We start from the raw sequence: 72,089 nt of genomic DNA, 5'->3' as shown, positions 1-72,089 counted from the left end.
GGTGGCTAGAGCCCCAGGCCCTTTAAAGCTCAGCTGGAGTGCCACATCATGCATTTTGTGTGTCTCTCCTGCCTATCATATATATTCGTCTGTCAAGGGGTCACCCACACCTTGACGGTCCAGACGTCCCCAACGTCTGTGCTAGGGCTCTCTTTTTGCAGGCTCAATCTCAGTTTATCACTAATGTCTCTCTTTTAGAGTATATATGGCCCTTCGGCTCATCCCAAAGAGCAGTCCCTTCTATTGGGTCATATCCGGCTCTATCATCCCAACCCCAAAGTGCAGTCCCCCCTACAGGGGTATATACAGCCCTATAGGCCCAATCCCAAAAGTACAGTTCCCTCTACAGGGTTATATATGGCCCTCCAGGCCTAATCCCAATGTGCAGTTTCCCCATTTTGGGGTATATGCAACCTTCCAGCCTAGTCACCAACACACTCCCCTCACTCAGGGAGGAAGCAGACTTCCAGCCTAGTTCACAGGTGAGTTTTGCCCAAAATCTAGGGAGCTGAATTGTGGTGGGGTTAGGAGGTAGGGGGACCTGGGCCCTCCCAATCCACCAGATCCCAGCCCAGGGCCCTGTTGGCAGCAGCTAACTCCACTGCCTGCTCAGCGGGGAAGCCTACCAGAACACGCTGAGCTCCTGGAGAACAATCCTGTGCCCTGGGCTATTTCTGATGCAGTGCACTGCGTCGTCCTCTGTGTGCTGCTCTGATGGTCAGTCCCAGTCAGAAGACCTCCCCGAAAAGCGCTGTGGCTGTGGCGCTGGCGCTGGTGCTAGGGTGGCTGCAGGGGCCTTCCAGTGGTCAGCCCTGACTGACTGCTTACCTGGGCTTTTATCCCCAGCCTCCCTCTTGAGCATGCCCAGCAGAGTTGTGGGGGTGGGGCCTGCTCTGCCAGATGGGCCTGGGGAACTCCCAGGGCTTCAGAGTGGGGCCCCATCACAACGTCCCACATCTAAAAAAGATCCTGTATGTAGAAGAACCCTTCATCTCAGCTTTTTTTAGCCTGGTCCTTTTCTTACTGATGTCAAAATGAGTTTTTCTGTTAACTTCATTTGGAGTAGAAGTCAGGGCTAGATGTAGGGACAGGCAAGTCAGATGACTGCCTGAGTTACCAGACTTGGGAATGGGAGCATGGATTTACGGTGCTGTCTTTCTTATTAGCAACAAAAGGGAAAAGAGGGTGATTGAAGTCAAAAGTTGCAGGTACGCCATATGTCAATTTATTTTTCCCGAATCTCCCAGAATATTCTGGACCTTTCTAGAATCTTGTGGAACCTTGCACAATTTAGGAACTATATTTTCCTTGGCACTCATAGAATGTTGTAAAAATAAACTTGTGAAAATGCACTTTTATTTTAAGATTTGATGGCCAATATGGGCACCTCTACACAGCAGAAATAGTACTTATTTTGGAATAATGTAAGTAGGGAAGCCAGAGGAAGAGTGGTCTTTGTCAGACTTCCCGATGTGTAGTCAGCACCATAAGCCGAAATAACTTATTTCAACTTAAGCTAGGCAATTGATGTAGCTCAAGTTGTGTAGCTGATTTTGGCTTTAGCCCTGCTGTGTAGATGTACCCTAAGAGACTGACATACTTAATGCTATTTTATCACTTGAAAATATCATTGCCCAGCCTTTGGATCTCTCTGATGCTGTGTTTCAGTTTGCAAGGGCAAAAGCAAGGAAAGCAAGGTTTTGAACAACAAAAATAAACTAGGGTTAACGTTCTAAGGTTGTCACCTACTATAACAATATTCAGTACTGGTCGACCCAATATTGGTGCATATGTTCATGTCTCGATATTAGTATATTTCAAAGCGATTCTTAAAATTAAAATAAAGTATTCAAAAGTTGGTTTGGGTGCCATTTGGTCTAGACTTACACTGTTAGGAGCAGTACTTTGTTGTGTACACTGGTCATTTACCAGCTGCATACAGGTTATGGAAGTGGACTGTTGTTCATAGATTACATTGGGAGTATGAAAAACAAAATCTAAATTCCCACATAGGAAACAAGATGAAAAAGTTCCATTTCATATTTACACATATTATCATTTATACCTCTTGAGTTACCCATTCTTCTTAACCCAACTAAACAATCCTATATCCTTATGCATGTACTTCCGAAGAACTAGTTGAAACATCACCCTTAATATAGAACTGAAATGTACATACCCCCCACAAAGAATATTAATTAGGAATGTCTACAGAGGGAGTATTTATTATGAGAAAAATTGTCTTAAGCCTGTTGAGGCAGTGCTAATTGCACCAAACAGAAGGTAAGATAAATGATAGGTGATGAATGCTTGTTCTAAGGGCATATTTGCTGTTGTGAGCTGCCCTAGGGCAATATTGCTATTATGAACTAAAATTCATTTTTCTTAGAAGTTACATTTACTGCAAGATTATTTTATTTCTCAAAAGCTTGGAAACTGGAGTAACCTTTCCTTAATTGTCTGTTTTCTCATCAACCATTCATGCCTGCATTTCTTTTTATTTCATTTGAATGAGAAGTACAATAGGTATTTATTCCCAAAGTGGAAATAGAAAGGGGACAGTGGCAAAGCACATAAGATTTAGCAGAAACAGAATTCATATGTTGCTATCCAGTTAGTTCTGACCTTCCTCTCTTGCACCCATGTAGTTTTAGTCCTGATTATATTAGTTGGCATCATACTGATTTTGCATAGCTGAGGTATCTGACATAGAGGTCTTCATTCTCATTCTCTGGTTTTGCATCCTGGTCATCTCAATTTATTGAAATCACTGTTCTGTTAATCTAGCAAATAAGTTCTTTTAATCTAGTGAAAAATGTTCTTTTTGTGGGGGGAGGGGAGGAAAAAATATGACCTGATAACCCTCAATTGCATTAAGGGCTGTCATAAAGAGGCTGTTGATCTATTATTCTCAATGTCCAAAGGAGGTAGGGCAAGAAGTAATGGGCATAGTTTAGAGCAAGCGAGATTGAGAAAAAACTTTTAACAATAAGGGTAGTTAAAATCGGGAACAGTCTTCAAGGAAGGTTATGAAATCCTTCTCATTGGAGTTTTTGAAGAACAAGTTGAGCAATCACCTTAAGAATTGTGTGATGTGGTGTGCACTCCTCACTGGGGCCGAGAAGCCCTCTGTGTTCTCTGTGCTAATGGGAGGTTCTGAAGCCCAGCCAGGGAGGAGCAGCCTGGTTACATAAGAACATAAGAACGGCCATACTGGGTCAGACCAAAGGTCCTTCTAGCCCAGTATCCTGTCTGCCGACAGTGGCCAGTGCCAGGTGCCCCAGAGGGAGTGGACCAAAGACAATGATCAAGTGATTTGTCTCCTGCCATCCTTCTCCAGCCTCTGACAAACAGAGGCCAGGGACACCATTTCTACCCCCTGGCTAATAGCTTTTTATGGACCTAACCTCCATGAAATTATCTAGCTTCTCTTTAAACTCTGTTATAGTCCTAGTCTTCACAGCCTCCTCTGGCAAGGAGTTCCACAGGTTGACTACACGCTGTGTGAAGAAGAACTTTCTTTTTTTAGTTTTAAACCTGCTACCCATTAATTTCATTTGGTATCCTCTAGTTCTTCTATTTAGGGAACTAATAAATAACTTTTCTTTATCAGCCCTCTCCACACCACTCATGATTTTATAGACCTCTATCAAAGCCCCCCCTCAGTCTCCTTTTTTCTAAACTGAAAAGTCGCAGTCGCTTTAACCTCTCCTCATATGGAACCCGTTCCAATCCCCTAATCATTTTAGTTGCCCTTTTCTGAACCCTTTCCAAGGCCAAAATATATTTTTTGAGGTGAGGAGACCACATCTGTACACAGTATTCAAGATGTGGGCGTACCATAGTTTTATACAGGGGCAGTAAGATATTCTGGGTCTTATTTTCTATCCCTTTCCTAATAATTCCTAGCATCCTATTTGCCTTTTTGACCGCCGCTGCACACTGCGTGGAAGTTTTCAGAGAACTGTCCATGATAACTCCAAGATCTCTTTCCTGATTTGTCATAGCCAAATTAGCCCCCATCATACTGTACGTATAGTTGGGGTTATTTTTCCCGATGTGCATTACTTTACACTTATCCACATTAAATTTCATTTGCCATTTTGTTGCCCAATCACTCAGTTTGGTGAGAACTTCTTAGAGTCCCTCACAGTCTGCTTCTGTCTTGACTATCCTAAACAGTTTTGTATCATCTGCAAGCTTTACTACCTCACTGCTTACCCCTTTCTCCAGATCATTTATGAATAAGTTGAAAAGGATTGGTCCAAGGACTGACCCTTGGGGGACACCACTAGTTACCCCTCTCCAATCTGAAAATTTACCATTGTTTCCTGTTTTTTAACCAGTTCTCAATCCAAGAAAGGACCTTCCCTCTTATCCCATGGCCATGTAATTTACACAAGAGCCTTTGGTGAGGGACCTAAAGTATAAAACCAGAAAGTACACAACAGATTTGTGAGGAATGCTGGGAGCTTGGGAGCCAGATTTTATGTCTTACAACAGACATTCTTTCATTGTTAGGGTCAAAATGGGCAAAGGGAATAGGTAAACAAGAAAATTTGAGAGAATTATAAACTTTAGTTATGGGAAATCATATTAAAAATGACAGTTATTCCCATATTTGTGGATTTGGAATTGTATGAAAGTGAAGAAAAAAGACTACACATTATAAGGAATGAAAAATTCTGAATTTACTTATGAAAAATGAAGACAGATTTGTGAAGCCAATACAGACAGATCAAAAGATGAGAGCATTGGTAGATTTTTCCTAGTTATGGAAATGAGAAATCTGAAAGGTTTTTGAATTATATGATTGTCCTGACAACTGAACAAAGGGGTATAATGTTGGCCCTGACTGAGGTAAGAGATTTTTACTTGGTTCCTTGTCAGGTATTCTGACAATCAGAACAGGAACTTCAGAAAGCAGAAATGGCAATGTGTGAAATAATGTTTCTAGCTACAGAAATAATGTAAGCAGGTAACATCTGTGTGGATTCAGACACATTCTGAAATACAGGGAAGTGAGAGGGCTATTGAAGCAGCAAAACAAACTTGAGAGACATCAAGACAGGAGGAGCTTGACAAGAATTTGAAAGTGAGACCCAGCGCACCCCTCACAATTAGACTGTTTCCTTTCCTGCATCAATGCAGGAGGTGGGACTTCATCATTTCTTCGGGTCCTTTCTAGCCCTACATTTCTATGATGCTGTGGTTCTATCCATGTGCAATTCAAACACATGTACTTATTTATTTTATAATTAATACAATGCCTTCATCAGAAAGTTTCTGGGCATATATAAAATATAACAAAGAAACAGCATTCCTAACCTATAAAGCCAGGAACTTTATAGCTGTCCTCTTTTTGGTAGTGATCAAACCAAAGGGACAGCATCCTGTTCTCAATCCTGATAACTTCATCTATGTGGCCAACCAACAACTCTGACATCACCTACTAAAAAAATGTAAAGACCACCTCATATCGTAATTCATATAGGAATTTAAGGATATCATCAAATCCTTCCCTAAACAACTCCAAGAAAAACTTTCAACTACCTCATTCCCCATAATCTCATCCTTGGAACAATATAGGTGTCATCTTGTTGGTGGAGAGATGTTTCTTGTTGGTAGATGTGATATTTCATGAAGCCACGGTTGATTTGTTTTTCCTTAATTCAATCAAGTGTGTAGTTTTGTCTGCTGGGAGGTGTCCAGTCAAATGATTTTTGAGGTGGAGCTGGTGAAATAAATACTTCACATATTTGTATGGTATCAAATACTGTAACCTACTAACCCTCCTTTGTCCCCATGGTTGCAAATGTTAATTACCCACTTCTTTATTTTAAGTGATTTATCATAATATGTGTTCTGTTACACTTAACAATCAGTCCCAATTTTTATTTTCCAGGCATGAAAAAAGCTCTGTTAAGCTCAAAAGCTTCTTCTCCACCAACAGAAGATGGTTCAATAGACATTCCTTGTTTCTTCCCTATTCTGGGACAGTAAGAACACTGGAAACCTTGATTTAAAATTTACTCTACATGATTGTTTTAGAAATATTATAGTCCTTTTTTAGGAAAGAAAAAAATAATTTAAAAATCCCTTAGGAATATTCTGTATTCCAAAATTTAAATATAGCCAAGCAGATCCCCAAGATTGTCATGAGCAGGTAACTTTTTTTTAAATCTCTGAAGACAGAATTTTTCTGTGTGTCTTCAATAATATTTTGACTCTTCATAGTATCATATTGGATTCTGCCCTCTCTTTTTTTTCACTTTTTCCTATGGACTATTAAGTGGATGAGCAAACCAGTGGTTATTTAGATTCAAAGTTAACTGCTTTTGAATCATAAACGTGATCTGAAATGCCTTAATAGTATAAAGTGCATTGAACTTCAGAGGAATTTGTATAAACTAGTGAGATTATTTCTGAATTTTAAAATCCCATTTTAGTCAAAAGATTCAAAACACTGTGTTTTCAGATGAGAAGGCTTCAGTGCTTGAAACAAACAGGTGATCCTGAATTACTCAGAGAACATGGTTGCTAATAAAGATGCTCATGTGATAATCTGGCCTTGCGTCCGGCCAGAGGGAGTCACCTGGGAACTGTGCGGTGAGTGGCAAACCTCCACTCCACTGCTTTGTAAGGAGGCAGACAAAGCCCCGCGCAGCTGCCGGTGACTGGCGAGCTGGGAAAACCCAGCCACCTGTTGCAAGCGAGGGGCAGAGGAGAAGGAGCGAGGCATCCGGCCAGAGTGGGTCACCGGGGAATGGCGCGGAGAGCAGAAAACCTCCAGAGACAGGGTAAGCCCCACGCAGCTGCCGGTGACCGGCCCGCTGGGGAAACCCAGGCACCAGCTACAAGTGGGGTGGGGGGGGAGAGGAGAGGGAGCAAAGCATCCGGCCGGAGGGGATTGCCGGGGAACAGCACGGCAAGTGGAGAACCTCTGCCGCTTTGTAGGAAAAGCCTTGCACAGCTGCCGGCCACCGGCCGGCCCTAGGGGAAATCGTGTTATTGCAGGGACAGGTCGTGTTGTTCGAAAAACATTCCCCCCCAAAAAATCGTGCTATTGCGAAAACGTGTTAAGCGGGCACGTGTTAAGCGAGGAATTACTGTATTCCTGAAGAGTCATGCTTTTCTGAACGGGAAGTTAAGCTTTTCAGGGTATGACAGTATTTTTTTTAATGAGGCTTGTAGTCAAATTTGGATTATAGACCTATATTTCTTTCTTACTATATGATACTGATTATTTGTATCATGTAAGAACTGGAGAAATTGACAGGTTTTCATTTAGGCAGATGTGATGTTTATAACTTCTGTGCTTTGTAAGTTTTTTCTTCTTCTATGTATCAGTAGCCATAAATATTGTATTTTTATTGTAAGTTATTCCAATTTCCCGCAGTACATAACTCTGGAGACTTACCTTTCTTGCCTGGGGTTAAGGTTCATTAGTTGTGATCTGGATAATGGGAACATAAATAGCCTTGAACTTTATGCAGGCTGTTGCTGCCAGTTTGTGCTTCAGATCAGCTAAATATTAAAACCAAGCAAGCCCAGCATGTTTGCTTTTTCTCTCTTGCACTACATTGCACTAGTTCTCATGTAAAATCTGCAGTGCTTTTGTGGCAACGTACTCACAACCAATGAAGATATTTTTCTGCAAATTGCTGTCATGCTAGCTGTTTTTGGTCTTTTAAAATATATGCTATACTTGGAGTTGAGGTACCTTGTGTAGTCTTGTACAATATGTCTGCCTGGATAAGAAAGTCTCCTCTATTCTCTATATAGAACACATGAGAATCTCTAATCCAGACAGATATATTCCTAATAATAACTCTTCAATGAATTTGTTCAGGTATCTAAAGTAAAGTAGACTCTGAAATTCTCTTTCTCCTTCCCTCTCTTTCTCTTTGGCTGTGTCTACATTGGCCCCTATTCCGTAATAGGGATGCAAATGTAGCACTTTGGAATAGTCAAATCCGCGGGGGATTTAAATATCCCCCGCAGCATTTGCATTAACATGGCTGCCGCTTTTTTCCGGCTTGTAGATAAGCCGGAGAAAAGCGCCAGTTTGGACGCGATCCTCCGGAAAATAAGCTCTTTTCCGGAGGATCTCTTATTCCTACTTTCCAGTTGTGGGAATAAGAGATCCTCCGGAAAAGAGCTTATTTTCCGGAGGATCGCGTCCAGACTGGCGCTTTTCTCCGGCTTATCTACAAGCCGGAAAAAAGCGGCAGCCATGTTAATGCAAATGCTGCGGGGGATATTTAAATCCCCCATGGATTTGCCTATTCCAAAGTGCTACATTTCCATCCCTATTACGGAATAGGGGCCAATTTAGACACAGCCTTTGAGTATAATGTTGAATCAGCATATGTAACCATGTTGCCTTCTTTTGAAAAGCCTACAAAAGAAACAAGACCTCATACTACTACTGCAAGCATGATGATTATTTAGCTCGAAGGGCCTATATTTTGGTAGTTTGAGCTTTATGATTGGCCAAATTCATACAACAGGTATAATTCATGATGATGAGTACATGCTGCTAATGAAGCTGTTACTAGAATACAGCATATTCAGATAGTAGTTTCATTGTGAACTCTAGACTAATGCATTCAATCCACACATTGCAACATTAAATATGAGAAAACATGTCAACATTTCCGGAATAGGAAATTAAAATTAGATGATTTACAGTATTGCCCATCATTATGAGCTACAAAATATTGCTAAAAGTCTACAACTGACCTTCACAAAAAACTTTACTTGATATCAACCAATTAGCTAAATGGTGGCTGGAACTGAAAGAGCAATTGACATATAGTAATGTGATGTTAATTTACAATTCTGAGGCACATGCCATTTTAGAAACTGTATTAAATTTTAATGATCTCAATTTTCTCTCCCACAACCTACAGTAAGTTCTGCAATGATGGGAAAGATCTAGTCTCCTATAGCATCTCGAAGGCAGCAAGTGATCTGTGGGTGGTTAAATTAGAGCAACTTTTCCCCTGCACTATATTAATGGGCATTTCAGTTACCAACACAATCTATCATAGACAAGTTGATCTGTAAACGCAAGAGCTTGGTGTTTCCTTACAGATGTCATTTCAGTCTGACTGAGTACACTCTCTTAAGAAATCAAAGATATCTTCATTGAGTGGAATAATGGAAAGGAATTTTTTACTACTGACAATCTCAATGGACTGTAACTTTATTTTAGAATTAGTGCCATTCCTACAGGAATTACATTAACACTACTTGCTCTGATAATATGCAGGTAATCTTGGAAGTCCAAGACCCCACTAGACCAGCCTACTGAAATATGCCTACTGAAGGCAACAGTTACAGTGGCAATTGGAGGCTGCTTTGAGGTCTATGAGTCCAGTGTCACTGCTCATGAAAAATGCTGGAAATCTGCTAATTCAGAATAAAATGTGATGATGATAGGAAAAAGCACAAAATCCGAAAGAATAAATTTTGCTGCTTGTTTGCTACATGTTACCAAAATATTAGAAATCCAGTGACATTCATGTCTACAATTTTCCTTTCTTCCCTGCCCCACATCTATTTTCCGTTTCCTTCCTACAATACTGTACTAGGTCTTTTTATTCACTCCCATTTTTCTCTGGCACATTTCTACATTGGTTTGGTTTTAAAACATTAATCTAGCTTCCCCAGGGCCTAAAAAAACAGTTTTCCCCCACAAAAACAATGCTTCTGCTTTATTTCTTGCTATCATTAATCTCGTGGGATCCTTATAAGGTTTCAAATATTCCTAATTCGTGTCGTATATTAGAAATAAAAGCATTGTTGGCAAAGCTCTGTGAGACTGTGTTGCTCCTTATAAATTAGCTGACCTAAACATGCACCACATTTAAGGTAAAAGAAATCAACCAGAGTAAATGTTATGAATTCATGGAAGTGAAATGCGCTGCTGTCTGAGCGACTTTCCTCTGGAAGCATCCAAAGGACTCTGGACAATATTTTCAGTTGGTGTAAATCCATAGTAGTGCTACAGCTATTTCTGAATTTATTTGAAACATTTAAAATTCTGGAACATGATAATTCCATAAGGAAAATGGAGCAGTTCCATCAAAACTATAATAAACCAGCTTGTGCTTGAATTCAGAACTCTCTCAAATAGAGGTATATCAACATTTGATGATGGTGGTCATTGTAGGAGATTTTACTAATTGTATATAAATTAGGGATGTAATAGTGTAGTTGATTAACCAATAAGCAAAAGCTTATAGATTAATTCCATAGGCTACATGCATCTCTCCCCGCCCCTTGCCAGTAATTTTTTTAACAGGCTGGCCAGCAGCGTGGCTCATCCCTGGCTTTCACTGGGTGCCGGACCTACCACTGCTGCGGCTCTGCTTTTAAAGTGTATTAGGAGCTCGGCAGGCAGGCATCCCATCTCAGTTCCAACTCACTCCGGGTCCGGGAGCTCAGACCCACCCTGGACAGAGACTACTGCCACCCTGCACTGCTGCCTCTGTATCAGAGGCAGCAATGCAGGGTAACAGGCAGCTAGTCCACAGGGGGAGCTGGTTTTAAAACTGGATTCCCTTGTGGACCACCTTCCAACTGGCACACTGTGCTGCTGCCTCTGATACAGCGGCAGCAGTGCAGAATGGCAGGGGGATCCTTGGGAGTGGAGCCAGAATCCAGTGGCAGCCAGGGACTCACCCCTGGGGACTATAGAACAGTTGAGTAACTGATAAGAATTCATAAAGTTAATTGACTATTTAATTAACCGATATTTAACATCCCTAATATAATTCTGTACATTCCTGCATTATATTAATAAGAATTCTGATAAAATTCATAGCACATACTTGATTTTTGTTACAATCATAACACTGTACATCAGGTTTAGACATTGTTGTCTTCTGCTAGGAAGCGTTGCTAAGGCTAATAATACAATCCTGTTATGTAGTTTAATCTACCTATGAAATGCAGAGGTGTTATAAAATAGTTTGTACTCCACCAAGGAGAATATTATTTAATTTTTTTACCAGGATACAAACCTCCTGACAACATTTAAAATGGGTAGGGGGACAAGATCCTTTCATCTAGACCAATTATGAAGACAAATAGAAAGAGCACAACCACCACTGGAGACAGAGATGAAAGTAAACTGGTGTGCTCCAGTATGGAGCTCTAGCAAGAGCTGGCTGAGCTGCAGCAAAAACCAACAGGGAGCTATTTAAAGAGCTAGCAGGGACCCAGGTTGCAATAGGACAGTACCTGTAAGAAATTTTAAGTTACTTTCACTGCTCATTGGAGATACCAAGCAGAAAGAGTGCCAGCTGTTTGGCACTGGAGCGATAGTTGCACAAAACATAATAGTTTCTCTTTCTGAATTTCAGCACATTAACTAACTATGAGTTACAAGAGTTCTTTTCCTGTAAGTTGAGATCAAAAGTGGACAGCTTCTCTAAATCCTTTCCAATTTGTTTAAATATTGGATTGCAGTTATCCTTAGCAAATATTCTTATTTTATTACCAAGATATACTACATTTTCAGGAATTTATTTAGTTTTCCACACATTTAAAAATGGCAACAGAACTGATATTTATGAAATTTGATTTGTAGCCAATTGTTAGAACATAAGAACAGGTTTACTGGGTTGGACCAAAAGTCCATCTAGCCCCGTATCCTGTCTTCTGGCACTAGGCAATGCCATGTGCTTCCGGGGGAATGAACAGAAAAGGTAATCATCAAGTGATCCAACACTTACAAGCTTTTTCCCCACATGCCTAGAGATATTTTTATTTATAGACTGCTTAAGCTAGGGTATTTACTAGCTGTAAATTATGTTTGCACAATTTGGTAGGGACTGAATTATTTTATGACAACATTTCTTTTAAGCCCTTGGTGTATGTGTTATTTATTTATTTAGTTAATGCCTATTATGCCTGTTGGCGTGTAGAGCAGCAACGAAGGTTCTCCATTTTTGTTTGTCTTTGGCCATAGGAATGCCATCGCACAAAGTTGTAGGAGAATTCTTCGTTGCTGTTTCTGTAACAATTTTTTTTCTAGGTCACGGTTGTTAGCCCTGAACTAAACTCCCAACCTGAAGGAGCAGTGAATCACAGTTAGTCTGGTCTCTACCCTTCGACCTGACTGGCATGGATGATCCTACCCCAAGTACTAGGCACCCACCGACATAGCTCTAGGGGGTCACTGAGACACACAAGCCCCCCAACCTCGACAAGGTAGTGATCCATTGTGGGGGAGGGGGTGTATGTGTGTATACCCAAAATAAATATAAGTTCTAGACATGAGTCTGGAATGATACATAATTACTCAAGATAATTAAATCCAAAGCTAACTACAAAGAGTTACAAAGGGATCTCACTAAATGGGGTGACAAAAAGGTAGACGAAATTTGGTGGTGTTAAATGAAAAGTAATGCACATTGGAAAACATAATCCTTACTATGCATACAAAGTGGTGGTTTCTATATTAGCTGTTACCACTCAAGAAACAGATCTTGGAGTTATAATAACTAGTTCACGATGAACATCTAATAAATGTACAGTCCTTACTCCCTGCAAAAAAGGAAAGAAAACCTAATAGAATGTTATATCTCAAGCTCATCTTATCTGAGGAAGTGGGTTGTGCCCATGAAAGCTCATGATACTAATATCTTGAAATAAACTACACAAATTGAGCTATGTTAATTGTGTAACTTATTTTGAAATAGCTTATTTCAAAACTGGGAGTGTCCACACAGCACTTATTTTGAAATAGAGCACTCTTCCTCTGATTTCCCATACTCCTTGTAAAATGATGGTTACACGAATCAGAGTTAGAAGTCCTTTAGCCTGACAGTATTTCAACATTATTTTGAAATAAATGCCTACTGTGTAGATACGGACTAAGTTATTTCAAAATAACACTAGTTATTTCAAATTCATGTTGCTGTATAGACATATCCTAAGGTGCCACAGGACTACTTGATGTTTTTTTAAAGTTACAGACTAACATAGCTACCCCTTTGAGACGTGAATCACTAGGAAAGTGATAGATCATAAAACAGAAAATATCATAAGACCTCAATATAAATCCCTGGCATGCTCACACCTTGAAGATGGCATGTAGTTCTGGCTGCCTCATCTCAAAAAGATATATTAGATTCAGAGAAGGGCAACAAAAATGATTAAGGTTCTGGAACTGCTTCTAATGAGGAGAGATTAAAAAGATAGGGAATGTTCCTCTTAGAAAAGAGATGGCTAAGGGGGGGGGGGGGGAATGATGTAAAGAAAGTGATCAGGGAAGTGTCATATAGCCCTTTATATAATGAGAGCTAGGGGGACACCTGATAAAAATCAATAAACATCAGGGTATAACTGGGTTCAAAAAAGAATTATCTCAGGTCATAGAGGGTAAGACCATCAATGGCTATTAGCTCTGGATATCCCTAAACTTCCAGCTGACAGGAACTGGGACTGGATGACAGAGTGGATCACTTGAAATTGCTCTGGTCTGTTCAATTATTCTGAAGCATCTGGCACTAGCCACTGTCAGAGACAGGATAATGGACTAGATGGGCCATTGGCCTGACCTAGAATAGCCTTTCTTATGCCCTTATGAGTCTGTCATCATCAAATTGTCATGACAACCGGTTAAGTGCATGCCATTTCCCATTGCGCACTCTGGAGGTTGATTGATTAATATTATATTATTTTCTGTGCTTGTTACTATCTTTGCCACAAAATGAAGTATCAGAATGTTAATGATCCATAATATTCAGTGAATTATGAAAGAATGATTCCCAGCATATAGAACCATTTTCACGTTATTTAATTGGTTGGTCATTTCATTTCTGCCTATTCTACCCCTTGAATAGAAGGGATTATAACTTTCTAAACAAATAATAGGTGGTGTGTTACAAAGGCACATCATCAAATTTTACAGACTATATTGCATATTAACATTCTAATAACCCATTACTCTGACAAACTGTATAATGAGAACATAATATGGCACAAAATGTATCCATTCATATTATAAATTATATCACAAATGGAATATGATGCATTGATAGAGTCTTTTAATAGTTTCACAATTAAAATCTCATCGTCTTCAATCACTATATCAGTGACACTTTTCCCTACTTATGTCTAGCCTTTCCTTTCTATCCATAATTATTAGAATTAGGCAGATGAAATAATGCATATGCCTGCACACTTTTCAAAATTGTAATTAATACTGCAGTAAGTACATGCACAAATATGCAGACATGATTTCAGTACACACAATGTACATGTACTATTTTCCCCTCTCTGTTCTATATCTGGGGCTTTTATTTCTCTGATGTAGGCTTGTCTACATGAACAGCTTTCAGGAAGCTGCAATGTGAACCTGTGCCTCACGTTTTGATCGAGTCCTGTTACAAAGCAGGCTACAGCAATGCACATTAGAGAAGTGTTAGTTCATGTCAGCAGGGTCAACATGGACAGTAGTGTGCAGCAAGCAAGTACCAAACTAATTTACATTAGGGCTCAGAAGCTATTAAAAAAGTTAATTGTGCAATTAATCGTGCTGTTAAACAATAATAAGTATATTATCAATTTAAATATTTTGGATGTTTTGATTTCAATTACAACACAGAATACAAAGTATATAGTGTTCACTTTATTTTTTATTATAAAACATTTACACATTTACACATTTACAGCTGACCCTAGGCTCCACGTTGTTCCAACGGAGTTTCAAAGGGGCAGCACCACACAGCTGATCCTGGGCTCCCCGCGGTGCTGCCCCTTTGAAACACTGCGGCAGCAATTCAGAGCCCATGGTCAGCTGATAGAATTCATGTAGACAAGTCATTAGAAACACTAGATCCTTAATTTGGTTAGTGCTAAGGTTTGTCTTATTCCTTGTCCAAGAGGCGGCCTGATGATAGAACTTTATGTAATAAAGAAGGAAGAGTAGAGCTTAACTTGACCACTTTAGCATATAATACAGACAGTGTTTCTTGTCTGCACTAGACCTTTAAAAATGTGTTTAGCATGTGTTGCTAACACCACACCCTTAAATCCCAGTCTAGATAAGGCCTTAAACCAGTTATGCTATAAAACTAGTACCATTCCAGTGAGGGGACTGCCCAAGAAGACGATCAGTTCAGCGCCTGATCCATGTTTTTCAGTACACAGGGATTATGGGGGAGTGGTATAAACATATCTCCAATGAAAAGTGGAGTATGTGCATGATAGCCTGGGTGAGTCCTTAATGATTACACTTAGGATTACTTAATACATACTCAAACAATACATTTGTGCCACAAATGTAATTTAAAAATACCTCATGAGAAATGCCTGCTTTTTTGGGTATAACAGCTGAAGAATACTATATTACACTAATTTGCAATAAGATTGACATCATGTGCTTTGTTCCTGTGCAATTAGCTTCATGTGTGGGAAAAAATGACTATTTTTTGAGTAACTTGTGCAGATGTGTGAGATTTATGCTGAATGTGCTTTTGTGAATGAACTCCAGTATAAAGTATTACATGGCAAAAAAATATTTTTGTGATCTTTTTATGAAATAGTATTACCTGCACCAGAACTTCTGATTCAGTAGATGGAAACTAAGGTCTAGACCGAAATGCAGAACTTCATAAAATCAAACTTTACATTTTTAGCTTCCCTTTCCTGCATTTCTCCCTCCCTAATTCCCACATTTTGGAGTGCTATGAGGATAACTGAAAGGTTAATTATGCACTTTACTGTCTAGACTGACAAAGAGTAGAATTTTATGAGGATTCATATCATCAAGGAATTGAATGGCTTGTCTCACTAAGAAGGTCATCATTTGTAAAGTTCATATGTCAGTAGTACTAATAATAAGGGCAGTCAGGGTCTAAAAGTCTTTCTTAGCTATTTATTGCTGAAGAAGTGAAATGGATTGCTTCAGAAAAATTAGAGAAAGAATATATTCTAGAGGCATTAGAGGTCAGAATATACTTTAAGTGTATCCTCTAATTTATAATTAATTTCTTTAGTCTATAGAGCCTTCTATAACTAAAGCTGAAATACAGTAGTGCAACAGTGAACCCAATTTCTGTATTAAATGTAGAATCATTATTTCCAGCATAAAAATAGATAGTGTGGGAATTAAGTAAGAAATAATGTGAAATCAGACTTCATGTTCAGACTTGTTATTCAGCAACTGGTCTGATTCATAATGCTGGTCATTTCTGATATCATAGTGTGGAGAATAGTCTCTGTGGATTAAATACTGTTTTCTAACCAGACAGTAGGAACAACAAAAATGAAAAGCCCCCATGTGTCTTGTATTGATTATTAAGGGTTGAGATTGGAATTGGGAAAACTTTCACACAAAAAAACAAACAAGGTGAAATGAGCTTGATTTAGATTTTTATAAAAAAACAATTACCCCCAGTGCTGTGTGACAGGGGGTTATCCTGTCCCTGGAAGAGAGGTGTCCCCTCGTGTACTTGCCCCATCCTGTTCCTTCCCCATTGGAGTCTCTAATTTCCCCCAGAAGTCTGTTTACTCCCTCAGCCTTCAAACCACTCGGCTCAACCTACGTCTCACCCCTTTTGACAGGACGGCCAGTAGTCCCCCAAAGTGACCCAAGAGTTGAAGTCCAAAGCTCGCCTCCTTTTATCCAGGAAGCTCAGCTCACTAGTCCCCCATCCACGACCCAAGGGTCACAGTCTGTAGTTTATCCTCTGAGATCAGGGCATTACAGTTCAATAGTCCCACCGTAACCCGAAGGTAGTAGTCTGTTCAAGAGTTAGTAAGTAAGAAGAAGGTTTGTATCCCCTGGCAGGGGTATCCAGGCCCTCCCACTCAGCTGGACCCCAACCCAGGGCCCTGTTGGTGGCTTGCTCATGCCCCAGAGTCAGTGAGGAATCCTGGAGGAGAGGTGTCCCAGTATAGCCCTCATGTACTTGACCCATTCTGATCCTTCCCCATTGGAGTCTCTAATTTCCCCCAGGAGTCTGTTTACTCCTCCAGCCTTCAACACGTGGACTCTAATGGCCCACTCACCCCAGTTGCCATGGCCACTCCTGGGTTGTTTCCTGCTTCTTGGCTCACTGGTGGGTTTCAGTTTCACCACAACCCTCAGCCTCTGGCTCCAGAGGCAGATACCTTATCCACTGTGCCCCTGGATGAGCCCCCCAACTTTCCTACCTTCAGGAGCCCCCTTCTCCTTCCTATCTTCCAATGAGGCCAGCTCCATCCCTCAGGAAACGGGTGGTGGCTGCCCCCAGTGTGGGTGAGACTCCAAACCTCAGCCACCCCCAGCTCCCTCTATGTTTCAGGTGCTACTCCTTTCCCAGGGACCCAATGAGGTATCAAGAAGAGTCCCATCTCCAGTCTGTGTGGTTGCCTCCTGGCCTCTAGGTAGGTGCTGGGGCTTGCAGGGAGCTGGCCTGGAACATCCTCTCCCTCCAACTGCCAGTCCCAACTGAGCTAAGATGCTCTCTTTTATATTAGTGCAGACTGAGCATGCCCAGTAAGCTAAAGGAGTTGTGGTCTTCTCTGACATCAGGGCTGAGTTAACCCCCATCCTGACCTGTGTGGTGTGGATACGACCCATCATCCTCCCCTTCCCCCCAGTCTTTTCCAAATTTCCAAACCTTTATTTAGGCTTTAATAGGGGAAAATAATATCTGTGTATATGGTAGCTGGGGTACCACTTAATGGGCTATTCCTGTTGTATCGTTAGAGTATAACTGATCACTAGCTCGGCTAAGGAAGCTGTTTGCACAACAGAGTGCATCATAGGAGTTTTTTATATTCCTCTGACACTGGCCACTGTCAAAGATGACACTGGATTTGACAAATAATTAGCCTGTTCTGATATGGTCCATGTATGTGCTCCTTTAACACTTTATACAAGTAAATGAGGCATGCTGAGCCAGCACCAGTAAAAAATACATATGTATTGTAGGCCTTGCTGAAGTCCTAGCCTGGTCAATACTATGAACTGGAGTAGACCTTGGCAGAATAGTAACATGCTAGATGTCAGCTAAGCAAGCAAGCATATTCCTGACTGGAGAGAATGGTCCAGGGACATGCTGATCTCTCTAGTAGCTATGTAAACAAGTTCCTCTGAGATGGTGGAGAGGCACACAGACATCTCCTATGATAAAGAAGCAATGACAGGATAAGAGATGGGGAGGCTGTTTTGTTCAAAGAAGGAGATCCAAGGTATAGGATAATAATGAAAGGCCATGACATGTGATACATAACTTTTCTGCATTGACATTGAAGATAACGGAAGGAAGGGCAACTTTATGTTGGCCCAAGGGACAGCCTCGTGATACGTTGATTGAACTGGTACCTTGTTGTGTACCCTACATGTTAGCGTACCAGTAGCACCTATGAAGCTTTAGTGCCATGATTTGTCCATGACATACCTGACAAAGTGCCTTCGGCACTAAACCAAAACTCTGGTCTTCCTTGACGAATAACTTCAAGGTCTGTTGAGTCAACGTGTGGCAACCTCTGCTAGTGCAGCTAACACTGGAGTTCCAAAGAGAGCAGCACTAGCAGCATGAACAACACTGCAGCGCCAGCAGCACTTAGCAACTCAAAGCCTATGCAGGCCTCCTCCTCCCCCCATTATATCAAAGTTTTTATTTATTTTCAGGCCAGCCAAGAGCCTGTTGATATTTGCAATCATTCTAACTGCTATCCACATGGTTCTTTATTCTGTTATGAAGAGTGATAATAAGGTTGACTTTCTCTTAAAATTGGACTGGTCTGTAAAATACTTAAAAATGTGCAGATATCAGTAAAAACCACTGAGATTTTCAGTTAATATATTAAGTCCCTTCCCTTTGGCCCTGGGGTGAGCTCCACACCATGGGGCCACTCCAGGGAGTCTGCAATTCTCAGGGCAGGGGCAGAGAGCAGAATTCTCCTGATGGGGGAGGGGGCTGCTGGCTGCTCTTTCTCACCTCCAGCTTTGATTTCTAGCATCAGCACAGCAGCCACTTTTGGGGGGCATGCATGCAGCAAACACCCCTGCTGGGCTTCCCCTGACTAGGAAAGGATAGGGGAAGGAATATAAGGGGCCAGGCAGAACAGCCTCCCATAGGCTCCCCATCTGTAAGTCAAAGTGGGGTGATCACTTAAATATAAAAAATAAATTGTCCACTCCGATGCTTGAAGAATGGACCTGGAAAAATTAGTAAAGCCGTGGTTGATTGTGTCTGCTGAAATGTATGATCACACACTAGAAAACTGGAAGGAGCTGATGTGGCTAGTACATAGGTTAAACCAGCACAATAACATTGCTGTTGTAATGTATGAATTAACACATTGAATATTATTCACTTTTATCCTTTTGAGACGCCTTTATTTTACAAAAGAATGTCCATAAAAAGTTTGGTCTTTAATTTTTTTCTATAGTGTCCATAAAAAATCATATTCATCTGTTGGCAACCCACTTATTTTAATTTGAAAATGAGACCTAGCCAGAAAGAATGAGGGTATTAGACTTTGCTGACACTTTAATTGTATGTTGTCATGAGATGTTGAACCAAAACATGTCACAGGGACCTAAAGTGGTATGACATGCCTGGTGTATTTCCATCCATTTTGGTGTTTCAGAAAGAGAGAGAGAGAGACTGAGAATCAAAGATACCTTGGATTAAAATGCTGACAGGAGATTAATTTTTCATTGATTTTAATAATTATAACTATGTTCTGTATGTTGGACCAGATCAATGTATTTTAATATTTAGAGCAGTGAACTGGTAACAACTTCTGTGAGTTGTTCAGCTAGAAATTGGATCAGCTCAGAATTTTTATTAACCTGCAAAGTCTTCAATGTTGGCTCCTTGCTGTGGTTGGGTCAGAATTTACCATGATTAGAGATAATGCATTTGTAAAACTGTATTGTGAATAACATTTCTGAACTCTGGAATCAATGCACTGATAGGATTACTGTATGTCTTTGATATTTTGCAGTGCATGAAGCACATGTAATATACATTAATAAAGCAAGAACAAATTGATTTATGAACCTTTGTTCATTATTTTCTGAGAATCCTTCTATTTAGGTTTTTTATTCCTACCTGTTGCCTTATTGTAGAATAGGATGCTTCAAAGGATGCTCAAAGCTAATATTCCAAGGCAATTTGGGGCACAAGGTGAGGGACAGTCTTTCCAGACATAAGGATGGCATGAAAAAAGACATAATAGTGAGTAGGGTCGAAGGACACAGCAGGAACTCTTAGAAAGGGGTTTGCCACTGCCTCCATAACACTTTGTAAAATATTATCATAATGAGTTCTGTATCATCTATAAACTTTGCTACTTCACTGATCAACCTCTTTTCCGGGTTATTTACGAATATGGTGAATAGCACAGGCTCTAATACAAATCTTTAGGGGACTCCATTGTTTACCTCTCTCTATTGTGAAAACTGAACATTTAATCCTACACTCATAGGGTGCATCTACACTGTACCTGGAGCTCAAAATAACCTACACAATTTGAGCTGTGCAAATTGCATAGCTTAACAGCATAAGAACACAAGAACGGCCATACTGGGTCAGACCAAAGGTCCATCTAGTCCAGTATCCTGTCTTCTGACAGTGGCCTATATTATATACCCCAGAGGGAGGGGATCACAACAGGTAATCCTCACGTGATCCCTGTCACCCACTTCCAGAGAAAAACTCGAGTTTATTTCTAGTTAATTTCAAAATAGCTTATTTTGAAATTTGGCGCTGTCTACACAACACTTATTTTGAAATAAATAACTGTTCTGAAACATCCCTTACTCGTCGTGGAATGAGGTTTACAGGGAATCGGAATAGTGAGCCCATTATATTTTGAAATAATGGGTGCACTCAAAAGACATGGAATAGCTATTTTGGGATACCTCCAGTATCCTAAAATAGCACTACAGTGTTGATGTAGACCTAGTTTCCAATCTTTGCTAGCTACTGATCCATGAGAGGACCTCTTATCCCACTTACTTTCTTAAGAGTGTTTGGTGAACAACCCTGGAAAAATCTTTCTGAAAATCCAAGTACATTATATTGACCAGATCACCCTTATCCATATGCTTGTTGACTCCCTCAAAAATTCTTTAAAGATTGATGGGATACAACTTCCTTTTTTAAAAGCTGTTTTGACCTTCCCTAGCAAAATGCCATTTATTTGTCTGATAATTCTGTTATTTACTATAGCTTCCACCAGTTTGCCCTATATTGAGGTTAGGTTCCTCAGCTTGCAATTGCCAGGATAGTCTCTGGAGTCCTTTTTCAATGCTACTGTTACCACTAGCTAGCATCCGATCATCCACTAGGTAAGTGTTAAAATCCACCTCTGTATCTGCTCCACATAGGATATTAGTCTGTTGCAGCTCCAAACTGTGGCCTTTTCACTCAAGCTTATGCTTTTAGATCTGGAGTGCTCTGGTTCCAGATCTAGTATTTTGGCCAGGATGTCAGTTGTCAGATGTAAATTGTGTTCTTATTCAATCAATTAGAGTTGATCTTCCAAACTGCTCCATTCAAGTAGATTCCTGCACTTGTGCACAGTCATATTGAGGACAAGGAATAAAAAGGTCCTCTTCCCTGGCGTTCCTTGAAGAATCTAGACCTTAAACATTTAATTTTTCTTTATCTTTATCGTCTCCATTATTGCCACATCCCTCTCTATCTTAATTGTTCTTTTTCTAACTCTTCTTTTATCTGTATTGTGAATAGTCCTGGATCATGCATTTGTGTGGGGGGAGGGGGAAGGGAGGAAGGGAGGGAGAGAGAAGCAGCAATTAAGTAATTATTCATCTTTACAGTAAACAGACTACTAACTTGCAAACCCAACATCAAGGAATATACAGCAGGTAAGGGAGATTGCATGGTAATTGGTATATTTCAATTTTTAGATGAAAAGGGTTTCTTACAGATCCTGAATAATTGCAAATGAAAAAATTGTGGAAATAAGAGAGATTTTTTGTCATTCCTGAACTACTAGGCTGTGTCCAGACTCAGGGGTTTTTTCGAAAAAAAGTAGCCTTTTTCGGAAAAACTTCACCTGCGTCTAGACTACAGCCGTGTTCTTTTGAAATTAAATCAAAAGAACGCGGCTTTTCTTTCGACGGCGGTAAACCTCATTTCACGAGGAAGAACGCCTTTTTTCGAAAGCGCTCTTTCGAAAAAAGGCATTCTTGAATGCCAACAGGGCTTTTTAGAAAGAGAGCATCCAGACTCACTCACTGCTTTCTTTCGAAAAAGCAGCTTGCTTTTTCGAAAGTTCCGCTTGCAGTCTAGATGCTCTTTTTTGAAAGAGGCTTTTTTGAAAATATCTTTCGAAAAAGCCTCTTTCAAAAGAGGCTTGCAGTCTAGACATAGTCCTAGGGTTCAGTGTGTTGTTTCCAACATGGTGAAAGCACAGAACTGATTCTCTTCTCTTTACTACAGTGCATACAAGTTGGGTGTCTCAGGGTGGATATAATAATTCTGTATGGAAGTGGGTTTTTTTACAAGAGCAGAATGATCATTTTACATCCTCTGTGCATCTGTGTTTTAAAAAGGAAAACAAAGGAACACACATTAGGAACTGGGGAATTAAGTGTGACCCAGATTTAAAAAATATATATGTATTTTTGGTTCCAAATTCCAACGATACATTGCAACAAAAAGCTTGCATTAATTACTTGAATGATATCTTAGTCTTCTACTAGTATTTGATAGAAAGTTTACAGCTGTCTCATAAACTAAGTGGTGGATTTTAACGTATGTGTTGGGCGGGGGGACTAAAAATCCAGCTTCAGAGACCGAATGTAGCATTGGGCTCCAGAGAACATAAAAGACTTGGATTGATTTATTAATTAAAACTATTCCAACATTAGTGATATATTGACACTAGTTTGTGTAACTGAATGAGTGGCAAAAAATTCATACACTGGAACTAATGTACTGATTTTCTACAACTGCGCCACAGAATTTCATAAATGCATATTTGTAGTAATAGAAAACAGCTTTACTGAAACATCTCTGAATTAGTTTGTGATGGCATTAGCCAAACTGATTAATTGTCTGCGTGACACAAGGGGGGACAGTATGTGCACATTTCTGAAATGTTGCTCCAATGACAGAACAGAGCTGGAAAACAAACACAAGGAAAAAAATCACATAAAGATGAACTTTTAATAGACATTCAAAAATGGGAAAAACAATTCATCTTTGACCACTCTGAGCACTGAAACATTATTGTACCAACCATGAACACCTTCATTAAGCTGTGTCTAGACTACATGGCTCCATCGACGGAGCCATGTAGATGAGGGTTATAGGCAAAGGGAAATGAAGCGGTGATTTAAATAATTGCCGCTTCATTTAAATTTACATGACTGCCACGCTGAGCTGACAAACAGCTGATCAGCTGTTTGTCGGCTCAGCGCGCTAGTCTGGACGCTCCCCTGCCGACATCAAAGCCCTTTGTCGGCAGCCCTGTTATTCCTCGTGGGATGATCCCTCGTGGGCTGATCAGCTGAACAGCTGTTTGTCGGCTCAGTGCAGCAGCCATGTAAATTTAAATGAAGCGGCAATTATTTAAATCGCCGCTTCATTTCCCTTTGCCCAATAAACAAATCTACATGGCTCCGTCGACAGAGCCATGTAGTGTAGACGTACCCCAAGGCTGAATGACAATTCTACAAATTCATCAGCAGGTAAAGAACAGTCATGAACATTGTAATTGATGCAACCAAATGTGACAAAGCAAAATTGGAAATGAAAATTACCTTTGGGATGGAGATTTTATTCTGTAGGGTTTTTGTGGAGGGAGGAGATAAAATACTGGGAGGAGAAAGGAAATAAAAGCTTTCTCAGCTTTGGCACATTACAAGAAGCAAGAAAATCAAAGTAACAAGTTTACATCAGAAATGTAAAGAGGCACACAACTTCAAACAATTTCCGCTATCCATTTAAACATGTAGCAACAGAAATGAGTGAGATTGAAATGGATCTAGCCAATGTCTACAATATTAAATAACAGTCCATAACAAATTACAAGATTCACAAAATGCTCTGAAAATGAATGAGGTATCTTTTGACACTTGTTTGAAATCATGGAAAAAGTGTAGAAAAGTGCATTCCCCATCGCCCTAGCCTGGAGTCTTGCCTGCCCCTGGGCATGGAGTGCAGCACCCTCCCTCTCCCCACCCCCCGGGACTTACCTGCATGACGACAACATCGATGGTCGATCTGCCCACCCCGAACTGGTGTGCCACCGATTGATAGCTGTCCAGGGTGGCCAGCTTCCATATGGCAATGGTGACCCTCTTGTCCACGGGGATGGGTGCCCGCAGCTGGGTGGTGCTTCTCTGGAGTGCAGGGGCGAGCCAGGCACATAGCTCCAGGAACATCTGCTTTTGCATCTGAAAGTTCCGGACCCATTGCTGGTCGTCCCATTGCCCCAGGACCAGCCAGTCCCACCAGTCGGTACTGGTGTCCAGTCTCCACAAGGGCCTCTCCATGGTGGGGTGGGGATGCCACAGGGACGCCATGGCCTCCTTGGTGAGGGAGTGCAGAGCGACCTGCACCTTGAGGTCCTGGACAACGAGTGCAGCAGCCTGGAGCAGCAGCTGCAGGCACTCCAAAATCACCAGAAGGGGCCAGAGCAGGCACAAGGCCACCCTTGGCTCCACGGCACAGGAAGAGAGCAGAGGTCAAAAAATCAGCTAATGGCACTAAGGCACAAGGCTGTGGTGTCCAACAAGGCAGAGGGCAACCACAACTAGAACTGCTACGGCTGTCAGTCTCTACAAGAGGTCCTAAAGCTCACAGCAGCAGAGAAACGGCTGTCCGGGGAGATCCCTTTAAGCACGTGTCTCAAAGGAGCTCCAGCCCCCGCCCTCGGAAAGGGCTGGTGCCCTTTTGCCCTCTCCAAAATGGTTCCGGGCTCCTGCTTTTGCACAAGTGTCCCGCCAATGTAGACACTCTCTTGCACAAAAGCCCATCGTTCTTACGATGAGTCCCGACCAATATAGACGCTCTCTTGCGCAACTACTTTAATGCAAGAACTCTTGCGTTAAAGAGCAGTTGCACAAAATCATGCCAGTGTAGACGTAGCCCCTGTGTATGCTGACTTCATTAGGAGTGCCATGCACAGAATGCTGAAATTGGACCAATGACCCAGAGTACTAATTGCAGTAGCTTTCTTGTCTAGGCACAGAAAACATTTTACTGTTCTGGAAAAACACACATTTTTCAAACTTATGCTTTTATGACCTCTCCCTCCAAAATGTACATCTTTACATTTGTGAAAATAAGATCATTAAGGGAACATTTTTTATTTTAGCATAAAAATAGCGAAACAATGAAAAAGTAGTTTAGACTTACAGGTTAGTTTATATAATATCATTTTGCTATTTAAATGGGAGTTCTTTCAGTCAAGGCATCTTCAGGCTTATATTATGCTTTTGAAACACATTAGCCTCCTCCATTTATTTCTGTGGAATCCCAAAGCATGTTAAGTGCTTTATGCATCTGATTACTAGACTGGAGACTAATATTTTAGACAAGTGAACCATTCATATTTGAAAACAACAGGACTGGGGACAAAGGACCATCCATGAATATATATATATATATATATATATATATATATATATATATATATATATATATAAATAGCTGTTGCAAACTCTGTTGCATATCACTTGACCTTTTTCATATCATCAATGTTTCTGAGTAAGAATGGGATGGAGGCAGAAAGAGGTCAATGCCAAATGTGCTTTTTTTTTTTTTAAATCACACCTTGCATTAGTGTGGTAGCTGGAGGGAAGGAAGGAAAATTCTTTTCTTTTGTGAAAGACTAGCTTCCTGAATGTGTATCTACAATATCTAAAGATTTTACTGGCTTGTGGGAGATGCAGATTATTGTAAATCAATAACTAGATATTTATCCTGTGCTATTTACTATCAATGCTGCAACCACTCATTTACATAATTTATAATTAAATAATTTCCTGGTATTGTTTAAAGAAGACAAGTTTTTTAAAATCTTTCCAGGAGGAAGTTCAAAGTTGTTTGCAGTGTAAGTAGGGAGGCAGAGGTCATTTTGAGAGTATTTGTCATTTTGACACCACAATAAGATGTTTCTTTGAGTTTTCTCATATTCTGTTCTTGTCCTCGCCTCTGTTTCTTTAACCTTGACTTCCTCTGGGTATCAACTCTGCTGAAGTCAATGTTAGTGGCAGAAGAGCAGTGTCAGTCACATTTAAAAGTCAGAATACAGCGTCAAAAGGTGCTCATTATCCTGACTCTCTCAGCAAAACAATACCGCACTACATTAAGAATAGTAATAGAAACGTAGTCTTGTTAGTCTGATCTTGCTAAAACAAAAGGAAAAACTATGTAGCACTTTAAAGACTAACAAGATGGTTTAATAGGTGATGAGCTTTCGTGGGCCAGACCCACTTCCTCAGATCATATTCTGGAAGAGAATTGGCATGACCATATATACCAAATATATATATGGTCATGACAATTCTCTTCCAGAATAAGATCTGAGGTAGTGGGTCTGGCCCACGAAAGCTCATCACCTATTAAACCATCTTATTAGTCTTTAAAGTGCTACATAGTTTTTTCTTTTGTTTTAACACTACATTAAGGGAAATGTTCCATAAGGTTAAATGGTGAGCTGTTCTCTGTTTCATACAGCTTAGATCCTTTCATATGAACTAAACCCAGCATCCAACTTTCACACTACCTTGGCTTTCTACAGATGAGTACTCTATATGGGTATGTCTACACTACAGCACTAATTTGAACTAACTTAATTCGAATTAGTTAATTCGAACTAAGCTAATTCGAATTAGTGCATCTAGACCTAAAAACTAGTTCGAATTAGCAAAATGCTAATTCGAACTAGCATGTCCACATTGAGTGGACCCTGAACCGAGGTTAAGGATTGCCGGAAGCAGTGCCACCAGGGCATCAGATTAGGACTTAGAGCGTGGAGCTGCTGTCTCAGGCTAGCCGAGGGCTGTGCTTAAAGGGACCCAACCCCCACCCCGGACAGACAGTTCTCAGGGGTTCCCCGCTCGCTTGTCTACCTCGATGAGGGACAGCAAAGCAGTCCTGGCTTGGAGTGCCCTGAATGCCCACACTCGGCACATCACAGCACTTGGCCATCAGCCCGGCTGCACTTGCCACAGGCTGCCATCTGGGGGGGGGCAATCGGGGGGCTGCAGGAGAGCTTCCACCCCAAGGATCCCGCAAAGCCACCCCAGTCCTCCCCATTGGGGGCTCGTACCCCATTCCTCCCTCACCTCCTTCCACGTACCCCTCCCTAGCCCCCCTACCTGATGTACAAAATAAAGGACACGTGTGTTCAAAAATAGAAACTCTCTTTATTGAACAAAACTCGTGGAGACTGGGAAAAGGAGGTGGGAGAGGGGAAAAGAGAGGGTGAGAGAGGGGAGGAGGAAACGTGGGAGGAGGGAGCTGGAAGGGGGAAGCCAGGGGAAGAAGGAAGAGGGGAAGTATCAAACTATGGTACACCATATCTTCAGTACTGTGTACAGATGTGATCTCCTCATCCCGGAAAAGTTATTTTGGCCTTGGAAAAGGTTCAGAAAACGGCAACTAAAATGATCAGGGGTTTGGAACAGGTTCCATATGAAGAGAGGCTAAAGAGACTGGGACTTTTCAGATTAGAAAAGAGGAGATGGAGGGGGGATATGATAGAGGTCTATAAAAGCATGAGTGGTGTGGAGAGGGTGCATAAAGAAAAGTTCTTCATTAGTTCCCATAGTAGAAGGACTAGAGGACACCAAATGAAATTAATGGGTAGCAGGCTTCAATCTAATAACAGAAAGTTCTTCTTCACAAAGCAAATAGTCAACCTGTGGAACTGCTTGCTGCAGGAGGCTGTGAAGGCTAGAACTAGAACAGAGTTTAAAGAGAAGTTAGATAAATTCATGGAGGTTGGGTCCATGGAGTAGTATTAACCAGGAGGTAGAAATGGTGTCCCTGGCCTCTGTTTGTGGAAGGCTGGAGATGGATGGCATGAAACAAATGGGTTGGTCATTGTCTTCAGTCCATCCCCTCCAGGGTACCTACTGTTGGCCGCTGTTGGCAGACTGACTACTGGGCTAGATGGACCTTTGGTACAGCCATTCTTATGTTTTTATGTTCTAAGCTCAGGGCTCAGGGTCAGGGTCTCACTGGACCACCTTGATTTTCATGCAAACTTGCTCCTGGGTGGCCAGGCTGGCAGCTATCCTGCCCTAGATGGCCACTTTCCAGTGCCTAGTGCGGAGGTCGTGGATGTTGGAGGCTTCCCCCCAAACCTGGATGAGGTCCACGATGACTGCACAAGACCAGGCGGGCGCCCGCCTCTTGCAGCCCCGGGCAGGCTCCTGGGAGCCGCCAGCCAAGTCCCGGGAAGAGGCAGAGGGCTGGGTGGCAGTGTGTGGCTGGCTCGTGCCGTGCCAGGTGCAGGGTCTGCTGGCTGGGTGCTGGCAGGCTTGCACCTGGCACGGGCACCGTAGCCAGACAGTGCCCCTTTAAGGGCTCCGGGGCCAGGAGGGGGGCAGACGAGTTTCCCTGGTGGTGCCCAGAGTGGCCACCAGGGCAAGCTGGGGAGAGCTAGCCTCCCACTAGTTCGAATTAAGTGGCTACACAGCCCTTAATTCAAACTACTTAATTCGAACTAGGCAGTAGTCCTCGTGGAATGAGGTTTACCTAGTTCGAATTAAGCACTCCGCTAGTTCGAATTAAGTTCGAACTAGCGGTTTGCCTGTGTAGCGCCTATTAAAGTTAATTCGGCTGTTAGTTCGAATTAACTTTGTGGTGTAGACATACCCTAATTTAGTGCAACAGAATAAGAGAATAAAACTGAGATTAATAGTGAAGAGGAAACAGAATCACTAAACACAATACTGCTTCTGACTTTTGTGTAATATAAGTTTTCCACTGGTTATGTGATCCTATAATATATGTGAAATGGTTATTTATATAGGAAGGGTTGGGTGAGAAATCCTTTTAGATTAAACATCCACAGTAAACATATTTTGCTTAGCATGAGATATCAAAAAAATTAGTTTTTCTTTTCTTTGTTGGCATGCTGAGAAACTGATTGGACAAAAACAGGTATATCCAAAAGGTATGTAACCTGTACAAGAACAGCTCCACAAATTCTAATATCATGGGATGGTTTCTACAAAATAATGAAATTGTCTTTAAACTCTTGAGTTAATCCCCTTTCGTATAGAAAACCACAACCCCTCTTCCCCTCCCAATTTTTTCAAAATTTGACTTGTGTCTTTTGTGTAGTCAAAGTTCAATGAGTTATGCTAATATTTTCAACAAGTTTGATTTTTAGTATAATAGATGTCTGTGAAGACAGAGGGAATTCTGCTATCTTTCTTCAGGGCTGTGTTCATTTTCATGGTAAAATAACTTGGCTATGCTACTAGATTCCTTTGTGCAGGAATGCACATTGGTGACCAGAGTGGGACTTAGAGTTATGCTTCCTGTGTCTCATTCCTAGGTCAGCTATGGACTCTTTGGTTCAGTAATGGAAAAAATGCTACAGATCTTTTATTTCTCAGTGAAGTGGTCTGTGTTCTGATGCATAATTCCTTTCATAACTAATATATTAATGATGATTCCAAAAACAGCATATTAGGATTCTCTGCATGGAATTCTTCCAACAAAGTTTTTTTCCCCAATAGCTTTCTGTATGCAACTCCTATCAAAATCCCAGTTCTTTTCTTCAACACATGAATAAAACAACCTTTTTATTAAACAGTCATTATGAAAAACCTACGTCTGTGAGTAAACATTTGGATGAGAGCAATTCAGCCAACATGGCAAATTCAAAGGAGACAACAGATTTTACTCATTTGCTGGTGTTGAGAGACAGGGAGGAAAGGAATCCAATTTACAGCTACTGTGCCACCCATTGAGAATTTTCTATGGGAAAGGTGAGTCATAGAACAAAAGATAAATTACTTTTGCTCTTTGACTAAGAATGAGTGAAAACTAACTAGAAAACTGCTAATTCTAAAGCATTTAAAAGAGCTACTGCATATTTAAAACATGGTTCTTTCCTGTATATTTTTCTGCATTCAACTACCTGCAATGCAGTATTTTTTATCAATAAAGTATAAGCACAAATTCTAGGAAGGATTTTCTCTATCACATTGATCCTGCAACCTTGCAGGCACAAGTATGTTCATTTGAGATAGAAACCTGTGGTCAGATATGACCACTATAATCTCCTCACTTTTTTAATGCTCCATCAAGAGAAGAGCCTATATAAAAAGATATACTACCTATCTCAATGAAGAACAGTGATTTACAAGTTGCATCAGCTATTGGTAATTTTACTGCCAGTGAAAATAAATTAGCAAGATGGCAATGCATTGATTTGAGCAATAGTCTTTTTTTCCTCCTCTGTATGACCTATCTTGTGTTTTTTTGGTTGCCTGTACAGAAAAGAATTCTGATGGAAATCTGCCTGTCTTCCTCCAAGCACACCTGCCCAGACTGTCATCAGCCCAGATTTCCAGGCTTGTTGCTACTTGGGCAGCCTGTGCTTGCAGAATCCCCACCTCTGCAGCAGTCTGCCTCAGAGTCAATACTTCTTTGGCTCCCAGAGCTCCCCGTGTCTTGAGAAGCCTCTGAAACATTTCAAAAAAAGTTCAAGTGAATGACATTTCCTCATCTTCATCCATTTAATTTTCTGTGGAATGGGAATTTCAATTGTCAACCAGCTTCATTGTTAATAGAAAGTTTGCCCATGACACATACACGTATTACATATATGACTTAGTAGTTTTAATAAAGTTCTTTTTAAAGTGTTAATGATTACCTGGGTCCAGCTCTTCACAGGGGAAATTTATGTGCCCAGCAGGTAAATGTAATACCTATTTTTAAATGCTTGGGAAACTGAAGGGAGTTGTCAGTACTGAGCTTCTGATATGCTGTAGCCAGACAGGAACCCACCCGTAACATCCATCTTGCTTGCCTGGAGCATACAGGGCACACACAGAGCAGTAAAATCAGCATAGTCTTTGAAACCTTGACAGGAGGCCCGGATATGCTAGCTCACAGTGACCTTGAATGGCTGTAAACAGAGATACGCCAATTGTTGACCTCAAGGCTGCGAGAACTGCCTTGGCTGGCACCTATATTAATACGAACATACACTCGTCTGCGGGGGGGAGGAATCTCCCACCCAGTAAAGAATGTCCAGTACTCACAATTTAGTTATCTCTCTTGCAAGTGTAAATTAACTTGAAACTCCCTTGTAAGAACTGGCGTCACAAAGATGGACCAACACAATTTGGTATCTTAGATAAGAAAGAGGATACGGGCCCCTATGGGTATAAAGATGGGTCTAGAAGCACACTTACTCTGAGTGTCAATCTACCATTTATCTGCTGGTCAGGTTAGGTGATTGGCCTCCCGAGGTTCCATGGGGATGCCCGCCTCGTATTCATCTTTCCTAGGAATTGAGGGACTGGCCCTGGACTGATACGCTGGAGTCAAGAGGCACAGAAGAGGGTAAAAATTGTACCTGGATGTGTCCTTTGTCTTAAGTGTACACATAGACTTAGAGCTCTTTAAAGATTAAGCTGTCACTTGGTACCATTATTTCTATTTTCTATCTTTATTTTCTTTGTAACCATTTTTAAGATCTATATTTGCTAGCAGTTAAGAAATAGAGCAATAGTGATTGTAACCATATGATTTATAAGCTTCTTTAATAAACTGTAACAGTTTAAGCTTTTACCTGACTCCTTCAATTGCTGTAACAGAACCAAGCACAATTTAAAAGAACTCCAGCCGGTCATAGGGCAGACACAGTGAGGGAGAGCTGGGCGTTTGGGTCCCGTCGCCTCCACGGGATAGACCCTTTGGGGCATCCGTCAGCCTTCCCTAGGCTGCCCTCTGCGAAGGGACCCCGGTCCTAGCAGCTAAAGACATGGATGAAATAAGCTCTCCCTGCAAACTTTGGGGCATCTGCCAGCCTGTAGGCTGCCCGCTGTGAAGGGACCCGGTCCTAGGAGCTAAAGACACGGATGTAAAACTTTGGAGCGTCCGTCGGCCTTCCCTAGGCTGCCCGCTGCGAAGGAACCTTGAGTTCTAGCAGTTGAAAACTCGGGTATATAACACACTTGCACACACACGCATACAACGCACTGCCCTGACCACCGGCTGACATATGCACATAGTTTCACTAGGTCAGGCCTGCACAACGTATGGGCCACGGGGGCTCACTGTGCGGCCCGTGATGACTATGGGCTGTGCAGCCCCATCTGATCCGCCAGCTGGGCAGAGGAGCGGAGCGCCACCAGGGCGGGGGAAGAGTGGCGATTCTCACCGCCTGGCTGACTGCATGCAGCTCCGGTGCGAGGAGGGAGGGCGCGAGCCAAAGGGTGGGATGTCAGTAGACACCAGGACTCTGGCATGATGTGGAGTAGTGACATCACGGCTGGCGATCGCCGGATTCAAAAAGGCTCCGGCAGCCCTGCAAACTGGAAGGCAGAAGCCAGGTAGGGGAGGGGAAGGGACTTGTTCTGAGGGGAGGGAGGTAGGTAAGGAGAAAGGAGAAGGCACCAAGGGGCAGGGTGCAGGAGAGACAAATGCCAGGGGGCAAAGTGGAGACAATGAGGAAAAAGGCAGGAGGGGAGGCGTCAGTGGGAGAGGGGGACAGGGTGATGCTGGGAGAGTAGAGGGTAAGGGCATTGGGAGCCGTATGTTGTGCAGGCCTGATTTAATTGAAAAAGTCTTAATAAAGTATCATTCCCCCACCCTCAAAATCTACTCTTGAGGCCCACAGCTGTTTTCTTTGGAGTAATATGGACCTCGCCACTTTCCGAGTTGTGCAGGCCTGCTCTAGGTCTGTAAACCGTGTGAGTTGAATGCTTTATCTAATGAAGCAGCACATTAAGCCCCCAGGATTGATTTGAACTTCTTGCAGGTTAAGGTTTTCTAAAGTGCTGTGTGTCTGGATAAGGTAAAATTACTGCATTGTTGGAGTGTTAGCAAAATGTTAACTCTCTGCAATAGATGTCCAAATATCAATGAAAACACAAGCTAATCAGCCAATGATTGTTTTATTTCTACTACATCATGAGACCAAGTAGTTGGAAATAGACATTACACCACAGACACATTATTAGTGTAGAATATCATAGCTGCAATTTAACTTTTCCTTCAGATTCATCACATTCCAAGAGAAATCTTTTTTCTACTTAACACTGAACCTAAGGAGTCTTTGGGTGTGTCTAGACTACAGGGTTTTGTCAACAAAAGTTGGCTTTTGTCGACAAAACTATACCTGCGTCTACACCACCACTGTGTTCTGTTGACAGGAAGTTGACAGAATGCAGAAGTTTTGTCGACAGCGATAAACCTCATTTTATGAGGAATAACGCCTTTTTTCAAAAATACTCTTTCAAAAAAGGCGCTATTGCATGCAAACTGCTTTTTCGACAGAGAGCGTCTAGACTCTTTCAAAAAAGTGGCTTGCTTTGTCGACCATACTGATTGTAGACTAGGCGCTCTTTTTTGACAAAGGCTTTGTTGACAATATCTGTCGACAAAGCCTCAAGCTATCTTACCCATTACCAAGATAGCTTCTCCAATTATCACCTCTAATACCATTAACTCACAAACATCCCACTCTCCCCACCTCTAATATCATCAATTCACAGACACTTACCTTCCTTCCTCTCCCCCCCCGCATCCCCCTCCTGTTCTGAAATGTGATTTGTCCTTTTCATATGTGTTCATTTTTTTTAATTGTATCCTTTGGTATATATGGTTGTGACTATTTTCTTCCACTGTTTGATCTGAGGAAGTGGGTCTGGCCCACGAAAGCTCATCATCTAATAAACCATCTTGTTAGTCTTTAAAGTGCTACATTGTCCTGCATTTTGCTTCTGTTGAAACAGGCATGCAGTCTAGACGTAGCCATACTTAAAAATAGTAAAAGGAGCAGATTTACAACATCATATTTAATATGAACTATTATATGATAAAGGAACCAAATAGTTGAGAAGTAAGTGAATTATGGGTTTGCCTTAGAAAATATAGTCCCCTCAGACTATGATGGTAAAGCTTCCCTGTGCTTAGGCAGGTTTATTATAAGGATGCATTTTGAATATTCATTGTAAAAGGGAACAAATACAAGTTTTTTGTGTGGTTATCTTGCATATTTTAAATATTTATTATGCTTCATCTTCATCTTGCCATCTTGCTATATTAGAATATCTTAAAATTGTTCTTGCAATCTATGTTATGTATATATTTATCATAGTGTTCTATACTACCACTCATCACCATATTTTTTGCCCATCTTCCATGTGATATGGATTTTAATTGCCAGGTTGCTAGTGGAATTAATGCATTCACTGGCACATTTTTCTTTTGGGGGGTAAAATTCCTGTTTGGGGTGGCCCCATTTTATTTTATTTTATTTTATTTTATTTTATTTTATTTTATTTTATTAACTTTCTTCCAGAAGATTAGGGAGTGTCGGTGTTGTAAATGTCATTATCATGGTGGAAAAGCTTTCTTTGAAGAGGGAAGTTTTGCAGTATTTCTTGAATTCAGTAATAGAATAAATAAAACTGAATAATTAAAGTTGTTCCTTGATTATTTTGATTATTATTTCCTTATTATTTCAGTGAGTCCCTACTGATTGTCTGATGGTTTCACATATTTTTCTTAAAATATTCATAGACTCATAGACTTTAAGGTCAGAAGGGACCATTATGATCATCTAGTCTGACCCCCTGCACAGTGCAGGCCACAGAATCTCACCCACCCCTCTTAGAATAATCCTCTCATCTATGTCTCAGATATTGAAGCCTTCAAATACTTTGAAGGCCCCAAGATGCAGAGAATCCTCCAGCTGTGATCTGTGCCCCATGCTACAGAGGAAGGCAAAAAACCTCCAGGGTCTCTGCCAATCTACCCTGGAGGAAAATTCCTTCCCGACCCCAAATATGGCGATCAGCTAAACCATGAGCATGTGGACAAGACTCACCAGCCAGACACCCAAAAAGTTTTCTATAGTAACTCCATTGACCTATTTCCCACTGATAATGAATGGTCAATTAGTTACCAAGATCATGTTCTCAAACCATCCCCTTATCATAGAACTGGAAGAGACATCAGAAGGTCATCAAGTCCAGCCCCCTGCTCTAGGCAGGACCAATCCCATCTAAATCAACCCGGCCAAGACTTTGTCAAGCCGGGACTTAAACACCTCTAGGGATGGAGACTCCACTACTTCTCTAGGTAACCCATTCCAGTGCTTCACCACCCTCCTAGTGAAATAGTTTTTCCTAATATCCAACCTGGACCTCTCCCACCATAACTTGAGACCATTGCTCCTTGTTCTGCCATCTGTCACTACTGAGAACAGCCTCTCTCCATCCTCCTTGGAATCTCTCTTCAGGAGCTGCTATCATATCCCCCCTCACTCTTCGCTTCTCTAGACTAAACAACTCCCTCAGCCTCTCCTCATAAGTCATGCGCTCCAGCCCCCTAATCATTTTGGTTGCCCTCCGCTGGACCCTCTCCAATGCGTCCACATCCTTTTTGTAGTGGGGGGCCCAGAAAAAGGATGGCACTCTACCCTCCACTCAAAATAAAACTTTCTGTTATCTGTAGCAAATTATCTTGTGGGGGAAGGAATGAAAAGCACTATATAAATAATTAGATGAGTATTCCATTTCTGAAATAAGCAAATAGACATTGTTTATGATTAAATATGAAAATGTGTTTTTTTACCTTAAATTTAGTGATACTTATGGATTAGGACTTGAAAGATCTGTGATAAATTACTGTTTTTCCTATAAGTTTCCTATAAGACTTTTGGTATGTCACTTAAGTAAGGGATTTTCAAAGATACTTAGCTAGCTAGCAGGATTTTCAAATGCTGTTATGCAACTAATTCACATTGAATCCAAATTAGATGACCATGAAATTCCCATTCTCTGGAAATCAGTGAAATTTTTTTAAAAAAATCAGTGTTTAATAAAAAATCAAAATTTAAAATATCCTGTGACATGGGAATTCTGAAAGAAATCCTTTTGGAAAAAATGAAATATTTCATTATGAAAAACTCAAAACTAAACATTTTCTGTTTTTTTTGGAAATGATCTATTTTGATCTTAATACTTCTATTTTAAAATGTATTTCATGTATTTTGTACTTACAATTAAGTATAACATATTTTAAACATTTTATTATATAGTTAGTAAAATTATTCCAGTAAAAAAATTTAAATGGCTGCTACTTTTATAAATGCCAAGAGAAAAATCGTATTAAATTTTGTGGAAAAAGAGTTTCCTGGTGGTATGAAACTGACATTTGGAACAAAACAAGAATAAAAACTCTTAAGAGCAACTGTTTTTAATTTCTTAAATACTTGTTTCCAGATTAACATAAGGTTATTAAAAATATCTACCACTTTAATTAGTACAGAATGGAACAGTCCTGGAGTTTGTCAGAATTAGGAGGACTTTCCTATGGACTATTTCAACTTTGAATCAGCATTTTCCAGTGGAAAACTGTTCCTTTGGCAAATGTACAACTAGCTCTAGCTTCATTTGAAAACCTCACTGGGAACTTATTGAAAATCTTAATTTCTATTTCTCTCCCTATCATAGTTCTCCCTCTTTCAAATGGGAATGACACTTTCTTTCTCCTGTCCATTGTCTACCTCCGGAACCAATCGCGTTGCAAGTCGGGGGTCTCTTGTACCAGAGATGTTACATTCATGTGGCCCTTCACTGTCAATGGGAGAGAATCATACATAGAACACCTACTTAAATGTTTAGGCCATTTTTGTTAAAGCTGTATATATAATATTGATAGAGATGTAGCCGTATTAGTCTGGTGTAGCTGAAACAAAATACAGGACTATGTAGCACTTTAAAGACTAACAAGATGGTTTATTAGATGATGAGCTTTCGTGGGCCAGACCTGAGGAAGTGGGTCTGGCCCACGAAAGCTCATCATCTAATAAACCATCTTGTTAGTCTTTAAAGTGCTACATAGTCCTGTATTTTGTATATATAATATGTCATTGAAAAGTCTGAAGATTTCAACAGAAGTCTTTTAACTGGATCCTGCAGTAGTTTTAAACACCAACTCACCTATTTTTTATACCAACGATATTGAGTTCATTTTGCGTGCTTCATATATTTTTGTTTTCATTACAATCGACTTCTCCCTTTTTAATTTATTTGCCAGACAGCTCTCTCTTTCTCACCTTCTACCATTCTATTTTTACCCTATGAGATTAAAAATTTGAGAGATACAGATTACAAGCATTTTCACTGTAAGAATCTTATTGTAGAATTAAGAACATTATCCATGATTGTTGTGGCAGCTTCAAACAGAAGATTCCATTAGCAGTGTATAAATATCAAAAGATAATCAAGCTCAGGTACAAACTGTCAGGACTGTGTAATAAATATAGAAAATTGCTTCATAAAATATATGGTCTTGTTCCAAAACATAATGTGCACCACAGAAACATATTAGAAGTCAGTATTTCAGGACCACTTGAAATAGGCCAGTTATAGAATGTAAAGTGACACACATCTTAAATGTATCACATTAGCTGATTTCCTAACAGTTTTTAATTTAGAAATTTTATCTTTTGAACAAAGTAGCTGTAAAATTTTCACTTTGTTTTTCTAACTTTATATTTTCTTAAATGTATTTTTAGGATTTGAATATCTTTCTCTGTTGGGAGCTCAGTTGATCAATATGGTCCTAGCACATAGCTTTGTCCTCTAGCAGGTGGGTAAATACAACAGTAAGTAAAGGCTATGCCACTGAATTCAGTAAAGCCTCTTGCAGTAATTTTTTCCTTTCTCCATTCTTCAGTCCAACCTAACTCTCAGAAGATGGCAGCAACTTTATTTTTTTTTAGCTACTAAAGCAATAGAACCATTAGCGAAGCAGGGATGGGGTCTGGGAATCTATTCAATACTATTACTTGCCTAGTGATCTGTTTGAAGTTTGGACTTCTCAGACTTAACATCCTTCAAGTCAAAATTCAACATGGAAATCATTAAATCTATTCTGCCTGCTCTCTCTCTCTCTCTCAGGGGGTATGTCTACACTAGCCCCCTAGTTCGAACTAGGGAGGCTAATGCGGGCAACCAAAATTGCAAATGAAGCGTGGGATTTAAATATCCCGTGCTTCATTAGCATGTTCCCGGGCGGTCGCCATTTTGGAAATTGACTAGCCTGGAATAACTGCCCGCATCTACACGCGGCAGTGAAACAGGAGTTCCAAGTAAAGACCTAACTCAAATTTGCTGTTATTTCTCCTGGAATGAGGTTTAACAGCTAATTAGATTTAAGGGCTTTACTTCAAACTCCCATTTCACTGCCTCATGTAGACGCGGGCAGTTATTCCGGGCTAGTCAATTTCCAAAATGGCGACTGCCCAGGAACATGCTAATAAGTGCGGGATATTTAAATCCCGCGCTTCATTTGCAATTTCGGTTGCCCTCATTAGCCTCCCTAGTTCGAACTAGGGGGCTAGTGTAGATATGCCAAGGGATAACTCCTGACTTTGATCAACCTCAATAGAAGGTCTTACACATCCCAATCTGTCATGCACACAGAAAAATTCTCTGACTCTTATGTAATTCTCTTAGTCTTATGTAACTGAGCAGGGCCAGATGAGAGTTTTGCGGGGCCCAGGGCAGCACAATTTTGTTGGGTCCCTCTTTGGAGAAAAAATAGAAAAAAGGCATCCCCTGTGCCCACTCCTCCAGTAGCCCCACTCTGATCATGTGAGCTATCATTCTGCATCCCCTCTCCTAACATCTCCCTCTACACACCTGCCCTGCCTATCTCCTCTGGTGCTGGTCCCTCCCCTGCACGTGTCTGCCCTTCTGCTTCACCCCCAGAATACCCTGGCACCTGCACCTTCCCTTACCCCTGCCCTCTCCTGGTGCCTCCCTCTTCTCTCATTGCCCCGTGCCCTTTGCTCTCTTTTTTCCTGATGCCCACCCCCTCACCACCCTCTTCCCCCATTCCTCTCATGCTCCTGTGCCCTCACACATGCCTTGCTCCATCCCCACCTTCCTCATGCCCATCCCTCCTTTCAAGCCTTCTTCCAGCACCTCCCACTCTTCCCTTTAGCCCCCAATGCCCTTACCCTCTTCTCTCTCAGCATCACCCTGTCCCCACTCTCACTGACACCTCCCCTCCTGCCATTTTCCTCATTGTCTCCACTTGGCCCCCGGCATTTGTCTCTCCTCCACGCTGTCCTTGGTGCCTTCCCCTTTCTTCTCCTAACCTGCCCCCCTCCCCTCAGCCCCTTCTTCTGCTATCCACCTTCTACCTTCCAGTTTGCAGGGCGGCCACGACCCTGGCCCAGGCTCCAGACAACGTGCCGAACTGAGCGGTGCAACGCTGGGCCGGACGGTTTTAAAGTCCTGAGCCATGACCAGGCCCGGGCATCTCCCCTCTCAGCTGTTGCATGGTGTTTCAGCACGCCACACATGCGCTCCCTTGGCCCCACATAGCCCGTACTGGCTGGTGCCTGGGAATTTAAAGTGTGGGGCTGCGGCGCCCCGTCATAATCCCCCTCCTCCTCCAGTAGCCGCAAGCTAGCCCTTCGGCGGACGGCCCACCGGGAAATTCCTGGTATCCCTGTCCCTGGCGCTGGCTCAGGGCCTATTGAAGCGTGGGGCCCGGGGCAGCCACCCCGCTCACCCTGCCCTATATCCGCCACTGTAACTGAGAACACTAGATCTAAATTTTCTGGGACATAGCTATTCTAACTCACATCATAAACTTTGAATCCTTCTAGATTTGTGATACCTTCTTTATATTGGTGAAAGGCCCTGGATTGTTTATGCCATAGCAATCCCATCATGAAACCTGGGTGATACACAATAAATACAGAGGTCAGATTATGTGGCCTGAAAAAGTGGAAATTGTAAATGTTGTAAATGATTTTTCTATAGTTCCCCAAAGGCCTAAAAAGTTCTGTCTTTTCATCTGAAAGCAGATGATATTTGATGCTAAAGAAAAGGAATGTTGACCATAGTTGAATGTCTTGGGTAACTTACATTTCACAATTACAGTGTGTAGTGTTTTTTTAATTTTTATGAAAGAATACTCATTTGTGAACAGACAACATTATCTATTAGCTGTGATCTCTGAATTATCATGTTGCTGTGGAGATCAGCTTACCAGGCACAAAGAAGCTGGTCAATGGACTTAACCAAAGTGACAAAAAAAAAGGGCTTTTAACGCACAGACATGGGCTTAAATAGCCCCCTTCCCTTCCGATGCTTTGGAAGGGGAATGGACCAATGTTCTCATGCTGACTTGGTGTGGAGCTGCTTTCACTTAGCAGGGAAACCTCTGGCTAAGTAAGCCTTAAAGGGGAAATATACCACCGCAGTCAAGACAGAGAAAGGACCTACGGTGTCCAGCTTTCACCTGAAAACCTGATTGAAAAGGACCCTTCCCAGTCCTTCCAAGTCTGGTGAAAATGAATGAGTGAGGGAGAGTCGGGGAGACTGAGTGAGCAAGGTAAGGGCCCTACTGTTTAATGGGCAGTGATGTCATTCGCGTGTGGGTTTGATTCTGGCCTCAGAACTGTAGTTTTCAGGTAGGAAGTAGCATATGGAAAACTTGAATCTAAAAACATCTATAACACTTTCTTGTTTTGATATTGGAGAGTTAGTATATCTGAGTATCACATATTGAGCATTGACTTAAGGTGGCCTTTCTTTTACTGTATAGTATTTGAGGAAATATCAAAACAAAACAAAACCCCTCACATGGATAACTAAGATTTTCAGAAAATAATTCATTCAAATTTGGCTCCGCACTCTCTGTTCAACATCAGGCAGACTTTACATATATAAAGATGTGGAGTAAAGGAGATCTGGAAAGGAGTAAAGTGTTTTCATGACGGTTGATCTTGTGTTGATTTGGGTATTTTTACAACACATGAAGGACTAACATTTTTTAACTCATAGTCCATCCTATGGAGAGGAAAACTAAACAATGGTTACACTATGAATCGATGATTATCTTTTTTGCATCTCTTCTTACATAGAGAAATCGTAATTCTATTTTTATTTTTCAGTATTTGGTAGTGGTCAAAGTATGTTAATTTGCATGTGTCTGAGTACAAGTATCTACAGTGTGCAGATGCAAAATATCATGAGAACACTGGAAAAAGGTAATGGATTTGTGAGCAAAAATCACAGCTATAAAAATGGTTTTACTGTCCACCCAGATTTAATTTATTACAGAACTCAAGTGCTTTTAAATACACCCAACTGACATTTCTGTATGAACGAAGTCTTTGTCTGAGAAATCTTGAGCCAGCATTCAAGTCATGCCCAAGGTCAATTCATTTACATTCAGTAATTAAAAAAGGCATATTGAAATGCAGTGAATCCTGAGTAGTATGCATGAAAGCTCATTTATCAGCCTATTATGACAAACATTTTCTGCTATTAATGACTTTCCTTCAGACCTGCTTATGCATTTCAGATTGTGAAGTGACAGGTTTGTTGGCTTCTTCAAGAGTTTTATTGAACAGAATGAGATAGTTGGAAATCTTCAACATTTCCCAATGGACTACAAGATTTGACATGAAGTAGTTCAGTGACATGTGCCTGTAAGCTGGACATGCAAAAGAATTTTCATCTTTGTTCTGAATATTCTGTGATGACATTTAGATAGGTACAAGAGGAGTTTTTTTTTCTTATAGTTTGTTCCAGACCCCCTCCCATCCCCTCAGAAATGACAGAGTTGGGAAGTGTTCCTTATATAATGAAAAAATAGCTCACTATTATGCTAACTTTCAGACTATCTTTTCATGTATGATCTGTGTGTCATTCCAGTTTTCACACTGTTTTTTTCACACTCCTGTGACCTGAGATCTTGATTTACATATTGAAAACATGCTTTATAACCTACTTTACAGTCAAGACTCCACCCCACACATTTTTTCAAATACTCTGCCCATTCCCATAAAAGCTCAATTTTAAAAATAAATTGTAATAAGACATTATTACTAAAATCTATTAAAGTAAAACTCCAATAGTCTGGCATCCAGTGGTCCAGTACTCCCAATAGTCCGGCACCAACTGGAACCCAGAAGTGCTCTGGCCAGCCAGACAATTGGAGCTGCTCTGCACTGCTTCCTCAAGTCTGCTGCTGCCGCTGCTAAAACTGACCAGCTATGGACCTGGGGAAACGGTGCGGAGCAGAGAAGCTGGGGTGCTGCCAGGTTGGTCCCGCAGCGCCACCAACCTGGCAGCACCCTAGCTGTTCTGCCTCATGGATTCCCCAAGTCCGCCGCTACTGAACCTGACCAGCGGCGGACTTGGGAAAGCCCTGAGGCAGAGTAGCTGGAGTGCTGCCGGGTTGGTCCCGCAGCGCTGCCCCTCACCAGCACCTGGTTCGTCCCACGCCGCACCGTTCCCCACCCGACCCCTCCCCCCGACCCATCACAGCCCCCCTTCCAGAGTACCTCCTGATACTCCGGCATATCCAATAATCTGGCACCCCCTGGATCCCAAAGGTGCCGGATTATCGGAAGTCTGCTGTACAATGATTCCCACACTGTATGCTGATATTTTTTTATAATCAATTCATGATACAAAATTTTTCTTGCAATAATGAATTTAATTCAACAGACTGCGGTTTTGTGCTGCTGGTTTAAGCCAGGAAACTGGACTTTGCACAAAATAGTTCCTTTTTATAAATAAAAATACAATTAATTTACTTGGGTCCAGTGCATGGTTTTATTGTATCTGCAAGAATAAGAAGTAAAACATCTTCTGAAAAACAAAATGTTTGCTTTCAATAGCATCTATGCTAGAATGCAGGATAGCCAGAAAATTTTAAATGTAGGTTTTAGAGGGCATGGTATGAGGTGGGTGTCTACAATAGCATATGATCCATCTATGTTTAATATATGTTTGAGAGAGATTGTCCATCTGTTTGTCTATTTGTTCAAGAACTCCTCCTAAATGGCAAGAGTTAGGACCACCATGTTCTGTATGCAGCTTCCTTTTACAACTTAAAGCAAAGTAAGTGTTTGGTTGTGCCAGGAAAATGGGATGTGCCTGGAATGGGATTGCTTCTCATAAAACCATTCAGAAAAGAGACAGAATTAGCAGGCAGGTGAAAGAGACTGGGTGGGGGCATGCCCTTGGTCAGGACTCCCAGATCACTGAGCCTCTCACTCCTGAGGCACCCTTTTAGGAATGGTGGAGGGGGCTGAAGCCCCCCCTTCTGACTCATATGGGAACATTGTTGGCTGCTCCCCTTTGTCAGGGAGAAAGGGGAAAGTGCACAGTTTGCTGCATTCCTCGCTCTGGATAGGGAGCTCAGTAGGCAGTTCAGACTGGACTAGTCCCATCTGGGGGACATGCACCCCTTGCCTGGGCTGGTGGTGCTGCAGTGGCCATGGAGAAGACCTTCTCACCTGGCCTGAAGCTGCTGCAGTGAGAGAGGGCTAGAACAGTCCTCTCTCCCCAGGGCAGCCTACATACTCAACCCCTCATCCCCAGCCTTACCCCAGAACAAAGATTCAAATGAAGCATGTACATTTTCATTTTATTTTCCAAAAAACAAACTAATTGAGTTAAGGATCTGAGCAACACCAGGGAAATCTTGTATTTAGTAAAGATTTCCACCCTCTGGAGAAGGAGAATTAGAAAAGAGGGCTCTGGGAGACTGTCTATACCACATGATAAGGTCGAATTAAGATACGCAACTTCAGTTACATTAATTGCGTCGCTGAAGTTCAAGTATCTTAAATCAACTTTTGGCACTATCCATACTGCAGCAAGTCTAAGGCTATGTCTACACTGCAGGCTTTTGTCGGCAGACAGTATGCTAATGAAGCGCTCATTAGCATTTGTTGTGCTGTCATTTGCATATTCTCTGCTGATGCTTTTTGCACAAGAGGGTTTTGCACAAAAACAAGCCGTGTAACTGAGCTTGTGTTTGTGTGTTTGGATTGTTTGTTTGAAGGAGCTTCTAAAAGGTTTGAAATCTAGAAGCCTCTGTTAATTGGCTGAGCCTCAGTCGGGGGGGGGGGGGGGGGGAGGGGCTACCAGAGCTATATAAGCCTGTGACTCAGCGACCAGGAACAGCTAACAGGAGAGTTTGGAGAGGGAGTTCTCCAGGTAAAGGAGGAGTAAAAATGGGACCCTTGTGGTAAGTGGCTGTCTGGAGTGTGTGTTTGTGTGTGGGGGAGTTATTTGCAGTGTGCTGAGCTTGTGTTTGTGTGTTTGGTTTGTTTGTTTGAAGGAGCTTCTAAAAGGTTTGAAATCTAGAAGCCTCTGTTAATTGGCTGAGCCTCAGTCAGCGGGAGGGGCTACCAGAGCTATATAAGCCTGTGACTCAGCGACCAGGGAGAGCGCAACCAGGAACAGCTAACAGGAGAGTTTGGAGAGGGAGTTTAGAGGGCACTAGTGACTTCTGACCTTCTTTAAAACATAACTCTTAGAATAATCTATACTCCAGAGGTTTAAAAAGAATCCCAGTTTATACTTAAACTTATTCATTAGAAAAATGGAGACAGAAGCTCAGCAGCAGAGTGGGGGCTATCCTGTTTATTGTGTCGAGTGTAACATGTATGATTACCTGCCCTGTGGGCAGGTGGCGTCTGTGTGCACCCGTTGCAAGGAGCTCCTGACCCTCAGAGACTGAATTCAGGCTTTGGAGGCCAGGGTGGCAGAACTGGAGGAGTTAAGGGAGGTAGAGAGCTATGTTGATGAGACTTTCCGGGACACTGTAGTACTGTCCCACCTCGAGGCTGAGAGCCCCAGTGCTCTTAAGGAGGATGAAAGTCTCAAGGGAACAGAGCATTCAATGGGAGCAGAGGGAAACCATCCCATAGTTGGTACCCTCCTCCCAGAGGATGTTGCGGTATCCTCTCGCACTGAGGATACCTCTGAGGGGGAGGGAATGCCAGTTAGGAAGAGGCAGATGTTAGTAGTGGGTGATACGATCGTTAGAAACATAGATAGTTGGGTTTGTGATGACTGGGAGAACCGTATGGTCACTTGTCTGCCTGGTGCAAAGGTTGTGGATCTCTCGAGGCATCTAGATAGACTTATGTGTAGTGCTGGGGAGGAGCCAGTGGTCGAGGTACATGTAGGTACTAATCACGTAGGGAAGGGTAGGAGAGATGTCCTGGAGGCCAAATTTAGGCTGCTAGGAAAGAGACTGAAATCCAGGACCTCTATGGTGGCATTCTCGGAAATGCTTCCAGTTCCACGCGCAGGGCCAGGTAGGCAGGTGGATCTTCAGAGTCGATGGTGAGACGATGGTGTAGGGAAGAGGGGTTTAGATTTATTAGGAACTGGGGACACTTTTGGGAGAGGGGGAGCCTATACAGGAAGGATGGGCTCCACCTAAAACAGGGTGGAACCAGACTGCTGGCACTAAACATTAAAAAGGCCGTAGAGCAGTTTTTAAACTAAAAGATGGGGGAAAGCCAATTGGTGCGGAGATGCACGTAAATCGGACGGAGACTTCTCTTAGAGGAGAATCCATTGATAGAGATTCTCTAAGCTGTAGTCAGAAAGAGAGGAGGGGAGAGGGCGAACCATGGGCCAGGGCAGACAAACAACCGCATACAAAGGAATCCAATGCATCAGGGAAGGGCAGACAAATAAGCAGTGGCAAATTTTTAAAGTGCTTGTACACAAATGCTAGGAGTCTGACTAATAAGCTGGGTGAACTAGAGTACCTCGTATTAAATGAGGAGATTGACAAAATAGGCATCACCAAAACCTGGTGGAATGAGGAAAATCTGTGGGACACAATCATACCGGGATATAAAATATATAGAAAGGATAGAGCAGGCCGGGTGGGTGGCAGAGTGGCACTGTATGTGAAAGATAATGTAGAATCAAATGAAATAAAAATATTAAGTGAATCAACATGTTCCATAGAATCGCTATGGATAGTAATTCCATGCTCCAATAATAAGAAATTAGCAGTAGGGATATATTACCGACCACCTGACCAGGACAGCGATACTGACATTGAAATGCTAAGGGAGATTAGAGAGGCTACCAAAATAAAAAACTCTATAATAATGGGGGATTTTAATTACCCCTATATTGACTGGATACATGTCACCTCAGGAAGAGAAGCGGAGATAAATTTCTCAATGGCTTAAATGACTGTTTCTTTGAGCAGCTGGTGCAGGAACCCACAAGGGGAGAGGCAATTCTCGATTTAGTCCTGAGTGGAGTGCAGGATCAGGTCCAGGATATAACCGTTACAGGACCGCTTGGGAATAGTGACCATAATATAATAACATTGTACATTCCTGTGGTGGGAAGAACACCTCAGCAGTCCAGCACCCTGGCATTTAATTTCAAAAAGGGGAATTACACAAAAATGAGGAGGTTAGTTAAACAGAAATTAAAAGGCACAGAGACTAGAACCAAATCCCTGAAAGCTGCATGGAAACTTTTTAAAGACACCATAATAGAGGCCCAACTTAAATGTATACCCCAAATTAAAAAACATAGCAAGAGACCTAAAAAAGAGTCACCGTGGCTTAACCACCATGTAAAAGAAGCAGTGAGGGACAAAAAGGTATCTTTTAAGAAGTGGAAGTCCAATCCTAGTGAGATAAATAGAAGAGAACATAAACACTGTCAAATCAAGTGTAAAAATGTAATAAGAAAAGCGAAAAAAGATTTTGAGGAACAGCTAGCCAAAAACTCAAAAAGAAATAACAAAATGTTTTTTAAGTACATTAGAAGCAGGAAGCCTGCTAAAAAATCTGTGGGTCCCCTAGATGATCGAGCTATAAAAGGAGCAATCAAGGATGATAAAGCCATTGCGGAGAAACTAAATGATTTCTTTGCTTCAGTCTTCACGGCTGAGGACGTTGGGGAGATTCCTGAATCTGCACCATTCTTTGTGGGTGATGAATCTGAGGAACTGTCCCGGATTGAAGTGTCATTAGAGGAGGTTTTGGAACAAATAGAAAAACTTAATGTTAACAAATCTCCGGGACCGGATGGCATTAATCCAAGGGTTCTAAAAGAACTCAAATGGGAAATTGCTGAGCTATTATCTGTGGTTTGTAACCTATCCTTTAAATCGGCTTCCATACGTAATGACTGGACGGTAGCCAACGTGACACGAATATTTTAAAAGGGCTCTACAGGTGATCCTGGCAATTACAGACTGGTAAGTCTAACTTCAGTACCGGGCAAATTAGTAGAAACAATAGTAAAGAATAAAATTGTGAAGCATGTAGAAGAACATAATTTGTTGGACAAAAGTCAACATGGCTTCTGTAAAGGGAAATCCTGTCTTACTAATCTGTTAGAGTTCTTTGAAGGGGTTAACAAACATGCAGACAAGGGGGATCCAGTAGATATAGTATACTTTGACAGGGTCCCTCATCAAAGGCTCTTGTGTAAATTACATGGCCATGGGCTAAGAGGGAAGGTCCTTTCTTGGATTGAGAACTGGTTAAAAGACAGGAAACAATGGGTAGGAATAAATGGTAAATTTTCAGATTGGAGAGGGGTAACTAGTGGTGTCCCCAAAAAGGTCAGTCCTGGGACCAATCCTGTTCAACTTATTCATAAATGATCTGGAGAAAGGGGTAAGCAGTGAGATAGTAAAGTTTGCAGATGATGCAAAACTGTTTAGGATAGTCAAGACAGAAGCAGACTGTGAGGGACTCCAAGAAGATCTCACCAAACTGAGTGACTGGGCAACAAAATGGCAAATGAAATTTAATGTGGATAAGTGTAAAGTAATATACAACTATACGTACAATATGATGGGGGCTAATTTGGCTACGACAAATCAGGAAAGAGATCTTGGAGTTATCGTGGACAGTTCTCTGAAAACTTCCACGCAGTGTGCAGCGGTTGTCAAAAAGACAAATAGGATGCTAGGAATTATTAGGAAAGGGATAGAAAATAGGACCCAGAATATCTTACTGCCCCTGTATAAAACTATGGTACGCCCACATCTTGAATACTGTGTACAGATGTGGGCTCCTCACCTCAAAAAAGATATTTTGGCCTTGGAAAGGGTTCAGAAAAGGGCAACTAAAATGATTAGTGGTGTGGAACGGGTCCCATATGAGGAGAGGTTAAAGAGACTGGGACTTTTCAGTTTAGAGAAGAGGAGACTGAGGGGGGGATATGATAGAGGTCTATAAAATCATGAGTGGTGTGGAGAGGGCCGATAAAGAAAAGTTATTTATTAGTTCCCTAAATAGAAGAACTAGAGGACACCAAATGAAATTAATGGGGAGCAGGTTTAAAACTAATAAAAGAAAGTTCTTCTTCACACAGCGTGTAGTCAACCTGTGGAACTCCTTGCCAGAGGAGGCTGTGAAGGCTAGGACTATAATAGAGTTTAAAGAGAAGCTAGATAATTTCATGGAGGATAGGACCATAAAAGGCTATTAGCCAGGGGATAAAATGGTGTCCTTGGCCTCTGTTTGTCAGAGGCTGGAGAGGGATGGCAGGAGACAAATCGCTTGATCATTCTCTTCGGTCCACTCTCTCTGGGGCACCTGGTGCTGGCCACTGTCGGCAGACTGGATACTGGGCTAGATGGACCTTTGGTCTGACCTAGTACGGCCATTCTTGTTTTCTTATGTTCTTATCCTTATAGGATCTTGTGCAAAAGGGTTTTTTTGTGCAAAATGGACCCTTCTTTGCTGCTTGTTTTTGTGCAAAAATCATCGGCAGAGAATATGCAAATGACAGCATGAGAAATGCTAATGAGCACTTCATTAGCATACTCTCTGCTGGCAAAAGCCTGCAGTGTAGACGTAGCTCGGGAGAGAACACTCTCCCTTCAAATTCCCTTACTCCTCGTGGAAGCAGGACTACCAGCATTGAGCGGAGTGCCTCTCTCAGTTCAGATTAGCGCATTTTCATTAGAGCCACTACTTCAAACCCTGGAAGATTGACATCGGCAGCTACGATCTTCTCTGTAGTGTAGACATACCCTGGGTTACTGCAGAAAAATGTGTCTGGCTAGTGGGTGTTGTTGACATGCTCAGGGACTAATTGATCACTGTATTTGGGGTTGGGAAAGAATTTGCCCCAATGTTAGCTTTGCAGAGACCCCGGAGCGGCTTGAGGCCAGCTGCAGCAGCTGGTGCCCCAGGCGGGCAATGTAATTGGCGCTCCCCCCCCCCCGGCACGGCCGTCAATGGCCATGACATCATCACGGGGCGCCCCGTGATGTCATCATCAGGTGCCCGGGCCAGCTGCACTCTAGGCTCACGGGCCACCCCTGCAGAGACCCTGAGTATTTTTCACCTCTCTCTGCAATTGTGCACTAGTCACTTGGTAGTTTGAACTAAATTAAATACATAGTGGATTATCTACAACTTCAAGTCTTATAATTAAGATTTGTGGGCACCAGTAACTCAGCCAGAAGTTGTGGGCTTATTGCTTATTGGGTGTGGTTCTCTGCTCTGCAATATGCAGGAGGTCAGACTAGAATGATAATGATGGTCCCTTCTGTCCTTAAATTCTGAGTCTATGCATTACACAAATACACAGACAACCAAACTTAACACTGCATGCATCCATGAGAATAATAAAAAAAGAAAAGGCCATTTCTGAAATATAATTCTTGTTTACTGTAGTAGCACTTAGGATGGCAATGGGTTTGCCTGGAAAAGAGAGACACGAAGTCTAATCGAACTGAGGTAGATTGGTAAACTGCCAACATAACACTAATACACTTTCTACAGAAATGGCCGATCAGTGTCTTAATACTAACAGTATTGTGCTAGTGGGGTTTTCTTATAAGTGATGTAGCAGGGGTTTATCTATATTACAGATCTGAAAATGGCCTTCCCTTTACAATTATGGCAAAAGCTCCTGGAATCCTGCAGCATTTAAGTGCTAATTTCTGCTGTAAGAGCAAGAGGGTTTAACAAAGATTTTTTTTATAGATTCTGTACCATTTCTGCATACTAATATGCCTGGTGAGTCTTTTCTTAGTGGCATCACTCCAGAGAGCATTCAGGAATATTATCTTCTGGACAAATACACACAACTATAAAAAGGAAGTGTTTTTAAACTCTGATATGTGAAAATGCCTACCTACACTTACATATATTCTCTAGTTATATAAATATGCCATGTGTTTAAATGCAACATCAGGAATGTGTGCATGCATATGTGGTCAGCCACCTCACTGTACACATTAAGTACTTGTGCATAAACTGTCAAATAGAAGTATGTATTTGGAAATCTTAGACAGTGTGTTAATTCTTGAAAACAATAAATTTTGGATGTAGTTTTTATTTTAAAGGAACTTTTTGCTTGTTTAAAAATTTCCTCCTTTTCTCCATCTCTTATCGCTTTCCTTCTTTGTTTAGTCCCACTGTTTTCCACTCTCCCCAAAGTCATTGTCCCAACATAAGAACATAAGAATGGCCGTACTGGGTCAGACCAAAGGTCCATCTAGCCCAGTAGCCTGTCTGCCGACAGTGGCCAGCACCAGGTGCCCCAGAGGGGGTGGACCGAAGACAATGATCAAGTGATTTGTCTCCTGCCAGCCTTTTCAAGCCTCTGACAAACAGAGGCCAGGGACACCATTTCTACCCTCTGGCTAATAGCCTTTTATAGACCTAACCACCATGAAATTATCTAGCTTCTCTTTAAACTCTGTTATAGTCCTAGCCTTCACAGGCTCCTCAACCACAGGTTGGCTACATGCTGTATGAAGAAGAACTTTCTTTTATTAGTTTTAAACCTGCTACCCATTAACTTCATTTGGTGTCCTCTAGTTCTTCTATTATGGAAACGAATAAATAACTTTTCTTTATTTACCCTGTCCACACCACTCATGATTTTATAGACCTCTATCATATCCCCCCTCAATCTCCTCTTTTCTAAACTGAAAAGTCCCAGTCTCTTTAGTGTCTCCTCATATGGGACCCGTTCCAAACCTCTAATCATTTTAGTTGCCCTTTTCTGAACCCTTTCTAAGGCCAAAATATCTTTTTCGAGGTGAGGAGCCCACATCTGTACACAGTATTCAAGATGTGGGCGTACCATAGTTTTATACAGGGGCAGCAAGATATTCTGGGTCTTCTTTTCTGTCCCTTTCTTAATCATTCCTAACATCCTATTTGCCTTTTTGACATTGTTTTCTCTTCATTGTTTTCATCACTTTTCTGATCCCGTCTGTTCTTTTTTACATTCCTCTCCCTTTCTATCTTAATCCACTCTGTGTTCTTTCAGAGATGCTCTTTGAGTTAGATGAGTGGAAAATTGGAGAGTGGACAAGCATGAAGATTCCTGGGGAGCTTAAATTTCTTCTCGGTGGCTTCTCCTGAGCAATGTTGCATTTGCTACAAGCATAGAATCACAGTAAACCTAAGAGAGTCCCGACTAGCAGTCATCACCCCAACTGTATTGTTTAGGCTTCCATGATGACTATAACTGATTTCTTATTCATGCAGCAGAATAGAACTAAACTAACCACCTGGAGAGAAAATAATATTCAATCATTGATAACAATGGTTTAATCATGCCTTACCCCAGTTAGAGTCTAAAGCATAGTAAGTGAAGCTGAGTTCTCAGAATGGTACGCTTTCTCAGGACTTACTGTAAATCTTTGGCAAGACTGAACTACACAAGAAATGGCCGTGCAGGATTGCATCTGTTATAGGCAAATAGTGAAATAGCATATTTTAATGAATATGAATCCAACATATGTATTAGTCACTAAAGTGTGAATTAATTGCTCTGTGACTACAGACATGTATTTATATTTTCAGGATTTAATGAAACACTGAGGAATGAGGAAGAGCAACTGAGTTTGAAATTGTACCAATTAGAATTGGTTTGTGTTTACTTGCAATATTACTGCTCTCTTGTGAGGTTGACTTCTGCTAGTCTGTGATATTCAAAGGCTTTCGGTAAATTTTGATTTATTAGTGAAAATCTCCCTTCCTCCACAATCATCCCAGTGTAAGTTACTAATGCATTTTCAATATGGTAATACCCAATGGCTCAAATAAATCACTTAATGGCAGGCATTTGGCATCTGTGTGGCTCTAAATTACTGATTTAGTGGTTAGACACTTTTGATAGTGTTTTCCAGTGTAGCAAGGCAGAAAAACAAACTCTTATTAAAAGATTGCTTATGCTGAGAAGAAAGACAATATTGGAATCACTTAACTGAACACCTAAGCTTGGACCTGAACCTGGTTTGAGTTTGCAGTTCCAAACCCAATCCTGATTTTGCTTACCTGTGTAGGTGAATACAGCGTACAAATGAATAGTATGAAGATGTGTTCAGAGAAAGAGTAGTTTATTATCTTGTAGAGCAATTATATGAAATTAGAGAAATTTGAGATCACATTTCTAGACACATTTGGATAAAAAATGCCATTCTTTGAAAAGGCTCAAAGAATGGCAGAATCTCATTTCTTCCATTCCCCTTCTTCCTTCTATCTTATTGTTACTCCCTTCCCCAACAAACATGCTATCTCTATGTAGTGTTTTGTGTGGTTTCATCTTGCAGCTTTGACAACCTGTAAATTTGCATAATGGCATAATTCTATTTCTGATCCTGTGATGCATGTGGTATTTGGAAAGAAATACAAGCTGTAAGTAGTTTACGTTTTTATATTTTTCATAAAATCAATACAAACAAATTAATCACAAGTGTCCCTGCTGGTTAGATATGTTGCTTCATGATACTATTTGTTTTAATCTGACCCTCTGAAGATGACAATATGCTCTGAACTACTTTTATTCTGAGGTAATGTACTATACAAAGAGGAGTACTAATGTTCAGCAAATAGTGACTGTAGACCTCATTTTGTTCACAGTTAAGTCATAGTCAAATTCCCCCCCCCCCCTTTTTTTTACTACTTGTGTCCAGGTCTCTCCTAGTGGTTAGGCCCTGGGATTAGCTAGAGGGAAAGGGTTGCAGACCACTGCTGCGGGTGCACCCGGCCTAGGAACTCCATTTTACTATGTTAGTCCAGGCCTTAAGATTGAGACATGGCCACAAAAGTCTAGATTTTTCCCTCTTACTGACGGTTTCTATCAGGTTTCTCTACTGGTCGGGGTGCAGTGAACTGACACACTAGCACAAAAGTCTGCCACCTCCCCTTGGATCCCAGGCCAAAAGAAGTGGGCCAACATCCAGGCCAATGTTTTTCCCTCTCCAGGTGTCCCTCAGTGGGTATGGCATTGGCTAATCACATGACTTCCCTTTAGTAAGGTGGTGCACTTCTTCTGTTTGCGGGTCCTTCTCTATCCGATATAGGCAGTCCTCCTTAATCTCAAAATGGGGGAACTGTCCCACTTGATCGAGGGCAGTGGTTTCTCCATTTACTATGATACCTGGTCATATGTTTGGCTCTGGGTATCATCGGCTCGTTGCTCTCCCACAAATTCTGAAGGGTGAGCTAGGATTGCAGACTTGGGCAATGGGACTGCCTCCTTCTCTAGCTGGCTGGGGGTCTGATCTGTCTGGGTTGATGATTGGTGTTGGGAGGTTCCTTCACCAGGATCCACCACTTTTCCCACCCCCGTAAGAGTAGCAGTTTCCCTTCAATTGGCCTTTGAAAACTGGGGTCAGCACTCCATAGAAGGGGATTTCAGCAGTCCCACAAAATATCCCCAGTACCTGCCCAGGTAGTCAAGGGTTGGGGCCAGCCCAACCACCAAGGCCTCCTTGTGCCTCCTTACCCTTAAGGTCACCTGGGAGCGAGGTAGGCCTTCACATCCCCATTAACACATTGAAGCCTAATGGATCCCAGAAGAGGGCCCAGGTGAGGCACGAGAGCATGCCATACCAGGGTCTGAGCATAACCAGGGTCAAGTAGCCAGGTTGTTTCTTCATCGAGTGATGTCCCCATGGGTGCTTCACAGTTCATAGAATCATAGAATAATAGGACTGGAAGGGACCTCGAGAGGTCATCGAGTCCAGCCCCCCGCCCTCAAGGCAGGACCAAGCTCCGTCTACACCATCCCTGACAGATGTCTATCTAACCTGTTCTTAAATATCTCCAGAGAGGGAGATTCCACCACCTCCCTTGGCAATTTATTCCAATATTTGACCACCCTGACAGTTAGGAATTTTTTCCTAATGTCCAATCTAAGCCTCCCCTGCTGCACTTTAAGCCCATTACTCCTTGTCCTGTCCTCAGAAACCAAGAGGAACAAATTTTCTCCTTCCTCCTTGTGACACCCTTTTAGCTATTTGAAAACTGCTATCATGTCCCCCCTTAATCTTCTTTTTTCCAAACTAAACAAGCCCAGTTCATGAAGCCTGGCTTCATAGGTCATGTTCTCTAAACCTTTAATCATTCTTGTCGCTCTTCTCTGTACCCTTTCCAATTTCTCCACATCTTTCTTGAAATGTGGCGCCCAGAACTGGACACAGTACTCCAGCTGAGGCCTAACTAGTGCAGAGTAGAGTGGCAGAATGACTTCACGAGTTTTGCTTACAACACACCTGTTGATACAACCTAGAATCATATTTGCTTTTTTTGCAACAGCATCACACTGTTGACTCATATTCAACTTGTGGTCCACTATGACCCCTAGATCCCTTTCCGCCATGCTCCTTCCTAGACAGTCGCTTCCCATCTTGTATGTATGGAACTGATTGTTCCTTCCTAAGTGGAGCACTTTGCATTTCTCTTTATTAAACCTCATCCTGTTTACCTCTGACCATTTCTCTAACTTGCTAAGGTCATTTTGAATTATGTCCCTATCCTCCAAAGAAGTTGCAACCACACCCAGTTTGGTATCATCTGCAAACTTAATAAGCGTACTCTCTATCCCAATATCTACATCACTGATGAAGATATTGAACAGTACGGGTCCCAAAACAGACCCTTGCGGAACTCCACTTGTTATCCCTTTCCAGCAGGATTTAGCACCGTTAACAACAACTCTCTGACTACGGTTATCCAGCCAATTATGCACCCACCTTATCGTGGCCCTAAGTTATATTTGCCTAGTTTATCAATAAGAATATCATGCGAGACCGTATCAAATGCCTTACTAAAGTCTAGGTATATGACATCCACCGCTTCTCCCTTATCCACAAGGCTCGTTATCCTATCAAAGAAAGCTATCAGATTAGTTTGGCATGACTTGTTCTTCACAAACCCATGCTGGCTATTCCCTATCACTTTATTACCTTCCAAGTGTTTGCATATGATTACCTTAATTACCTGCTCCATTATCTTCCCTGGGACAGACATTAAACTGACCGGTCTGTAGTTTCCTGGGTTGTTCTTATTCCCCTTTTTATAGATGGGCACAATATTTGCCCTTTTCCAGTCTTTTGGAATCTCCCCTGTCTACCATGATTTTTCAAAGATCATAGCTAAAGGCTCAGATACCTCCTCTATCAGCTCCTTGAGTATCCTGGGATGCATTTCATCAGGATCCGGTGACTTGCTGACATCTAACTTTCCTAAGTGATTTTTAACTTGTTCTTTGTGTATCCTATCTTCTAAACTTACCCTCTCTCTGCTTGTATTAACTACGTTAGGCACACCTCCAGACTTCTCGATGAAGACCGAAACAAAGAAGTCATTGAGCATCTCCGCCATTTCCAAGTTTCCTGTTACTGCTTCTCCCTCCTCACTAACCAGTGGGCCTGCCCTGTCCTTGGTCTTCCTCTTGCTTCTAATGTATTTATAAAAGGTCTTGTTGTTTCCCTTTATGCCTGTAGCTAGTTTGATCTCATTTTGTGCCTTTGCCTTTCTAATCTTGCCCCTGCATTCCTGTGTTGCTTGCCTATATTCATCCCTTATTTGTCCTAGTTTCCATTTTTTATATGACTCCTTTTTTATTTTGAGATCATGCTAGATCTCCTTGTTAAGCCAAGCTGGTCTTTTGCCATATTTTCTATCTTTCCTACACAGCGGAATTGTTTGCTTTTGGGCCCTTAACAACATCCCTTTGAAATACTTCCAACTCTCCTCAGTTGTTTTTCCCTTCAGTATTGCTTCCCATGGGACCTTACCTACAAGTTCTCTGAGCTTATCAAAATCTGCCTTCCTGAAATCCATTACCTCAATTGTGCTGGTCTCCCTTCTACCTTTCCTTAAGATCATGAAGTCTATTATTTCATGATCACTGTCCGCTATACTGTCTTCCACTTTCAAGTTCTCAACTAGTTCCTCCCTATTTGTTAAAACCAAATCCAGAACAGCTTCTCCTCTGGTAGCTTTTTCAACCTTCTGAAACAGAAAGTTGTGTCCAATGCAGTCCAGAAACTTATTGGATAGCCTGTGCCCCGCTGTGTTAGTTTCCCAACATATGTCTGGATAGTTGAAGTCCCCCATCACCACCAAATCTTGGGCTTTGGATAGTTTTGTTAATTGTTTAAAAAAGGCCTCATCCACCTCTTGCACCTGGCTAGGTGGCCTGTAGTAGACTCCTAGCATGATATCACCCTCATTTTTTACCCCTTTTAGCTTAACCCAGAGACTCTCTACACAGCTATCTCCTATGTTCATCTCCACTTCAGTCCAAGTGTGTACATTTTTAATATACAAGGCAACCCCTCCTCCCTTTTTTCCCCGTCTGTCCTTCCTGAGCAAGCCGTACCCTTCCATACCAACATTCCAATCATGCGTCCCATCCCACCAGGTTTCTGTAATACCAATGATATCATAGTTGTATTTATTGGTTAGCAATTCCAGTTCTTCCTGCTTATTACCCATACTTCTCGCATTTGTATATAGGCATCTAAGATACTGATTTGATCTTGCCTCCCTGTTGTGCCCTGACTCTCCTTTCTCCTTGCCATTATAGGCTGTAGTCCCCCCCATTTCCAACCCATCTCCCACTCCCACACATTCAGCACTTACCTGTGGGCTTTGCTCACCTGTCCCCGTCAAACCTAGTTTAAAGCCCTCCTCACAAGGTTAGCCAGTCTGTGTCCAAACAAGGCTTTCCCGCTCCTGGAAAGGTGAACTCCATCTCCGCCAAGCAGTCCTTCCTGGAAGAGCACCCCGTGGTCAAGGAAACCGAAGCCCTCCTGGCGACACCATCTTCGCAGCCAGGCATTCACATCCAGGATGCACCTCTCTCTGCCCGGGCCCCTACCTTTGAGAGGAAGGATCGAAGAGAATACCACCTGCGCCCCAAACTCCTTCACCCGTACTCCCAAAGCCCTGTAGTCATGCTTGATCCGCTCAGTGTCACACCTGGCAGTATCATTTGTGCCCACATGGATGAGTAGCATGGAGTAGTAGTCAGAGGGCTGGATAATCCTTGACAATGCCTCCGTAACATCTCGGATACGGGCCCCTGGCAGACAGCATACCTCTCGAGATGAACTGTCAGGGCGACAGATGGGCGCCTCCGTTCCCCTCAGAAGAGAGTCTCCAACCACCACTACCCTATGTTTCTTCCTCGCAGTGGTGGCAGGAGACTGCTCAACCTTGGTGGTGCAAGGCCTGGTCTCCTCCACTGTGGGGGGTGACTCCTTGTCTCCTGCAGAAAGTAAAGTGTAATGGTTATGTAACAACACAGTGGGAGGGTTAGGAGCAGGGGTGGAACACTGCCTGCTGCCGGAAGTAACCAGCTGCCAGTGCTCACCCTGCACCACCGCCTCCTCCATAAGTGGCTGGTCAACAGTCCCACATCCTAGGACAGTGACCTCAGTGGATTCCACAGGAATACTGTCCAGGAATTCCTTATGGCCTCGAATGCTCCTCAGCCTGGCCACCTCCTCCTGTAGCTCTCCCACCTGCTGCCTGAGAGATTCCACCAGCAGGCACCTTTCACAGTGATTGTCTCCCCCAGCCTGGAAATCAGTCAGTGGGAATTGCAAGCCACAAATACTGCAACACCACACCAGGACCTGGGTAGAGGCATCCATGCTCAGGTTCTCTGTCTGGATACAGGCACAGGTGGAGGAGACAGGAGAAGTACTGGCACAAGCGCTTCGGGTCTTCATCACCATCAGTCACTCCAACTCCCTCTTCAACTCCCCTGTCCGCCTCGCTCCCTGGTCGCTCTGCTCTGGCTTTTTAAAGCCTGCTTGCCTAGGTCAGGCCTGCCCCCTTCTGAGTCACACAGGGGAAGGCTGAGCCTGAGGCTAATCAGAGGCAATCAAGGGAACAATGGCAGGCTCTCAGTCCCAACTGCCACAGAATCTGAAACTGCTAGCACTCACCTGGAATCAGACTCACAATTCACACTTCAAACTGTAAAATTCAAACAGGCTTGTCCTGGCACCACAGATTGGAGACTTTGATAGAAGTGATCAGGTGGGCTGTGCATGCGTGAGCGGAGCTCTCACCTTTGAAGTAGCGTGCACAGCCTGCTTCTCCTCAGTTCCTTCTTCACTGCCCTCAGCCACAGATGGACCTCAGTTCTCTCCTCCTCAGTGCACTCTGCAGGACAAAGCAGAACCACCTTATCAGATTAGATAGTCCTGAGGCACCTTCTTTTTACACAGAAAACAAAAAAGAAAAAGAAAAGAAAAAAAGCCGCCACTGCCGCCAACTTTTACCGCCGCACAGCAACAAGCCAGGAAACAGAAACCAACAACCCACAAACAGTCTCAGCTGCTTTTACAGTTATAGATAGCTTTTGGGAGACATGCCAGACTCTTCTAAGGAGAAAAGATGCGGCAAATGCCGAGAATTTATGCCTCTGATGCCCACAGCAAACGTATACGCTGTTTGGAGGACACACATGTACCTCAGAAATGCGTCCATTGCTGTAGCCCTACAACCAGAGTTCATAAAGAAAGGGAGCTCACAGTGCACATGCAGTCTGTGGATAGAGCCCTGGATCCCCATAATTATCAAGGGGGCAATAAGGGCTTGAGCGCAACTTCTCCTCAGGGCAAATATCCAAGCCCTTCTCCTCAGAGAACACGCTCAGAACCTAGACCCTCATCAGCCTGCTCTCTCCCCTCAAGAATTAGCAAAAGAGATGAGCCAGGCACTTCAGGCACAGCAAAGTCTCAACCTGCCTCAATAACACTCAAAACTACACTCGAAACAGCGCTCAAAATCAGCTACCACAAAAAGGGCACCTAGCAATAGCAAGGACCCTGTGGTGACAGAGGCACCACTGGCATTAAGGGCACCTGGATCACTGCAGGCACATTCAAGATCCCTGGTACTTTGCCAACCTATGGTACAAGATTCATCTGTGGCACCAAAAATTGACAGGGCTACCTCCAGCCACTCCCTAACACGCTACACTAACTCAAGATCCTCTGGGGTCACAGCCACCCATGCCACCACCACAAGTGCCGACCAGCATGGCAATGGGTCACAGGCCTGCATCCCATTGCTGTTCCTCAGGTCACAAAATACAAGCACCACCAGGACATGACAGGGGGTTTAGGACTCTATCCCTCCTGAGCCTTCAATACGACACTGTTCATGATCCCCACGATGAACAAGTCAGCACAACCAGCACGAACTTTACATGAACTTTTCAGGTCTGGTTTTTGTTCCTGTTCTTCGCTGATCTTTAAGTTACACAGTGTAAGGGTTTTTCATCAAGGGGAAGTTGACCTTTTGCTCGGATGGCAATACGTGCGAGAGGCCTGGCCAGCAAAGAGCCTGCTTTCACAACGAGTGGGAACTACATGATCAGATCACCCACAATCTGTTCCACCAATGGGGGTGACCACAGATATATTTCTTGGCCACCAGGCAGAATTCCAAATGCCCCCAATACTGCTCCCAAGCAGGCATAGGGTGATGTCATGTTTTTCACTTGTGGAGGGCCATCTATTATATGCCTTCCCATCCATTCCTCTCAGTCCTGGAGTTCTCCGGAAGATACAGACAGATGGGGCTTCGTGATCTTGATTGCCCCAGCCTGGCTCCGACAGATATGGTTCACATGTCTTTATCACCTGTCTCTACAACATCGCTACCCACTTCCAAACTGCCCAGACCTGCTCTCCCAGAACCAGGGGTCAATACTTCACCCCCAACCACAAACGCTGCACTTGATGTCATGGTACCTGTCTGGTTCTTGGGAGCAGAGCAACAGTGCTCCCAACAACTGAAAAATGTTCTGCTGCATAGTAGGAGACAAATGACACTTAAGATTTATCTATACAAGTGACACCGGTTTACACAGTGGTGCGCACACATTGAACCATCTAGGGCACCTCTCTTCCAAGTACTGGAGTACATCTTGCACCTGAAACAACAAAATTCGTCAATTTCATCGCTCCCGGTGCACATGGTTGCCATTACGGACTTCCACTCTCCCATTGATGGGTTCTACATATTTGCCCACGCCATCTCAAAAAGATACTGGAAGAGCCTGCAGAATCTTCACCTACCTCAAAAACCCATTGCTCCCACGGGGGACTTAGAATTGGTCCTACACTCACTCACTCACTCAGACCACTGTTTGAACAAATGGCAACCTCACCTCCTACCTTTCTTACCATGAAAATGTGGTGCCTTCTGTTGATGACTTCTGCAAGGTGGGTCAGCAAACTTGCAGCTCTCTTATCCTCACCTCCACACACGATCTTTCATAAGCACAAAGTCATCCTACAGCCACACTTGTCCTTCTTATCCAAAGTGAACTCAGAATTCTGTATCAATGAACAAATAATCCTTCCCACTTTCTATCCAAAACCACATCATTACAGGGAAGAAGCCATATTACACACCCTGGATGTCAGAAGGGCAATTGCCTTCTATCTTGATAGGACTCAATCCTTTCAGTTATCCCAGAGATTGATGGTTTCCCTGGTCGAGAGGTCCAAGGGAAAACCACTGTCTTCTCAGCACATATCAAAGCTGATAACTTCATGCATTACTACACGCTACTCGCTCCAGAATAGGGTATTACCAACGAATCCAGTGGCCCATTCTACTAGAGCTATGAGCTCTATCAGCTGCTTTCCTAAAGGGAGGCTCACTCCAGGAAATATGCCAGAGCAGTGACAGTCATCTAATCACACCTTCATAAAGCATTACGCTATTCCACCATGCTCCACAACAGATACCGCAGTAGCCAACGCGGTTCTCTCCACAATCTGTAGCAATTGATCAAAGCTCACCGTCCATCTCAATGGGCACTACTACACAGTCACCAACTGTGGAGCACCCACGGGTACCTCACTTGAAGAAGAAAGAGAAGTTACTCACTTTGTGCAGTAAAAATTGTTCTTTGAGATGTGTGTCCCCATGGGTGCTCCACTACCTACCCTCCTCCCCACTTCTTCAGACAATACTAGCAGCCCATGAGGGCATGAAAGAAGAAACAGAGAAGTGGGCTGTGCATGCTACGTCAAAGGTGGGAGCACTGCTCTCTGCTCGTCCATGTGCAGCCTGCCTGATCACTGTTACCAAAGACTCCAATCTGTGGTGCCAGGACCAAGCCTGACACCAACTGAGGAGCAACAATGGGGACACACATCTAGAAGAACAATTGTTACGGCATGAAGTGAATAACTTCTCTTTCTGTCCCATTTATCCACAGTGGGATGGTCAGCTTTATGGGGTCCTGATGGCTTGCTTCTGGTCATGGTGACCAGAGATTTCCCAAGTTACATTCCATGTACAGGCAGTCCCTGGACCAATGCCCAAAGCCCCCACAGTGTAAAATGGCAGTACTTATCCAGGGTGGCCTTAGGGTTATCTCCCCTGGGTGCCCTGGAGGATGGGTCTTGGTAGGCTTCCCCAATCCTGGAGTTCAGGAGGGGCCCGGCTTCAGGTCCAGGGGATGCATAGTGTCCCAAACAGGGAGCTGGGGGGCTGGTCCTGAACTCAGGAGTTGGGGTACTCCAGAACCCATGAGCACTTTGGGGCTGGGGAGGGGCAGAGGATGCTGAGGTCCCCACTCCTGGCTCTGGGGCCCCTGGCTAGTTCCATCAGGGTTGTAGTGCTCTTGGTCACTGTAGGGCCTGACGAGGGTGTCATCCTTGGGGGTCTGGCTGCCAGATAGTTCTCCATCAGTTAGATGGTGCTGGCCATGCTATCTGGTGGTTCTGAACAACCCATTCCATCCCCCCAGAGGGTAGGATCTAGGTGAACTGTTCAAACAAGATCTGTTCAGTGACTCGCACTCCTGTCTTTGTCTTCAGCTTCAGACATCTGGGCAATGGAGTGGAGGTGGACTCCTGGTGGGTATTGTTCCCCCCAGAAGCATTGTCCGATGTTTCTTCAGAGATGTCCAGGGCACCAAGGACCGCTGTTTTGACCTATACATATTCCAGATGTGGAACAGGGTGTGGAGCATGGGGTCACCATCTGGGCTACTCCAGTCAGGTATTGGGCTATGATAGCCACCTGCACAAACATTTCCAGAAACGCCTATGGATCATCATCCGCAAGCTTGATAGACACTTGGTGCAGGTTCCGGCAGCTCAGCCGGGGTTGTGAGTTGTAGCAGGGAAGTTATGTGCTGCAACAGCTGCTGTTGTTGGGCTGCTAATTCTCCAATTAACTGTTGCTGGGCCATTTGTTGGAACAGCTGCTGCTGTTGCCACTGCTGGTTGGTATTTCGCTATGCAATCCACTTCAGCAATGGCTCCATCTCCCTTCTGGGACAGGACCCGCACTCACTTGTTCTGTTGTTGTCTTTTCAATAAGACCCTTCAGCTGGGCTAGGGCAATTCCCGCATTCTCTATTGCTGGGCGGGTCTCCTGGGCTGTGGGATGGCCTGGTGGTTAGGATCTTGGATTAGCTGGTAGGAAAGGGGTACAGACCACCGCTGTGGGTGCCCTGGGGCTAGGAACTCTGGCCTACTATGTTAGTTCAGGCCTTAAGGTTGGGGCATGGCCCCAACAGTCTAGATTTCCCTCTCAGTGAGGGTTTCTAGCAGGTTTCTCGCTCCCCTTTGTCCCAGCGGAGCAGGTTTGGAGGTTTACTGTCTCCTGTGGCTGTCCAAGCACACAGATTTTGGTGCAAGTCCTGTACTCATAGACTCATAGACTTTAAGGTCAGAAGGGACCATTATGATCATCTAGTCTGACCCCCTGCACAGTGCAGGCCACAGAATCTTGCCCACCCCTCTTAGAATAATCCTCTCACCTATGTCTCAGATATTGAAGCCTTTACTTTGAAGGCCCCAACATGCAGAGAGTCCTTCAGCTGTGATCTATGCCCAATGCTACAGAGGAAGGCGAAAAACCTCCAGGGCCTCTGCCAATCTACCCTGGAGGAAAATTCCTTCCTGACCCCAAATATGGCGATCAGCTAAACCCTGAGCATGTGGGCAAGACTCACCAGCCAGACACCCAGAAAGTTCCCTATAGCAACTCCTATCATCCCTCCATTGACCTATTTCCAACTGGAAATGAATGGTCAATTAGTTACCAAGATCATGTTATTTCATCCAACCATCCCCTTATAGAATCAGAACTGGAAGAGACCTCAGAAGGTCGTCAAGACCAGCCCTCCGCTCTAGGCAGGACCAATCCCATCTAAATCAACCCGGCCAGGGCTTTGTCAAGCCGAGACTTAAACACCTCTAGGGATGGAGACTCCACTACTTCCCTAGGTAACCCATTCCAATGCTTCACTACCCTCCTAGTAAAATAGTTTTTCCTAATATCCAATCTGGACCTCTCCCACCACAACTTGAGACCATTGCTCCTTGTTCTGCCATCTGTCACTACTGAGAACAGCCTCTCTCCATCCTCTTTGGAACCTCCCTTCAGGAAGTTGAAGGCTGCTATCAAGTCCCCCCTCACTCTTCGCTTCTGCAGACTAAACAGACCCAAGTCCCTCAGCCTCTCCTCGTAGGTCATATGCTCCAGACCCCTAAGCAGACCCCCTGTAGGCTGCAGAACCATGCTCCTGTCTCTTTGCTGGTCAGCAGCTAACTGAGCTATACTCCTTTCTTTTTTTTTCCCCTTCCAGGCCTGACATTAGCAGCAGGTAAGCAGGGCGGGGCTAGCTGGGGAAAAAGGCTTTGTTTAGTCCCTGGACTGCCAGGCCCTTCTCTCACTCCCTCACACTACCGCAAGAATCATTCCTGTAATGAAGTAATCACATACTCGCTTTTTCCTCCACCCAAATGTTCACAACCTCGAAGCCCAAGCAATCAATGCATACAAGGCAGATATACCAGCTATTGTAACTTTAATCATCGGGGACCTACTCATAGAAAATGCAATGCCTAACTTCAATTTTTTGGGCTGCTATCTTTTGATAGTCTTCCCAGCGGTACTTCAAGAAGATTGTACTTCTCTCTTAAACAGCATCCAGTCCATTCTGTAAATATTCTTCTGTTTGTTTTAAGGTATTGCTTCTGAGAGAGATGAACTTCAGAGGGGGTTGAGAAATAGCTCTGGGATTCAGATTCCCAGTCACTTACAATTTTCAAAAGTGTTATATTAGTAGCTATCGTCAAGCGTGCATGTGGGTGTAAGAGGGTCGTTGGCGGTATCCCCTCTCTCTCTCGCGAGGTTTCATCCCCCCCGGGTGCTTCCATGCGGGGTTAGGGGGACCCGGGCCCGCCCTCTCTCACGGGTCCCAGCCCAGGGCCCTAAGGACCAGTATGCTCGGGCACTACACAGGAAGCCCTGCCCTGGGCTACTTCCTACCCCAACAAGTCTGGTTTGTGGTCTCCGGGGTGTTCGCTCACCACCCCACCTTCCCTTCCTGACTCCCCTCCTTGGTGTTCTGTCTCCTCCCTTTGAATCTCCCCGCCGGCACGTTCCGCCTCTCGCCCCTCCCTCTGACCTCGCGTTGCTCCCCCGTCGCCCTTTAGCCCCACCCCTGGCTTCTGTCACGTCGCCGTGCCTCCTCCCCACTCCGTGGGGGCTGGGCGTCCTTCCACTCCCTTGCTGCTGTTGCAGCTCAGCTGTGCCATGGCATGGGAACAAGCAGCACAACTGGGGGCTTTCGCAGCCGCCTCCCCAGACAACACGGGGATCAGAGCAGCCTGTGTACGGGGCAAGCTTACGCCACTGAAGCGGGACGGAGTCGCTCTGTCACAGTGGGCTTGAACGACCTATGTTCTTAGAACCTTCTATGCTGTCCCACACTGTACACATACAATCAGCCCACCAGCCACGGCACAAACCCCATCCACAGTCCTGTTTGATTGGCACCAGTGGATACCAGCAGAAATTGAATTCTTTCTTTGATCTACTTCTTAACTAGAAATATGCCCTTTGGTTCTGACACCTGGCCACCTTGACTGTGCTGACAGGTGGCCAGGCCTCACAAAAAGATGCACATAGGAGGGAGTGACCTAGGTCCCATGGAACCACACTGGAGTTACTCAGTTAGGATGCACTGCAAAGAATGGGGCAGACAATCCCCAGTGCTAGTGAGTATTCCAATATTTAAATTTTCTTTACTGGTTCCTTAGAAGCCAACAACACAGTTACTTTGGGATTGTTAGAAACCACCCAGAGCAAATAGGATGAGGATTAATGAAAATCTTATTAATCAAATAAGAAAGTTCTACCAATCCCACAGGACTGGACACATAACCTCTCAGGTTAATGAATATTTCAAATCTTATCCAAATACACGCTTATAGACAATTCTTAGCTAAACTAAAATGTATTAAAAAACAGATGAATGTGATGTGATGATGTTACTATATTTAAAGTTCATCTAAATGTTAATATGTCCTTTTCATCTCTGAATCAATAGCTACAGTGACAGAGAGCAACTATCTGTTTACATTGCTAGCATCAAACAGTATATAAGTACACACATACAATTAGCATTACCTCTAATTTCTAAGAGTGCACATTTGCATTTCAAAGTTCTAGCCTATCTGACATGGAATGGCCCTAATTACTGTTTGCATACTTTTCTACCATGTCTCTAAAGGTTGAATCTAAGTCACTTTCAGGCCATGTAGCACCTTAGAGACTAATAAAAATATATAAATAGTATCATGAATTTTCCTGGGCACAAGGGGGTTGTGCCCATGAAGGCTCATGATACTGTTTATATATTTTTGTTAGTCTTTAATGTGCTACAGAACCGTTGTTGTTTAAGCTTTTTTAGTTACAGACTAACATGGCTACACCTCTGAAACCTTTCTGCCCATGTGTCACAGAGGCTAATTCTAATCTCAGAGGCTTTGTAAGTAGACATGAGGTGTTCAGTGGAGTGCGAAGGCATAGGTGTTTGGAGCTGGAATCGTAGGTTAGAAGGGAATCACTGAATTTGCATAAGGCCTCACAAAACCAAAACAGACTGGCTCCCTTTACTCTAAATGAGGGGTTGGGCAACTTTTTTGGGTCGGGGGCCTCTGACCTACAGAAAAATCAGTCAGGGGCTGCACACAAGTGAGAAGCACTGATGTGCCCTCCCTCCCCCACTGACAATGAGAAAAGATACTTTTCACATTCCCCTTGCACACACCAGAGCTTAGGTGGACCCACAAAGAGAGAACAGGAGGGAGGGGAGCTGGAGCACCAGCATGGCCTCCCCAAAGCTGAGGAGGGCCAGACCCACCCCTGTTCTAAATGGAGGCAATCCTCTCCAGTTCATCTGTAGTTATTGAATCTGCCTGTAGTACAGAATGACTTTGAATGACAGTCCAAAAGATAGAACTGTATGAAATCAAGGAGGACCCACTGTTCTACAGAGTGACTTCTACAAAGTTAATATAGCCCTGCACTTTTGACTGCCATCATAATCTCTGTTTGTTAGTTGTCGCATTTCTTATCCTTCGTTTTTAGCAGCAGAATGAATTTCTGCAGCAGGTTCATTCAGGATCAGTAGATTAATCATGAGCTGGTTCACCATTCACAGTCTCAAACATATAGGGAATCTTGAGACCCATTATTTGATGTGTATTGCTTCTACCTAAGAGCTTAGGTTTAGTGTTTTACTAAGGAAAAATGAATATACAAAGATGCATGTTGTTTGAACACTATTTGTTTTATGCTAAGAAAGGTGGATTGGTACTGGTACATTTGTTTATGGGCAAGAACAAACAGGACTCAATCACAGTGGTTATAAAGGGGGATAGTTCACTAAAGCTGTTGGAAACATGTACTGTGTAGCTATTCTGAGCCCCATAGCTCCCAGGATAACAGTCTGTGCTGCCTGCCATGATTACTGGGAGATTCCTGAGTTCTAGCTTTAAGTAAGCAAAGTACTGAATGTTACATTTGGCTCACCTAAAACTTTATGTGATAGAAATGCTACCAAGGGCGCCATTTAAGGGTAAGCAGCTTCCCCTGAAGTTGGAACCCTTGGATTTCATCTTGAGGTCTGCAGCAAGCACATTTCCTAGCTCTCCACTGAAACAGAGTTTGCACTGCTCCCAGCTCTGCCTTTGTTTTTAAACAAAGGGAGACAGGGTGATTAAGATAAAAAACTTTTCATTCAAGTAATTGAAGGATCATTAGGTATTCCTGAAAATATTGCGTGGTACTGCACTTAAAAGGCAGGGGGGGAAAGAGAAGGAATAAATAGTGGTGTGCTCTAGGGTGTCTGTATTTGGATTCTGTCCCTTAAACTTAACCATAAATGATCTTGGAAAAGGGGTAAGCAGTGAGGTGGCAAAATTTGAAGATGAGACCCATTACTCAAAACAGTTAAGTCCAAAGCTGTTAAAAAGGGATCTCACAAAACTGACTGGGCAACACAAGGGCAGATGGAATCCATTGTTGATAAATGCAAAGTAACGCACATGAGAAAATACAATCCCAACTATACATACAAAAAATATGGGATGTAAAATAGTTCTTACCACTTGAGAAAAAGGAGTCAATGTGGATGGCTCTCTGAAAACATCTGCTCAATGTGCAGTGGTAGTATTGGGAGTCGTTGGGAAAGTAATTGATAATAAGACAAAATATCATATTGCCTCTATATAAAATAATGTTTTCAGAGGGCACATCAGATATTAAACTGATGAGAACAGATACTGCATGTAAAATCATGGTATGCCCACAGCTTGAATAGTGCATACATATCTGTTTGCCCCCATCTAAAAAAGATATATTGGATTTGGGAAAAGTGCAGAAAGGGCAAAAGAAATGAGGAGGAGGTAGGAACAGCTTTCATATGATGAGAGATTAAAAGGACTGGGACTTTTCACCTTGATGAAAGTGTAAGGGGTTATGTGAGAGGTCTAGAAAATCATGAATGGTGTGGAAAAATAAAATAAGGATATGCAATTTAATCCTCCACTAACATAAGAAGTTCTTCCAATGAAATTTATAGGCAGCAGATTTAAAACTAACCAAAGACATTATTTCTTCACGTTCAACCAGTACAACTCTTTGCCAGGAGATGGTGGAAACGCCCAAATTATAGCAGAGTTCCAATAATAACAAAATATATTCAAAATAACAATATATATTCATAGAAATGTAGCCGTGTTAGTCTGGGGTAGCTGAAGCAAAATGCAGGACAACATAGCACTTTAAAGACTAACAAGATGGTTTATTAGATGATGAGCTTTCGTGGGCCAGACCCACTTCCTCAGATCAAATAGTGGAAGAAAGTAGTCACAACCATATATACCAAAGGATACAATTAAAAAAATGAACAAATATGAAAAGGACAAATCACATTGCAGAACAGGAGAGGGATGCGGGGGGGGGGGGGGGAGAAAGGAAGGTAAGTGTCTGTGAATTGATGATATTAGAGGTAGGGAGAGTGGGATGTTTGTGAGTTAATGGTATTAGAGGTGATAATTGGGGAAACTATCTTGGTAATGGGTGAGATAGTTCAAGTGTTTGTTGAGTCCTTTTTGGAAAGTGTCGAATTTTAACATGAATGACAGTTCAGAGGATTCCCTTTCAAGTGCAGATGTAAAAGGTCTTTGTAGCAGAATGCAGGTGGTTAAGTCATTGAGAGAGTGTCCTTTTTGGTTAAAATGGCAAGAAACTGTTTTTTCTTTGTGATCTTGTCTGATATCTGTTTTGTGGGCATTAATCCTTTGGCGAAGTGTCTGAGATGTTTGTCCAATGTACATAGCAGACGGACACTTTCGGCACATGATAGCATAGATTATATTTCGGGATGCGCAGGAATATGTGTTCTTGATCTTATAACTCACTTGGTTAGGTCCAATAATGGTATCAGCAGAATGAATATGTGGACAAAGCTGGCAACGGGGTTTGTTGCAAGGGAAGGTACCAGGGTTGGTATTAGTGTGGTATGTCCTGTGGTGGTTGGTAAGAATCATCTTGAGGTTAGGTGGTTGTCTATAGGAGACCATGGGTCTGTCTCCCAGAGCCTCTTTGAGTATGGTATCCTGTTCCAGTATAGGCTGTAGTTTATTGATAATGTGTTGGACAGGTTTAAGTTGGGGGTTGTAGGTGATGACAAGTGGTGTTCTATTGTTGGTTTTCTTGGGTCTGTCTTGAAGTAGATGGTTTCTAGGTATTTGTCTGGCTCTTTCAATTTGCTTTTTTATTTCTCTGAGTGGGTAGTTGAGGTTTATAAATGCTTGGTAGAGATCCTGAAGCTTCTGGAATTACCTGCATTGGCCACTGTTGAGGACAGGATATTGGGCTAGATGGACCGTTAGTCTGACCTAGTAGGCCTGTTCTTATACAGTGTGTCTAAACTATACCCATCTGCTAACAGAGGGATGCAGATTAGGCACTTGGAAAGTGCAAATGAGCCCGGGATTTAAATATCCCAGGCTTCATTTGCATACTCACGTTCGGGCGCTGTGCCGATCACACGCCCTTTCAAAAGTCAAAGTAAAGATTAGCCGCAGCTCTGCCGACAGCAGGAAGCTTTTTCGGCAGATCCTGTACTCCTCATTTTGAGTACAGGATCTGCCAAAAGAGCTCCCTGCTGTCAGCAGAGCCACGGCTAGAGTTTACTTTCACTTTTGAAAGTGTGCGTGATTGGCACAGCACCCGAATGTGAGTATGCAAATGAAGCCTGGGATATTTAAATCCTGGGCTCATTTTCACTTTCAAAGTACCTAATCTACATCCCTCTGTCGGCAGACGGGTATAGTTTAGACATACCCATTGAGTCCAAATGTGTCTGCCTTCCGCTGTCACCCACGAGACCACCATTCTCCTTCCAGAGCTGAGATAGAGCCCAGGAGTCCTGACAGTCTCTCTCTTTGGGTATGTCTACACACCCACCCTAGTTCGAACTAGGGTGGTAATGTAGGCAACCAGAGTTGCAAATGAAGCCTGGGATTTGAATTTCCCGGGCTTCATTTGCATAAAGCCGGGCGCCGCCATTTTTAAATGTCCGCTAGTGCGGACTCCGTGCCCCGTGGCTACACGCGGCACGAACTAGGTAGTTCAGACTAGGCTTCCTAGTCCAAACTACCGTTACTCCTCGTTTCAGGATTTTCAGCACATCATACTGTGGCCACTCATACTGTGCTACTTAAACTTTGCCAGTTATAAGGGTTATCTGTTGCGTTAGGGGTATGTTTTTTCAAAGTAAAGCACAATAGGCTGGCACTCAACTCCCTTCATGGTCAATGGGAATTGGGCACTGTTTTCTTTTGCAGTCTCTCCCTGATTCTCACAGTTATCTCCATTGTACATAAAACTGGTATTATCTAATTTGTAGTCGTATAGATCATTGGGAGCTTTTAAATGCAGCTGATAAATGATGTTGCGAATAGGAAAAGTGTTATTTCTGACATTTTCAATGTGTGAGTGTGTGTATTAGTCCTTACACTGGACAGTACAGTTTTGGTTTTTGTCATAGTGGCGCTAATGAAAGTCTGGATACATTTTACATGGATGTGTTTCATTCTTTCAGCTGTTGCTACACTATTGATTTTGCTATTCTCTATTTATTATTTTATGATGTGTGATCACTCGCCTGAGTCATAATGACTCACGTTTGTGCTCTTAGAATTTGTTATGTCGCTTTTATAAACAGGAGGGAAAGTGGAACACACAAAAACAAAGTGGGAACCTTATGACCGTATTTACTTGAGCATTCATGAGATAATTACTGTTATGAACACCCTTGCACACAAATAAACAAAAATCACTCATGCAGCAATTCACTGAAAATGAAAAGGATTGCAAATAATGCAGCAGTGAATCTGAGGTTTTTATGTGAATGTATGTACAAAAATACATCTGTGGCATATTTACACAGCACTACCTATTACTCAGAGATGACAGTTACATATGCATAACTTATGATAGCATCTATTTCAGGGATCAGATTTACACTGGTGTTTAGGCTCCAAAGAGACAGATAGCTGCCAAGTAGGTTTTCCAAAGACTTTAGTGGGGTTCTATTTTCAAGAGCCTTTAGGATGTGCTCATTTGTATCTTCAGGTACCTACATAGTTTTGTAAATCTATTCACATATTTTTGTTTTCATGGACATAAAGATATAAATAATGGGGCTTATATACTGCAATTCAAGTACAAGTAAAGTGGCCTGATTGCTTAAAATGTATGTTCTGTGCGTTTTGGAAAAATATAGGGACTTAAAGAATACTATGTTTGTTTCCACAGTCTGTACCTGGACATAGGCTGCTGCAGTGAGAATACAATACAACAATTCAAAGAAGAAGTTTAAAAATTAAAGAATGAAATTTGGGTGAATATATTTGAAACTGGAGAATAGAATTTCTAGCTTGGTTAATTGTTTGTTGGGGACAGGGAAGTATAATTAAGGGGACTGCAAATGCCACATTTAATGTTGGATACAGTAAACAGAAAACATGAAAACTCTGTTTCTTGGCTTGTTTTAAGTACAACAGACTTAGAGAGGTAAACTTGTCATGCCATTCCATTGTCAGACCAAAGATTGATCTTGTACAGAGCTAGGAAAATGGACAATAAATGGCACGAGAAAAAAAAAACACTTGTAAGATTGGCATTTTCATTATACACACAATCCTATTATAAGGTTCTCAGTGTCTTACCATGCATCCTTTACAATCTATTTCCTGTTAACAATTAAGATTTGGACGCAGAAGGAATAGAGCATATTGTGTTGTTACAATGCATTTGGCAGTGTTAATGGGAACATTTTGTAAACCTTCATTTCTCAACAAAAATAGTGGTTATATATACTCTTTGTCTACAGCTCTTGAGGGGCTTTTTTCTTCCCTCCCCCAATATACTGCAGCTGTAAGTTTAAATAGAGTGGTGTTTTTCCTTTGGAATCTTTTTGACCAGCTTTG

This window comes from Pelodiscus sinensis, chromosome 12 (assembly GCF_049634645.1).
Source record: "Pelodiscus sinensis isolate JC-2024 chromosome 12, ASM4963464v1, whole genome shotgun sequence".
Taxonomy (NCBI): domain Eukaryota; kingdom Metazoa; phylum Chordata; order Testudines; family Trionychidae; genus Pelodiscus; species Pelodiscus sinensis.
The sequence above is the reverse complement of the archived record's forward strand: the minus strand, read 5'-3'. Positions refer to the sequence as shown.